Below are 70,289 nucleotides of genomic sequence, written 5' to 3'. Positions count from 1 at the left end.
TGATTATTTTTAAAGTATGTTTTTATTGGTTTCAGACAGGAAGAGAGAGAGAGAAACATCTCTATGTTGAGAGAGAATCATTGATTGGCTGCCTCCTGCACACCCCCCACTGAGGATCGAGCCTACAGCCTGGGCCTGTGCCCTGACTGGGAAGAATCAAACCAAGACCTCCTGGTTCATAGGTTGATGCTCAGCCACTGAGCCACCAATTGGGTGAGATGCATTATTTTATTTTATTTTATTTATTTTATTTTATTTTATTTTATTTTATTTTATTTTATTTTATTTTATTATTTTATTTTATTTTATTTTATTATTTTTTAAAGCCTACAGCACCTGGTATTCCCAGGTGGTCTTCCATCCAAGTACTAACCAGGCCCGACCCTGACACGCACTATTAAATAACACAGATGTCAGATAGATACAGAGGCAGAGAAGCATCGAACAGACTGTCAAATTACAGCAGGAAGGCTGGGGAAGAGGGCGGGGAAGAGATTAACCGAAGGACTTGTATGCCTGCATATAAGCAAGACACTGGGAGGTGAGGGCATGTATGGGAGTGGAATAGGGGGTAATGGGAGGATATGGACACATATGTAATGCCTTAACCAATAATTAAAAAAATAACACAGATGTACTAGGGACACAGGTGAAGGGCACTGACCCAGCCTGGGGCGCCAGAGGGGCGGCCTGGAGGAGGAGACATCTGAATGGAGTACTACCAAAGGAGCTGCCCAGGAGAGGACAGGAGATGGGTGTTTAGGGCGAGTCCCCATGCACAGAGTGCCATTCGGTGCTCAGAGTCTGTGCTGCGGGTGGGAAAGCAGTGAGAAATGAACCTGGAGGGAGGGACAACTGGGGCCAGTAAAACAGGGCTTTGTAGGTAAAGGTCAAGGGTGAAGGGAATTGGTGGTGGTGAGCTAGAGGCATTCTCCCAGCTCTGTGAGAGCTGGTTGCGCACTGAGTCCCATGACCTCACGCTGGTAGTTTGGAACTGGCCGTGGTGGGAATATTTACACCACTGGCATTGGCAAGTGCTACAAATCAGAGCCAGTTTTTGTTTGGGGGGGGGAGAGAGAGAGAGAGGGAGAGAGAGAGAGAGAGAGAAAGAGAGAGAGAGAGAGAACAAGAACAAAGAGGGCAGCCTTTGGTGGATTTTAAAGAAGGCTGCAATAATTAGCTGTATTTCTCACACGGATGCTCTGGCTGCTACAGTGTGAAGGATGAGTGGGAGGAGTGGGCGTGGAGCCTGGCGCTGGGCCCTGGTGACCTCGGGAGAGGCGGCCTGAGAAGGGCTGGGAGTGGAGGAGGAGAACAGGCCCCTCCATCACCTGACCGTGGTGCCGGCTCAGCCATAGGGAGGGGGCGGGATTAGGTAGCTCCTGCAGCCTTCAGCGGAGCCTGAGAATCCGCAATAAAACCCTTAATGAAAAACACCTGGGCTCTGCCCGCCAGGCTGCAGCTGGGGAGGGGGAGCAGGGGCTGGGAAGGGAGGCTGGAGAAGGAAGGACCTTGCACGCCTGCCGCTCATTTGCTCGCCCCTCAGCTCGTCCACGTGTTTCCCTCCGCGCTCGGGGCCTGGGCCGGGTGAGAACAGGCGCTGGAGGCAGAGGGCTGAAGAGGACACGGCGATGGGACCCCTGGACGTGGCCCTTGGCGATCGCCGAGCCAAAGCGCTGGTTGGGTGAGGGCTCAGGTCAAGGTCACGGAATGTCAGAGCCATAACCAGGTTAGGTCCTGGGTCTCCAGGTCCCAGAGTCCTGTGTGTGTGTGTGTGTGTGTGTGTGTGTGTGTGTGTGGATTGGTGAGTGTGCAGGAAGAATGAAGGCTGAGTCCTCTCCTACTGTATCCCCCCTCCCAGGACGCCTGGGTGAGGGAGGGTTTGAGACCCCAAAGAGGAGACTCAGCTGCTCCCAGCGTCCACTGGGGCTGGGCCTGGCCCAGGCTGGCTCTCAGACCAGCACTGACCCATAGGCTTTCGGGCCTGGAGGCCTGGAGTGGCCATGGCGGTGGCTGGGCTCCAGCCTCTCTTTCAGGCAGACACAGCCCCTAGGCAGTGACCAGAGCACACAGAGGTGCCCCCTGGCCCCAGCCGGGGGAGAGGGTTCCATTGGCGCACAAACACAGGTTTCCATGGCCTCCCTCTCTGCCCTTCCCCCACCCACAGGCCACTCCAGCCTCATTAGCAAACAGCCGGGAGAGGGGCCAGGGAGGAGGAAAGCCTCAGGCACTGCAAGAGCCTTGGGGGGTGCAGCTCACTGTGAACCTCACTGGGAACCCCACTGCAAACCCCTCTAACCGCCCGCCTCCTGCTGACAGCGCTGCGGGGGGCCGGGCAGCCCAGGGGAGAGGCCCACCTCCTTCCGGGCGCCATGTGGGAGATGAAAGGCCCAGCTGGCCCTCCCGGGATCCCTCTGGTGCCGAGCGGTCCCATTGCCCCCCACCCCCCCGCCACACCTCCAGGCACTCGGAGTGCCCGGTGCGGACGCCCCAGGTAGGGGACAGGCCACCTTCATCTCAGCCCTTGGAAGCTGCACCCCCTCCCCAGCGCCTGGCCCTCCTCTGACCACCACTCCGTTATGGTGAGTCCTCTGGGGAAGGTGGGGCGAGCACTGAGCTAGAGCCCACAGGCCCAGGGACTCCGCCTAGAGCCGTGGTCGGCAAACTGCGGCTCTGGAGCCACACGCGGCTCTTTGGCCCCTGGAGTGTGGCTCTTCCACAAAACACCACAGCCTGGGCGAGTCTATGTTGAATAAGTGGCGTTAGAAGAAGTTTAAGTTTAAAAAATGTGGCTCTCCAAAGAGATGTCCATCGTTGTGCTGTTGATGTTTGGCTCTGTGGACGAATGAGTTTGCCGACCTCTGGCCCAGAGCGTGGGTGAATCCTTCCCCCGGGGGCCCAGATCACCCCAACAGTAAACCAGGCCAGAAAGCTACCTAACGTCCCCAAGAGAGGCAGTGCCAGAACCAACCGGACTCAGCTGCTTGGCTTCAGAGCTTCCTTCCAGCGCTCAGGGTCCCTGCGCCAGCCGGGGCAGCCAGCCCAGTTGCAACAGGCTGCTCCAGGGACCCTTTAGAACGGGGGTGAGGAGACTTGTGTTTATAATAAGGTGACCAGACGTCCCGCTTCTGGCGGGGCAGTCCGCGGCGTATTTTTCTTTTTCTTTTTATTTAAATCGGGACTTTTTTAAAACGCCGCGGGACAAAGTGTTAAAGATCGGGACGTCTGGTCATCCGCAGGCCACACAGAATTATCAGCCCGGTAATTAGCTTGCAAGAGTAGGCCGAACATCTCATTAACTCACCCCTCATGCCCTGGCAGGGCCAGGCCGGGTGATCTCATGCGTGTATCCGGACATGGCCAGCCCCTCAGCCCTTCCCCACCTACAGGGATTCTGGAAATCACAAAACTGGGGGGTGGGGGTGGGGTGTCCTTAGGGTTCTGATGCCACACCCTTGACACTGAATTTCAGAGGTGTGAGCTGCCGGTCACAGGGGGAACCAGGACCTCCCAGTCTCCTTGCTCCCGGCCCAGTGTCTGCCCGCTGCGAGGCAGGCTGTCAGAGACCCATGGGTTAGCTGCAGGCCCGTGGACCCCGTATCGGGACTGGTGCCTCCTCTTCACGCAAGGAGCAGGCCCCGGAGAAGCAGAAGCAGATGCGCCTCCCTCCGTGACTGTGGTGTCACATGAGGCCACCCTGTCCTCTGTCCCATTGCTGACTCATGGCGAGCTGGGGGGAGAGGCAGTGAACTCTTCGGAGGGGAAGGAGCGGGGCCAGTGACCGCCAGGCAGCGAGACTGCCTAGGAGGGCAGCTGCAAGGCCAGGCCCGGGTGTGTGCAGCCTGGAGGAGGCTGAGGGCTGCCTGGGAAGCCCGGGGCAGGCTGAGCCCACAGCAGGAGTCCCAGTGGCTCTGGGTGGGGGGAGGGGAGGGGCGGCTCCCCAGGCCAGCAGCGTGGGAGTGGAGAGAGGGTGGCCAACGGAGGGGCTGCGCTGAGCTGAGGAATCGGCCCTCCACTGGGTCCCCACTGACCACTCGGCCGGGGCTCCCCCCTGCAATAGCTGCTCTGCGCCTGGGGCTCCCCCATCCCCAATCCCAGCTCAGACTCCCTGCCCTTGGCGCTGAGCGGCCCTGAGCCTGGAGGAGTGAGGGGAGGAGGGCTGTGGGCGTCAGAGCGGGCTCTCAGGCTGGCCTAGAGTTCCCCATGGGAAACGTCCAGAGCTATATAAGGAAAAAGGAAACTGGGAAATAGAGGTCCCGTGGGAAGCGAGTTGGTGGAGGGTGGGGGTGGGCTGGACCCTGGCCTCCGGGTGGTGCTGATGGTGACCTCCTGGGGGGGTTAGTCAGCTCTCCGGGTGCCCCTAGGCAGGGGGCTCAGAGAGTGTAGTTAATGTGCCTCCCCCCCCACCCAGCACCTGCTCTCCGGGGTGGGGTCGCTTCCTTTGTCCTGCTCAGGAAGGCCTTCCCTCTCCCCGCAGCCTCCCCCCCCCCCCCCCCAGCTCCCCGTGTGCGCCTCAGGATGTGGGGCCACACACCAATGAGCCAGCCCCCTGGGGAGCCAGAGCCCCAGGCGAACCTTGTGGCTTCTCCTCCCTCCCTCTCCTCACCCCTCCTGCTATTCCGGCTTCTGCTTTTCCTAATGACTTTCTCAGCAGGGGATTCTCCGGCTGTCAGCACGCACAGGGGGGCTTCCCGGAGGAGGTGGTCACTGAACCGGGTCCCGGAGGGAGTGCACGAGGCTCTGCCTGGGACTCTAGAAACTTCCAGGGGTTTCTAGGAGCTTCCAGGGGAGGCTGAGGCTGTGAGTGGAAGCAGCTTGGCCCCTCATTCCCGCCGTCACGCTGACCCACAGATTCTCTGGGCAAGTGGGATGGGGCTGGGGTTCGAGCAGTGGGAGGACGCAGGACTAGAAGGAGGAGCTGTGGGACGAAGGAGAACTTGGTCTCTTTGGTGGGATCTTCAGGGCTGGCCACTGCCTGGGGTCCCAGGGAGAGGATTTAGGAGAGAGAGAGAGAGAGAAAGAGAGAGAGAGAGAGAGAGAGAAAGAGAGAGAGAGAGAGGTGGGCACAGAGAGAAGGGGGTGAGGCCCCCTCACGGCCTTCACCGTCCTGAACACAGGAGCCCTCTTGGCCCTCTCGGCTGTGTCGTGGTGTCTCGGTGGCCAGGCACCCCTTCTCTTCTTCCTGGGGAGCCCTGGTGACTTTAGGGTCAGTGGTGCCCACCCCCAAGGGGCCTGCTCCCCACGCTGAGCTCTGTGGGGGCTGCTGCAGGGACCCGGCTGCTGGGGCCTCTGCCAGGGACACTGGTCGGAGGGCCGCGGCTGCCACAGGCTTGTGACCGTGCAATGCCACGCTCCTCCCCCACCCGCCAGTGAGGCGGACGACTTCCCGAAAAGGGGCTCAATGGGGGGCTTGTGACACGGAACATCTGACGTGACCGGAGGACTTCCTGTTCCGATGACCCCTGACCTTTGAGAGCGCATCCCGGGCATGGGCAGAACGGCCCTGGGAGTCACACTTTGTACGCAGAGCTGCTTTGGGGCTGGGCCCACCCTGGGGCACGGAATCCGGGCTCCCCTTTTCCCTGAGTCGTGTGTGTGAGTTGCTGCCACAGCGGCTGCCGGCGGCCTGAGGCTTGGGAGGTCAGCAGGGAAATCCCAGCAGAAAGCGGATCTTCCAGGAGGAGGCGGTGTGGGTGCCCCCCCCTCCCCCAGGACTCTTAGACAATGGATCCCAGCAGAGCCTGGGAACCAGGCACGGAACCCCCAGGCCCCGAAGGCCCCCCTGTGTGAAACTGCCCAGGGTGCCCTACTCAGGGCTTGTTGGGGGCCTCAGAGGGCTCCTGAGCATGCCCGAGACAGCCCACACGCTATGGGGACCCATGTCTCCCTCCTGTTGGTCAGGCCTGAGCTGCCTTCAGCATCAGCTGTCTGCCCACTGGGCTGCCTGGGAAGAAGTGGCTGAGGCAGGCCGTGGCTAGACGTTAATGAATGCCAGGCCTGTGGACTGAGGCTGGAGGGGTGCGGTGGGGAGGGGTGGGGTGGGATGGGGGACTTGAAGGCAGGCCAGCGTCCCAGGAGGAGGAGATGTGCTAATGCACCGCGGGCAGCTGGAGAGCAAACGCCTGCCGCCCCGCACAGGCAGTAAGTGTGGGGCTGACTGGCCTGTGCTCTGAGGGTGTGGGAGGGGAGGCCCGGCTGAGGTCAGTGATAGATGAAATAGAGAAGGCGACCAGAGACCGGGATGGCAGGACACACACAGGCTTTATTGGAGGGAAGAGTACCCGTGCAGGCTGCTTCCAGAGAGAGGGGCGGAGGGCAGAAGAGAGAGAGAGGGCTGGGGTACAGCACCGTTAAGGATAGGGGACGGGGCTTAGGGCACTCAGCACACGCTGACTGGTGATGAGGGACCTAGGGACTTAGGAACCGGGGGGTTTAGGGTATTTGGCAGGTGCTGATTGGTGGTTCAGAGCTCAGGTACGTCTGGCCGCAGGTGGGGTTTACATCTGTCCATCAACTGGAGGAAGGGAGGCAAGGGGGCAAAACCGGAGGGTCTGGTTTCCTGGGAGAAGGCAAACCAAACGGTGGCTCCGCTGAGAACCGTCCCATTGCGGGTCTCTTTCGGGAAGGACAGGGCAATCGCTGGAAGGAGGTGGAGACCCGGGAGGGATTATTCCTCCCGGGCCTCACTCGTGGCTTTGCCCTGGCACCAGGGCCCAGTCTGGAGGGAAGCCTGGCTCTGACCCCCTGCCTCCTGCAGGCCACAGAGAAGGCAGTTAAAAGGAAGATGTAAAAGGACCGTACCCCACAGGGAGGGACCTTATCAGGATCAGCCTCCCTGGGTGATGGGCCAAAGCATCCACTGTCAATGTCATTGGCTGGCTTTTTTTTTTTTTTCTTTTAATATATTTTATTGATTTTTTTACAGAGAGAAAGGGAGAGGGATAGATAGTTAGACACATCGCCAAGAAACATCGATTAGCTGCCTCCTGCACACCCCCTGCTGGGGACGTGCCCACAACCAAGGTACATGCCCTTGACTGGAATCGAACCTGGGACCTTTCAGTCCACTGGCCGATGCTCTATCCACTGAGCCAAACGGGTTAGGGCTGCTCTGGCTTTCTTAACGCACGGCCCCTCTGAGGATAGGGTCCTCCCAGAAGTTGGGGGGGAGGGGCAGCATGCCCCCGTCATTCCTCCCAGCCAAGTTCATGCCTCTGAGAGCCTTCTCCAAGCCCCTGACAGGGAAGGGAAAGGCCAGCAGTCATTATGCATGGACCACTTTGCGTGGGCCCAGGCCGCTCCTGACATTCGGGCTCACCTGGGAAAGCAGGAGGATAGAGAATCAAGGCTGCAGGTGCACCTGTGCCTGAGCCACCTGGATAGCCTTCCTGAGGCACTGCCTGCACGCATCATTCCCACTGCAAACACCTGCCTCTGCCCCGGGCCTCTCCCTCCTCCCAGCCACCCAAGCCGGGACTGCACCCCATGGAGAGTCCTCCCTCCTGCTCCTCACTCCCCAGGCTCGCTTCTGAATGTGCCTCGGTTGTAGCTCCTCCTTCCCTGTCTCCAGCTGTCTGGTTCACCGCTTCGTCTTTCTCCACGAGGACAGCAAAGGTCTCCTCATGGGTGGGTGTCTCCAGCCTCAGGCTCTCTGATTCCACCAGCCAGCCAGGTGGCTCTCAGGTCAGGGTAAGCTGAGAAGGGCTTGTGACCACGTGGGCAAGGGGTTAGGAAGTCGCCTAGAACGAGAGACATAGGTCTGTAAGTCTGCCCCAAGGCAGTGGTCGGCAAATGGAGGCTCTGGAGCCACATGAAGCTCTTTGGCCTCTTGAGTGTGGCTCTTCCACAAAATACCACGGCCTGGGCAAGTCTATGTGGAAGAAGTGGCGTTAAAAGTTTAAGTTTTTAAAAAAATCTGGCTCTCCAAAGAAATTTCAGCGGGAGAGATCAACCAAAGGACTTGTATGCATGCATAGGGGCCTAGCCAGTGGCCATGGACAACAGGGGGGTGGGGACATATGTGGGGCGGGATTTGGGATGCAAATGAGGGAATGAGGACAATTGTGTGATACCATAATCAATAAAATTAAAAAAAATTAAGTCACTAAAAAAAAAAAAAATAGAAAAGAAATGTTGATCGTTGTACTGTTGATATTTGGCTCTGTTGACTAGTGAGTTTGCCGACCACTGGCCTAAGGGATGCAGCCAGCTTGTGGGTACCCTGCCGCCTGGAGGAAAGGAGCAGGAGTTCACACCTGGACCCTCACTCTTCTACCCCCTCCCCCCGCTGCACCTCCTGCTGGGTCTCCCCTTGGGGACAGGGAGGGGCAGCCCAGTTAGGCTGACGGACCCCCCAAATGACCTAAGACCCCGCCTCAGACCAGCGGGGATACTGAGTGAGGGAGGTGGGGTGGGCAGAGGGTCGGCCCTGTTTGTGGCACCCACCACTCCTCCGCCTTCAGAGACATTGTCTTTCCCTTCCCCGCGGCCCCTCTCATGCACACAGTCCAAGCCGCTCCAGACTCGGAGCCTGAAGCAGACCGGTGTGGGGCGCGGAGCTTGTGTAGGACAAAGGGCTGCCGGGCTCCATTCAAGGAGCAGGTGGCGTGGGACAGGGGCCAGTCTGGAGGCGCGTCTGCCCCATCCGCACCTGGGCTCCCACCTCCACTCCAGCAGCTGGGGTGCTCCCGGGGGAGGGGGCCGGGGCTGGCGGGTCAAGGAGCACCTCTGCGGGGAACATGGCACAGAGAAGCAGGCTCTCGGAGCTTGGGGGGCTCCCAAAAGCCAGTTCCTGCCTCTTCCAGTGCCATCTGGGGGTGCACTCCAGGGACATGGGGGGAGAGAAACCTCCAGTCAGGCTGATCCCACTGAGCACCGAGGCTGAGCCTGCCCGGGGTGCCCAGGAGCCCCCAGAGGAGGCTCCATGAGATGGGGAGCCGGGGAGGGGGACGGAGGGGGACGTGGTGGTAACCAGATCTTCACAGCCGGCAGGCTGTCCCTGTCCTTCCCGGGGACACTTTTCCAGCCGCCGGGAGCCTGCCTGGCCCTGCCCACTGGGCTGCCCGGAGCCGGGCGGCAGGCGGGCGTGGCAGCCGTTGTGCAAGGGGTGAGCTCACCTGCTGCACTGCCCCGGCCTGCACCGGCCTGTCGGCCGCAGTTAATCATTGCTAACGTCCTGCCAGGCTAGTGGGCTGAGGTGGAGGACGTGACAGGCAAGGCCACCTCTGCCAGGTCCCGGCACAGCTCCTGGCACAGCTCCCGGCAGGCCCAGGCCGGAGCCACCTCTTCCAATCCTTTCCTGGGAGCTTAGCAAACATTTTATTTAAAAAATATTTTTATTGATTTCAGAGAGGCAGGGAGAGGCAGAGAGAGAGAGGCATCAACGCTGAGAGAGAATCATGAACCTGCAGATCCACATTGGGGATCGTGCCCACAACCCGGGCACGTGCCCTGACGGGGAATAGAACCGTGACCTCCTGGTTCATAGGTCAACACTCAACCCCTGAGCCACGCCGGCTGGGCATTTTTTATTGCATCAAAGAATGTTTCCTTGTCCACTTCCTCTCTCAGCGCGAGCTCCAGGCAGCCCCGTGGCGAAGCTGCAAGGACCGGCACCAGCGCCCAGATGCCTTGGTTGGAGCAGCAGCTCTGCATTTGCCAGCTGGGCGCCCCTGCCAGCTGGGCGCCATTGCCAGCTGGGGGATCTTGGCCGAGCCTCTCAGCCTCTGTCTGTTTCCTGGGCTGAGAAAAGGCGCTGCTGCTGCTGCTGCTGCTGCTGCCGCCGCCTTCCTCCCAGGCCCTGTGGAGAGTAGGCTATAGGTGAAGTGCTCACTATGCCTGTGATGCAGAAACCGGGGTGCCCGGAGCCAGGACTGCACCCCGCTCCACCGGGCACAGCTGGCCCCCTGGAGGAAGCCCAGGTGTGGGCTGGGCCGCTGGTGCAGGTTGTGTAACCAGCCCACTCACGGTCCCTGTGGGCTAAACACAGCGACCGTCCCATTTCCCAGGAGACACCGGGCTCAGGGGAGTGAGGCAACCGTCCGAGGTCACACGGTGTGAGCGACAAGCCCAGGTCCCTCTGCGCCAGAACCCCGAGCTCTCTCCACTCCCCAGCTCTGCCAGTTTCGCAGATCAAAGATGCGGATCTGAACTTGTCAGGCAATTAAATTCTGCCCACACTCACTGGTGTCCTGGGAGCGTGGGGGTGGGGTTGGGGCTGGGGGGCTGGGCTGAGTTCCGCTGGGAGACGGAGGTCCACAGTCCGAGTGCTCGGAGAAGCCCAGACGGAGGAGCAGACAGGAAGACCCGTGTACATGCCACTGTGGGCTGGGATTGGGGTGGGGTGGGGTTGGCTAGGACCCCTAGACAGGCCAGGCTTGGGTGGGAGCTGGTGGGGAAAGGGCCTTGGCGGCACACACTGGAGTTGTTGCAGGGTGTTTATTTGTTGTGGTTTGGGGAAGGGGAACTGGAGCGCCGGCCAGAGGCTGGGACCCCTTTCCATTCCTACCCCAAGCCTCCCGTGGCGCAGTCTTGATCACCCGGACCAATTCCGGCCCCAAAGGCCAGACTCACAGCCCTTCTGCGCGCTTCCTGGCTGTGGTCGAAGCCACAGGTGCAGGTGGCAGGAGCCATGGAGGAGACCCTGGTGAGGTGTGATTCTTGGTGGTGGTGCCAGGAGGTATAAGGAAGACGCTGGGAAGGTCCTGAAGGAGTGAAAGAGGTCTGATCTCTCTGATTCCCCCCCCTCCCCCCCCGCCATGCACCACCAGCATTCTCTCCTGGTCTCCACCGGCTCCAATGACTTCAGGTTGTCAGGGAAGCATCGGTGTCCCCGAGGACTGGGTGGGGGCTGAGTCCTCAGGAGGAGGTAAGTTACCACACAAGCACCTTTCAGATCAGATTCTGCAACAGTGACACGTTTTGAATAACAAGGAGCCCAGAAACAGTCATCTGACCCTCTCCACTGAGCTCGGGGACATCCCCTACCTTTGTCCCAGGAATGCCAGTCTGCACTTGCCCCAGAGGCTGATGCCCCAAGATAAGCCTATGGCGGCAGGACCAGCCCGTGAGCCCGTGAGGAGTACACAGATTCTACAAAGACTAGATTTAAAAAATATATATTTTTTTGATTTCCGAGAGGGAGAGGTAAGAGATATAAACGTCAATGATGAGAGAGAATCATTGATTGGCTGCCTCCCGCACACCCCCCAATGGGGATCGAGCCGACAAACAACCCTCTCTCTCTCCCTCTCCCTCTCCCTCTCCCTCTCCCTTTCCTCTCTCCCTTTCCTCTCTCCCTCTCCCTCTCCCTCTCCCTCTCCCTCTCCCTCTTCCTCTCCTTCTCCCTCTCCTTCTCCCTCTTCCTCTCCCTCCCCCTCCTTCCCTACTGGTATAAATGGGGATCGACCTCTGGCATGCGTCCCTGACAGGAATCGAACCTGGGACTCTTCAGTCCCCAGGCCGACGCTCCGTCCACTGAGCCAAACCAGCCAGGGCTGTGAAGAGCAGGTTTTTAACGTGTCTGCGCACCAAATCCTCGCCGTGTGTGTGGCCGCGTGGGACTCTGCTCTCAGTGGTGCCCCGCCAGCCACACGCAGCTCTGGCCTCCCTGCCCTGGGCCCCGGGAGCGTTTCTTTCCTGCCGGGCCGCTCGTTTTGCATCTTACAGAGCCAATGGAGTGACACGAATTTCAACCTAAATAAAAGCAAAAGCCCAGCGCAAACAGCACAAGGCCAGCGTGGCTGGGGACGTCCTCCAGCATCAGAGTCTCTGCGGCGCAGCAGAGACTCAGAGAAACCAACACGCCGTGCCGGCCCCTCCCGGGGCCACAGAATCACCCAGCCAGCTCCCTTCCGGAGCTCAGGTTTCTGTCTGAGCGCTCTGGGAGCCAGGCAGGGGGGTGGCGCCCCTGTGGGCTCAGGTGGGTGGTGCTGTGGGCTGCACCTCGCTGGGCGGCAGCCCCTGGAGGCCCGAGGAGGCTCAGCTGCTCCCGAAACTGCTGGCTCCTGGTCAGCTCCTGGCAAGTCCCCACAAGCTCCCTCTCCACCCCTGGCTGGTGGGCAGGGCTGCAGACAGGCCTCTGGTCAGGGCAGGCAGCTGAGAACAAGTTCAGGCCTGGGGCTGGGAGGGCTGGGAGTGCGAAGGACGGCGAAGGAGGGAGGCCTGGGCCTGGGGTGGGGCCCTTTATGGTAGTTGGTCCTTCAAGGCCGTTTCCCTCCAAGAACCCCTCTTCCACATGGTGTCCGGCTTCCTCCCGGGCCCAGCGCTGTCACAGAACCGTCTGTGATGGTGGGAATGTTCTATATTAGCTCCATCCAGTACCATCACCCCAACCAGATGTGCCCACTGAGCACTTGCCACTCAGGAACCGAACTGTAAGTTCCTTCAGGCCATTTTAAGAAAGAGCAAAGTTGTAACATATGTCTTTGTTGTTTTACTTTTGTTTTATTCATTACCGTAAAGAAAAATATCAACTCGCATTCATGTTGGAACTGCCGTGGAGAACTGGTTTGTAAACATTTGCTGGCAGCCTCTGCTTAGGTCCTGGGGTGGCCAGGTGCTGGGAGGAGACTCTTTCTGCACCCCAGTGCCGCCACCGGTAAAATGCTGACTTAACGCGTCAGATGTGCTGACAGTTGGCTAGACCGGGAGCATCCATTTCCTCTTTCTAATGGGCCTGCCCTTGACCAGAGGTGAGAAATGTAGAAACTCCACTGCAGACTCCCTTGCAGCTCGAGCTCCGGGGTGAATTCCCTTCTGCCTGGCAACCGCATCCACAAGAGCCCAGAAAGCAGGGGTGAGGCAGAGCCAGGGTCCTGCCGCTTTTGGCAAGGTGGTGAGACAGGAGGATGCCTGGCTCACTGTCTCGGTGCCTTGGCACCGATTCTTGGGTATCATGAGCAGGCATGGTCAGCGTTTCTCTGGTTCTTCTTAGAAGCTGCATTAGGCTGAGATGCCCAGGCTCTCCCGGAACCCCCAGGGAGAATCCGGGGCCGCAAACACACGGAAGAGAGGTGCACAGGGATGCCCGGAGGACTTCCAACACTCGAACCTGCTCACAGGGCTCCCATGTCAGCCAGGCCACTTCCAGTCTGACACGGAGCCCACTGTCCCCTCAGGGCTGTAACGCCCTCCATGGCCCCTGGTCTGTCTCCCATGGGCAGATATCACGGCTGGGCATTTTGACAGCCCCTCAGTCCAGGCTAAGGCTGACTCCCTTTCTGCCTACTGGACCCTCCCTGGGCCACTGCTGGGTCCCAGGACAAATGGTCCCCCATCTCTCATGCCAGGAATAAAGCCACACTTCAGAGGATGTCTATGCCAGGCCTTAGGGACATTTTCTACCCTCAGGAGAAGGCCAGCCGTCATCAGCACCCTGACCCGACAGTAATGCCGCCATGACGCCTACAGCAACCCCAGAGAGCCCCCCCGCTCCCACTCCAAGGTGTCCTTTCAGAGTCTTATACTATGTCTGTGGGAACCTTAGCGTTTTCATGGCCACAAGTCGGGCGTTTCCTTTACCAGGCGTAGTCTGACTCCCGTCCATCTCCTGTCAGCCCTGCTGGCACTTCAGTGTCACTTTTCATCCAAATGTGAGGTTTTACCATCTTGCTCTTTCCAACTGCAGTTGAGCTTTGCATATCTCTCTACCAAAGCCTGGAGTGGCTCAGTGGTTGAATGTCGGCCTATGAACCAGGAGGACAGGGTTCGATTCCCAGTCAGGGCACATGCCTGGGTTGTGGGCTCGGTCCCCAGTATGGGGAGTGTGGGAAGCAGCTGATCAATGATTCTCTCTCATCATTGATGTTTCTATCTCTGTAAAAATGTATTGAAACATATTAATGTTAAATAAAACTCCAGCCAATGCCCACAGTGAGATGAGAGTTCTCAGCTCCCACCGCACTGGGCACACACAAGGCCATGTGAGCGTGACCACTCACCACCCCTGCCACCCCACTGCAGGACATCAGTGCCGTTCAAGGCCATCCTCACCCCGTGTGGCACGTGTGTTCCAGAATGAGCCACACCTGCTGGCACCCATGTCACTTGTTCCTTCCTTCCTTCCTTCCACTTCTGCTATCTTGCATTCCAAAGCAACAAAACACTTGAGGCTCCAGTCCAGAGCAGACTCGCCTTCGACCCCACTGGCTTGCAACCCCATCACTGGAAGGTTCTTTCTCCTTCCAATCTGTATCACCTTTCACCAACTGAGCTTTAAGGGAAGTGAGCTAGAAATGTGAAGTCTCTCTCATAAAGCTGTTTATTTCAAGACTAGTGGCCTGGTGCGTGAATTTGTGCACATTGAAAGGAAATTAGTAAATATTTTAACATCGCTATTCATCCTTTCTCTATAACAGAAGTGTCAACCAAATTCACGATCAACAATGACATCAGTGAGAGCTTTATTTACCTCTTTCATTGGGGGTGCTGGCAGGAGTTTGCCCGGTGACCCCACCTCACTGACCGATCTGAGAAGAGTTGTTATTTTTCTGTTTGTCCAGCTCTTTGCTTGTTAAGACCAAGTAGCGACTGTGGCTTCTTACATATGGGGCCAGAAACAGGAAGTTCTGTTAGTCACAAATTTACAGACACACTTTTATGTATGCTTTTTCTGTGTGTTTTTCTTTTTTTTTTTTTTTTTTTTTTTCTGGGAAAAGTGACTATACATTTTACCAGATGCTCCGAGGGACTCTGAGCCCTTTGTCACCGACCCAGGGGGTGGGTTGGAGGAGGGCCTGGGCTCAGAGCTGGAAGACGTGGTCTGGTCGTGAGTGACTGACAAGCCACTCCATTCCGGGCGGGCCCCGTGCAGGAATGGGGCGATGACCTTTGTCTTGTGCAGTGAGTTTATCGCAGGTTCACACTCCTGTTCGTACGTTTTTTGACACACTTCCCAACGAAAGGTGAAGCCTCGCTGTCCTCTCCTTACGTGGGCCAGCTTTGATGAGATGCTTGTCATTAGCGGAGGCAGCCATGTTGCTGCGTGACCCCGGGTTCTACCTTGGGAAAGGGGGTACAGCGCTTGTCTGGCTTCCTCTCACCCGGGTACATGCCCAGGGGTCCTGGGGCCAGATGTCAGTCAGCCTGGCCACCCAGGAGCTGTGGTGCTGGAGAGGCAGGGGTTCGAGGAGCCCAGCTGATCCTGCCCTCAGCTGTTGGCTCTTCCCACCCGGGAGTAAGGCCCGTGAGTGAGCACCTTCTGCTTATTGCTCCGAGCCTGTGAGCTGCCCCAGCTGAGGCCAAGTAGACCCCGGGGCCCTGCTGAGTCCTGATTGTGAGCAAAATAAATGTGGCTGTGGCTTACGGCATCAAGGTTGGGGTGGTTAGTCACCCAGCATGAGATGATAACCCAACATCCTGCCTACCTTCAGGGGACTGTGAGCCTCAGCTAGCATGAGGCCTTCTACATGGCAGATACTCAATAACATGGATGTGTGGCCTGAGTATCGGGCCCCTGTGATCCGCGAAGGGTCACATGACAGGGAGCCCGGCCACTCCTTGGAGTTCTGTTAGTCACTCTGGGTTTTCTGAGGTGCAGAGCGTTAGTCACTGGCCCAGATCATGGGCTGGGTCCTCGGAGAGGGGTGTGTGTCCTCGGCCCAAAACAAGCTCTGGGGGAAGCACCCCGAGGGAGGGGCTTTTTCCTGTTGGCTGTTGGCCACCCTGGGGCAGGGTGGGAGAGCCAGGAGGGCCTGGGGGCGTGGGCCGAGGCGGGGCCGGGCCGGGTGGCGGTGGGCCCTGCAGGACACACAGCCTGCCCTCCTGCCACCTGTGCCCTGTGCTCTCTCCCTAGTGCGGGGTCTCCCCTCGGGGCCCCCGGGACCAGCTCTTTGCACAACTGTGCTGTCTATTCGATGCTCCTGCTCCCTCCCCATCAGGAAGTCCTTCAGAGAAGGACCTGCACGGCATTGTTTGTAACATCAGAGCTTAAGGAGCCGCTGGTGCTGGCGGGAGGTAGGTTCCCGGCAGGTGTGTGCGGTGAGGGCCTCTGAGCACCCCCGGAGGAGCCCAGCCCAAGGCGGAAGGTGGCCAGGAGGTGAAGTGGCCCCACCCGAGCTTGGGCTGCTGGCGGCCTAAGGGCCTGGCTGGGAGCCACTCCCCGCTGCCCACGGGGACAGGAGACCAGAGAGACAGCATTCTCACCTCAGGCCTCTTTGGAGGGCCCTGTCCTGCTTCGTGCCCCGAAGCCCATGACTGATCCCCTGGCAGTCACCTGCCCAGCACCACCAGTCCTGTGGGATGGGGTCCCATGGCTGTGCTCCCACCACCTCCCCGCCCACTGCCAGGCCTCCTGCTGCCTGCTGGGCCGGTGTCCTGCATCCCCGCCCCGTCTCCATCCCTGTCGTCTCCGCTGGTCTCTGTCTCCGCTGGCCGTGAGGTCCCTCCTCTGCCGCCTGGCTGGAGTGTGAGCCATCAGATACCAGCGCTGACGCTGCTTTCCCAGAAGGGGTTTGCCCAGACCAGAACTCAGGATCCACGTGGAAATGCTACCTACCGAGGAAAAGGCTGAGTGGCCAGAAAGGAAGGAGAGCCCCACCCCTCACCCCCTCCCAATTTCCCATCAGACACAGGGCTTTACGGCAGGAAGGCCTGCCCGCGGGAGCCTCGGCCGCCTGCCCGGGGCCTGTGTCTGCCCAGCAGATGGATTTCACCGGCTGCAGGAGGGATGGCTACCCAGCGTTAACCATCACCATGGAGCAGCCGGTCAGCCCCAGCTAGGCTGGCGGAGGGGCACCCTGCGGCTGGTCAGGCCCCTGTGGCCCCCTAACACTCACAGCCATCCTTCATCCCCCAGCCCGTCCCAGGAAGCGGTCTGGGCCCTGCTGTTATGGAGCTACCCGGAGAGAAAGGCAGGTAGGCCTGTGCTGTGTCATGGTCCTGCCTCTGTGTCCACGCCCAGCCTCCGTGTCCACGCCCAGCCTCCGTGTCCACGCCCAGCCTCTGTGTCCACATCCAGCCTCCATATCCATCCCCAGCCTCTGTGTCCAGCCTCAGCCTCCGTGTCCAGCCCCAGCCTCTGTGTCCATCCCCAGCCTCTGTGTCCACATCCAGCCTCCATATCCAGCCCCAGACTCTGTGTCCAGCCCCAGCCTCTGTGTCCAGCCTCAGCCTCTGTGTCCAGCCTCAGCCTCTGTGTCCAGCCCCAGCCTCTGTGTCCACGCTCAGCCTCCGTGTCCATCCCCAGCCTCTATGTCCAGCCCCAGCCTCTGTGTCCAGCCTCAGCCTCTGTGTCCAGCCCCAGCCTCCGTGTCCAGCCCCAGCCTCTGTGTCCAGCCTCAGCCTCCGTGTCCAGCCCCCACCCATGCGGAGAGGGCCGGGAAGCCGGTGCTGCTGAGACAGAGGCCACGTCTACAGGGAAGGGGTGTGATCCCAGCTGGTGCAGCCAGAGTAACAAGCTGGTTGACGGAGCCTGGCGCTCCCTCTGGGCCTCTCGGTGGGAATGGAAGCGAGGGAGCGAGGAGGACGGGTTCCCTGATGGCCCTCCCCGGCCCCTCTGCACACAGCTGTGCCCAGACCCAGTGAGCCAGGGCCCGGGGCCTGGACTGGACGGTGGGGGTGGGGGGCTCTCCTGTGGCTCTGGGCCCGCTGCTCCTGGCTCCCCTGCGCCTGGAACGTCTGTCCCCACAGCTTTCGGGGAGGAGGTGGGGTGGGGGAGCACCGTGCGCTGGGAGGGGCTTTCTCTGTCCCGCGCCGCTCCCTGGTCCCAGTGCTCCCGTCCCGCCCCCTCGGGAGGGCTGGGACAGTCTTCCAGAGCGCCGCCCTTCCTGGGAGCACGGACCGCGTGCTCAGACCCAGGAGGCCGGGCGGGATGGCTCCGTGTCCCCGTGGGGAAGCACTGGCCTTTCCTTTCTCTCCACATCGCCCATACCCCACGTCTGGGGCCCTGGCAGTACCAATGCCAAGGGGATTCGTGGGGCACGGACTCACGGTGGAGAGATGGAGACTCTGAGCGATCCCCACAGCGGATCCGCACTGACAGGTGGCCGGTCATGGCAAAGGGGGTGAGCCGTTCGTTCCTCTTGGGGACCCGAATCTGAGGGAGCGGAGGGCCCCTCCCGCCCTCAGGGCACATGCGGACCCAGAGCAGGTAGCACAGACCCGCGGACAACACACGCCAGGGGCCGGGGCCAAGCATCAGCGCCCGCCAGAGGGAGAGGAGCGTGGCCAGAAGAGAGAGGGGCAAAAGCGAGGGGCCTGAGCTGGAGGGGCTGGACCGGCAGAAGTGAGGGGGGGAGGGGGGCTTAGAGAGGAGTGGAGGTACCACAGCAGAACTCCCCTCCCCCGTCCTCCGTGTGCCTGGTGAACATGACCCTGAAGTAGAGGCCAGTGTCAGGGCTCCCTGCACAGGCTGGTGGGCAGCTTGGCATGTGTACAGCCATCACAAGGCTGGGGTGTGGGCATTGCACAGACACCCCCTCCCCCGCTCCCATATACACAGGTCCCTGTTGGAACGGGCTGTGCTGGAGACAGGACAGGCAGCTCCCACAGGCACTGGCTCTGTCCCCTGGCGCTGCGGAGGATGAGGCTCTGTGTCCACAGGGGGCTCCCCGTCTGCCTGGGAAGGACACACCCCAGACCCGAGGGGATAGGCGGAGTGTGAGTAAGCGCTCACTGGCTGTGTCACCCTGGCCTGCGGGGTGAGTAATGGGGCCAGACACCGCCATGGGACAGATGGAAGCCTCCCTGGGCCACGAGTCTCTTTCTTCTCTGGGGTCTGAATCACAGCGGCCTTTTCCCAGACGGGAGCATGCAGAGACTCCCACGGCCTTTTTCCTGCTGCCTCAGTGTGACCGGCAGGCTCCGGGGGCCTGGGACGGTGAGGTGGGGTCTGCTGAGCACAGCGCTGCAGCAGGCGAGGCTCGGGGAGCAGGGAGCAGGCCTGTGCACTCCCACAATGCCCTGTCTGCAGCTGCGGGTGTGTTTCTGGGAACGACCATTGAGCTGCTCTGTCATCCCAGAGATATGGGCGATTGCTCCACACTTGGTTTGAAGATTCCTCCCCTCCCTGCCTCCCTCCAAAGAGCTGAGTCAGCAACGAGAAGTGATGAGGCATGCTTTGCTGGAGTTGACCCAGAGTGAGTGTGTGTGTGTGTGTGTGTGTGTGTGTGTGTGTGTATCCTGCTCAGCATGGCCAGAGAGGGTGGGGGGAGGGGAAGTGACATGCCCAGAGACCCCTGCCATGGACAGAGCAGGTTCCCTGGCCTAGCTCAGTGCCGGCAGGGGGAGGGGTGGGAGAGAGGCAGGGGTGGGGTCAGCCCCAACACTCATAAAACCTCTTCGCCTGAGTGTTTATGGGCCCAGGTCCCTGTGGTAAGCCTTTAAAGTAACAGCAGACTCCCGTGTGTTCCTAAGATCCTCTCTGTCTGCATATGCTGCCCCGGCCAGCCCTCTCCCCGCCGTGCGGGACCTCCCACACCACGGCCAGTGGGAGCTGGAGAAGCAGGGGCTGCAGAGCACCCTATGGGTCGCCCTGCCACAGGCCATGTTCCTACATGATAGCGACCAACCTGAAAATACATGCGAAAAACATCCTCTTCACAACACAACAAAAACTCACAAAAAAAAACTTAAGACCAAGCCCCCAAAAGAATGTCAGAGCTTCTGTGAAGAGAACCTTAAGACGTAATAACGAGCACAAAAGAAGACCCAAATGAAGGGGGGTGTATACTATATTGGGAAAACAATGTTATGAATTGTGGAAGTTATTTATAAATTCAGTACAATCCCAATAACCATCTCCCTGGGATTCCTAATTAAAATGGACGAGGCAGTGATTAATATTCCCATGGGGGAAATGCACAAGAAAAAGACTGCTTTGAAAAAGAAGAACAATGAAGGGAAACATCCTGCCAGATACAAGACACGTTTTTAAAGCTATAGACATTAAAAAACTTAGAAAAGAAGTGCCGCTGGCATACATACGCATGGGGATAAATAAAGGTAAATAAAACGAGAAAAGAATAAAAAACCCCACCACCATCGGGACAGACAAACAGACCAGTGGAACTAAGCCCTGAGCGCAGAAACAGACCCTCAGATATATGGGACGACAGAGCACCATAAAACTGGTGTTTCAAGTAAGTGAAAAAGCATTCGCTTGCAAATGTCGGGAGAGATGACTGCAGAAACTGAAAATCAAGCTACTCGGCACCATTCATGATACAAAACTGTGGATTCCTTAAGGAGAAAGATAATTTTTTAAAACATACAAAAGAATTAGAAAACATAGGTGATTTGTATGGTTCTGTAATAAAAAAGCTTGTGAAATGATTTTTCCCCCCATAGGTACAGACAACCTCTTCTAAAATGTACGTGGAAATGTGATGAACGTAAAAGAGCTAAAATAGTTCTGTAAAAGAAGCATTAAGTGAGAATCAATCTACCCAACTTCCCAGACAGTGTGTGACAGTAACTGAGGCTGCATGGTGTTGGCAGAGGGGCAGACACATAGGTCAATGGAACAGAAAGGAGAGTCCAGTGATAGGCCCGCAGAAATATGCCCAGCTGACAAAGGTGCAACAGCAATTCGGGGGTGGAGGGCAGCCTTTGGAATAAATGGTGCTTGGACAATGGGACATCCATAGGCAAAAAAATGAAAATGGACCTGGACCCCGCACCTTATACAAAAAGTAACTCAAAATGGAGCACAAACTTAAATAGGAAACATAACCCTTGAAAACGCGGAGAAAAACAAACATCAGCAAAGCGTCTTGGAGACCTTGAGCTAAGCAGACGTGTTAGCCTTGACGCCAAAAGTACAATTGGGCTTTATCCAAGTTGGAAACTTTTGCTTTTTTTAATTTAATATTTTTATTGATTTCAGAGGGGAAGTGGGGGGAGAGAGAGAGAGAGAGAGAGAGAGAGAGAGAGAGAGAGATCAATGATGAGAGAGAATCATTGATCACACACACACACACACACACACACACACACACAAAAGAGTGAGGAGCTTTTACTATTGTCTTTTTTTTTGCGGGGGGGGGGGGTTAGGGGTGATCAGGCCAGCAGGAAAGAGCAGTTAAGGGTGATCAGGCCATCATGGGAGCAGTTAGGGGCATTAGGGGCAATCAGACAGGCAGGCAGGAGAGCAGTTAGGGGCATTAGGGGCGATCAGGCAGGCAGGCAGGTGAGCAGTTAGGAGCCAGCAGTCCCGGATTTCAAGAGCGTGCAAGCTGGGCTGAGGGACATTGGTGCACGGGGCCTCTAGTGTTAACACAAGAAATAGTCAAATCTGTGAAGAATTTTCGTGAGCCCTACCCGGTTTGGCTCAGTGGGTAGTGTCGGCCTGTGGACTGAAGGGTCCCTGGCTCGATTCCAGTCAAGAAGGGCACATGCCCGGGTTGTGGGCTCGATCCCTAGTAGGGGGCATGCAGCAGGCAGCCAATCAATCACTATTTATTGTCTTTCATTTGCCAGCAGGACCCACCAGCCTACTAGGGCAGGTAAAAACCACACCTGCCTGTGTTTAAAGTCACAGAGGTGACCAATAAGACCTCTGGCCCTGGAGCCAGTGGCCGCGTTGGATGACTGGGGCCCTCAGTGAGATCAGCCGCCGCGCACCCGGATTCTGCCCTCCCTGGCTCCAGTGGCTCCTGCTGGTCCCGGGTGCTCTGTAGATCAGGCCTCCCGTGCCCATCAGCACCCCCACCACTGAGGCAGCCCCTCCCCTCTGTGGGCAAAGTTGACAAACCTTTTACGGCAAAGAGGAAGTGGCAGGGTGGTCTGCGGGGGACTTGTCAACGGGTGGCTTGTCCCAGCCCCGTCTCTGGCCTCCACATGTCCCACGGTAAGCCGGCCCCATGCAGCTGAGGTTTGCATCGGGGTCTGCCGGGCAGCCCTGCACACGGAGCCATGAAAACGAGCCGGCCCTTGGCTCCGAAGGAGACTTTAGACCTCCCTCCGGGCGCTCACAGCCCACATCTTCTGCCCGCCACCATGTGCTGCAGGAAGTGCAGGAGCAGTAAATCAGATCGCTCTCACGAAGGTCCCCGGACTTAATGGGGCACAGGCACTCCAGCAGGAGTGGCTGCCAGGCGGAGGACTTTTAAATGAACCTCATTTTCCCACTGATTTTCATTCTAAAACCAGGAATGTGCTCTTCTGGAGAAAAGAATAATTGGCCGCTTAGACACGATTTTTTTGTTCCCAGCTTTATGGAGGTATAATTAACAAATAACGTCGTATATATTTAAAGGGCACAACGTGATGATTTGGTATAAATACACATTGTGAAATGATTACCACAATCAACTTAATTAACACATCCATCACCTCAAATTGTTGCTTTTTTTTTTTTTTTTTTTTTTTTTTTGGTGGTGAGAACACTTAAGCCGTACTTTCTAAGCAAATTTCAAGTATACAGTACAGTATTGTTAACAATAGCCACCGTGCTGTATGTTAGGTTCCAGAGTTTATTTGTTTTATAAGTAAAAGTGTGTTGCCTTACCATGTATCTCTCCGTTTCTCCCACTCCCAGCTCCTGGGAACCACCAATCTGCTCTCTGGTTCAATGAGTTTGACTTTTTCTTTCTTTCTTTTTTTTTTTTTTAGATTCCACATGCTATATAAGTTATAGCATGCAGTATTTATCTCTGGCTGGCTCATTTCACTTAGCATAATGCTCTCCAGGTGCATCTGTGTTGTTGCACATGTCCTCTTTTTAATGTCAGAATAGTATTCCCTTATAAATATACTAGAGGCCCGGTGCACAAATTCGTGCACAGGTGGGGTCCCTCGGGGTGCCCTGCGGGGATCAGGCTGAAACCCATAGTCCAATGCCGCCTTGCAGCTCCTACCTGGCCCTGCTGCTCATCCTGGCCCCACTGTGCCTGCCTCCCACCCAATCAGTCCAATCCAGAGAGGCTCATGCTGCCACCGCAGTGCTTGCCAGCCATGGACCCTGCATCAGGTGCCCTCCTGAGGGAAGTGGCCTGTAGGATCGGGCCAAAACTGCCTCTCAGACATCCCCAGAGGAGTCCCAGATTGCGAGAGGTCAGAGGCCAGGCCAAGGGATCCCCACCAGAGCATGATCGGGGCAGGGGAGGGACTGTGGAAGGCTCCAGGGTGTGTCCGGCACCATCTCACCCAGTCCCAATCAAGACCGATTTGGGCCGGCCAGCAGGTGAGGGAGGGGGAGGTTAGCCAGCCGGGGAGGGACTGTGGGAGGGCTCCAGGGCATATCCAACCCATCTTGCTCAGTCCTGATCAGCTGGACCAGCAGCAAGCTAACCTATTGGTCAGAGTGTCTACCCCCTGATGGTCATAGCAACTGGTAAACCAGTCAACTGTCTGCCCCCTGGTGGTCAGTGCACATCATCACAAGTGGTTGAATGGCGTTAGCATATCATTAGCATATTACACTTTGATTGGTTTAACAGTTGACCAATCACCGGATAACCAGACACAGCATATTAGGCTTTTATTATATAGGCTATTATGTACTATAAATGTACCTGTCACATTTTCTTTGTCCATTCACCTGTCCACAGACACTCAGGTGGACTCTGTGAATAGGGCAACCACAGAGGAAGCTGATATCTCTTTGAGCTCCTGTTTCATTTTCTCTGAGTACATCCCAAGCAGTAGGATTGCTGCATCCTATGGTCGTTCTGTTTTTAGTTTTTTTGAGGAACCTCCTACTGTTTTCCATAATGGGCTTGGCAAAGCGCTGAGTGTTTCCGGTGTTCTCTGGCAAACCCGGCTTTGTTTCCTACGTGCATGCGGAACTTACAGCAGCCTGAGCCCGCCAGCCACCACACGATGGACTCACAGGACACCTGAATTCCCCAGAACTTTATTTCCTGGGTCCTTCCTTTAAGGTCTTTTTTTTTTTTTTAATAGATTTTTTATTGATTTCAAATAGGAAGGGAGAGGGGGAGAGTGATAGAAACATCAATGACGAGTGAGAATCATTGATTGGCTGCCTCCTGCACACCCCCTGTTGGATTTTCGAGCCCACAACCCGGGCATGTGGCCCTGACCAGGAATCGAACCGTAAGAGGAGTCTTTTACCGGATTTAACAATGCCACTTCCTACCCCGTGACAGTGGGAAATGTGTACAACCGCTCCGGGCCTCCGGTTCTCTGCAGTCCTGGGGGAAACGTAACACCTGGGGTTATTGGGATGGCTCGTCTGAACGAAATGGGAACGTGGTGTGAGGGTGCCCCGCACAGCACCCGGGGGAGCTCAGTCAGCAGGTATCGCAAAGGCTCCGTCTGCTCCTTTGCCCCTTAATCAATCTGGTAAGCGAATTTGTGAAGCCAGGGATGCCTGCTCTCAGATCACAGAAACTGCCCGTTTCTGGGGCGAGAGGTTATTCGCGAGGTTGCCTCTGGCCACCACGGTTCAGGTCCAGCCCAGGGGGGAGGGGGGAGGGGGTCCCTTCTGAGCTGGTGGCGAGAGACTTCATTCTGGAACAAAGGAGCAACCGTGATAAACAAACAAACAAACAAACAAACAAAAACAAAACATAAAACAAACCCAAGCCTTTGTCTTCTCTCGGTCTGGGGACCAGAGTCGTGTGTGCGCCTGCAGGGGAGAGCAGGCCACGTGACCCAGGCCGGGCCTGAAAGCCATGCCTCTGCCTGCTGGCCTGCACACCCCGTAATTGCATGCAGACGTTCCCTTTGATCCCATCCTAATACCGATTTACAGCTCCGCTTCCCTGTGACCCCAGAGAGAGCCCTGGTCTAGGTGCGCGCTCCGAACCGGAGCCCTGGAGGAGGGTGTCTGTGGGCTCCTGCAGGGGCATCGAGGGGGGGTGCCCTCACCTTTACTTCTCCTTCCCCAAGTTCTTCCCCCAATGAGGCTCCCTCCCCCTGTGGCGAGGGGGCATTTTCCTCCGAGCGGCTCTGGTGAGCAGTGGAGGCAGAAAAGCATTTTTTTTTTTTTTTTTTTTTTTTTTTTTTGTGGTTTGCTCCAGGCCAGGCAGCGTTTCCATTCTGCTCTTTTATGATGATCATGATTACTTCATTACCTTCCCCTGATGGGGTTTCTCTGGGTCCCCGTCTGTTTTTAATAAGAAGCAGACGGAAAACAAAGTTTCGGTTGTGTTTGAAATCTTCAGCTTTTTCTCTCCCTCCCCTCCCCCCCCCTTCCTGAAATAATAGGTTCAAGAATTTTATTTGTCTTCTGAGGTTCTGAGGTTGCCTCCTTAGTGCTCAGACCCAGGTCCTCGGGGAGCAGGGAAGTGGCCCTCAGAAAGCCACCGTCGGATGCAGGTTCCCAGGCTCTGCTGACTCCGGAACTCCGAGGTGAGGCCCGGCTTTGAGCAAACATCCCGGTGATCCAGTGGATATTGCAGTCCGAGAACAGGGTCAAGGGGGGAAGATCCAACAGCAATCCTTCTTTTAAAAAAATATATTTTATTGATTTTTTTTACAGAAAGGAAGGGAGAGGGATAAAGAGTTAGAAACATCCACGAGAGAGAAACATCCATCAGCTGCCTCCTGCACACCCCCCACTGGGAATGTGCCTGCAACCAAGGTACATACCTTTGACCGGAATCAAACCTAGGACCCTTCAGTTCGAAGGCCAACGCTCTAGCCACTGAGTCAAACCGGTTTCCGCAGCAATCCTTCTTTTTAATTGCCATATAATTCAAATACCGTAAACTCATCGTTTTACAGCGGGCAATTCCGTGGTTTTCAGTATGGTCACGAGGTTGCACAATCATCACCACTATCCACTTCAGAGCATTTCTAACCTAGAAAGAAAGCTTGAGCCCTAAGCGGTTTGGCTCAGTGGACAGAGCCTTGGCCTCTGGACTGAAGTGTCCCAGGTTCGATTCCAGTCAAGGCAATGAACCTTGGTTGCGGGCACATCCCTAGTAGGGGGTTTGCAGGAGGCAGCTGATCGAAGTTTTTCTCTTCAGCGATGTTTCTCTCTATCCCCCTCTCCCTTCCTCTCTCTAAAAAATCAATAAAATATATATTTTTAAAAAGCGCCGAAAACCGGTTTGGCTCAATGGATAGAGCGTCGGCTTGGGGACTGAAAGGTCCCGGGTTCGATTCCGGTCAAGGGCATGTACCTTGGTTGCGGGCATATCCCCAGTAGGGGGTGTGCAAGAGGCAGCTGATCGATGACTCTCTCATCGATGTTTCTAACTCTCTCTCTCCCTTCCTCTCTGTACAAAATCAATAAAATATATTTAAAAAAAAAAGAAAAAGAAAGAAAGAAACCTCGAAACTATGAACAGCGAGTCTCACTTTCTCCCTCTCCTACCCTCTGGCAGCCACGAATCGGTTTTCTGTTTCTAGGCGTATTCTGGACATTTCATATAAATGATATCCTATCATGCATGGCCTTTTGTGTCTGGCATAATGTTTTCAAGGTTTATCTATATTGTGGCCTGTATCCGTACCTCATTTTTCATTGCTGTATAATATGCCATGATAAGGCTCTATCTCGTCTTGTTTGTCCATTAGTGAGTTGGTATCAATCACTGCTTACTGCGCGCCGTTTTTGTGCCACACAGTCCGGAGGCTGCCCAGGGCTGGGGATGAGTTCCCCAATAGTTCTGGGAATCAGAAGAGGAAACAGAAGAGGCAGCCTCAGCCGAAACCGGTTTGGCTCAGTGGATAGAGCGTCGGCCTGTGGACTGAAGGGTTTCGGGTTCGATTCCGGTCAAGGGCATGTACTTTGGTTGGGGGCACATCCCCACTGGGGGGAGGTGCAAGAGGCAGCTGATCAATGTTTCTCTCTCTCATCGATGTTTCTAACTTTCTGTCCCTCTCCCTCTCTGTAAAAAAATCAATAAAATATTTTTTTTTTTTTAAAAAAAGGAAGAAAGAAAAGGCAGCCTCAGACACAATGCAGAACGAACTGGCGATGGATGGATGGGAGGCCACACACCCAAAAAGAGAAAGTGAACTTGGAGATACAGCATGGTGGTGGGTGGGGCTGCCCAAAGTCAGGGTCAGGGGTGACAGTCACTCAGCCACGTGTGGGGACCTTGACTGCCAGTTGGGTCTGGGCCCTGGGGTCCCAGAGACGAATCAGACAGGATACACCCCACGGGACCCGCAGACTCTGAAGGAGGGAACACGTGGACCTGGATTGTGGCTTAATACAGCGCAGCTGTGGGGGGAGAGGAGGCCCCTTCGGCTTAGGGGTTGAGATCGACGAAGGGGAAGCAGTGTGGGAACTGGGCTTGGCGGCGTGGGTAGGACTCAGGGACGGTGATGGACAACGGGGCCAAGTCCTGAAAACAGTCAGGGACCCAGCGTCTGAGACCGGCTCAGGGACAGAGTTCCAAGACTTGGTCAGTCATTTCCAACCCTGGCTGCACACCACAGTTACCCAGGGCTCAGACAACAGCCACCAAAGCCTGTGCTCTCTCCGGAGAGGTTCTGCTTTAATTACATCGCTTTAGGGCAGCCCAGGTGGCAGTCTTTATTAAAGGCTCCCACGTGACTCTAATGAGCAGCCAGCATTATGAAGCACTGAGTTGGAGGGCTCCAGGCTCGCAGAGAGAGATGGTGGGACCCCAGCCTGGTGTGTTGCGTTGGCAGTGGATGGTGGTAGGCAAGCTGACTGCATCGTTTATTACCCAAACTGGGGCACGTTTTGCATGAGTCGAGGAGCTGTTATTATTATTTAGAAAAGATATTTTTATTGATTTCAAGAGAAAAAGGGGAGGGAGAGAGGCATAGAAACATCAACGATGAGAGAAAATCATTGATTGGCTGCCTCCTGCATGCCCCCTACTGGGGATCGAGCCCAAAACCTCGAGCATGCGCCCCTGATCGGGAATGAAACTGTGATCTGCTGGTTCATAGGTGGATGCTCAACCCCTGAGCCACACTGGCCGGATGAGGAGGGGCTATTATTAATGACTAGAAGCCCAGTGCGGTCCAGCCCGCCCTCCCCATGGTGGGTGATCAGGCCAGGCCAGCTGGGGAAGGGGCCGTGGGTGGTTGGCCCCACCCCCTAGTTGAACTCCAGTCAAACTCCTGGTGGAGGGGGAAATTTGCATATTAGCCTTTTATTATATAGGATGTTAGGGCAGCAGGTTGTCCTGGACCCACAGACCTTCAAATGCAGGCTAGGGGATTGGAGCTGCACCTCATCAGGCATGGGAGCCAGGGAAGGTTCGGGAGCAGAGCCCTGACACCTGATAAACCCGGGGCTTTAAGAAGAAGAAGGAAGCAGCAGGCTCGGCGGGGTTGGCAGGAAGGCAGAGGGGCCTGGGAGGGTTGACCTGGGACCATGAGGAGGCAGATGCAGGGTGAGAACTTCGCACCGTCCCTCTGCTCACTTGTTATCTGAGACCCGGGGAGCCTCCTGGGAGGGCTCAGGAGAAGGTTTCCCCAGGTGTCCCGGTGCCCTGCCCAGCTGCCCCGGGGGCGCCCACCTCCTTGGGAGGCCCAGCCTCCCTCCGCGCCTCCTCCAGCTCCCGGAGGTGCTCCTGTTCATGCCTTTTCTCTCCCTTCACCTCCCGCCTGGCAGAGCTGGTCGGATGAGCTGTCCACCCGTCCGCCCAGCCCAAGGCCGAACACTGAGCGTGAGGATTTGGGCCCGGCTCCGAGCAGGGCACGCTGCTTCCAGAAGCTGGGGGAGCGAGTGGGGCAGGTGGCACCAGCTCTTTGCCTTCCCTGTCCTGACCCCCAGGGCAGAAAGTGTCGTCCCCAGAGCTGGAGGGGGCGAAGGAAAGTGCAGACCTCCTCTTCCTCCCGCAACACGGGCTGGGCCTCCCAGTGGAAGGCAGAGGGGCGCCCCCCTGCGGAACACGGGATGCACGGTTGTAGGGGTGGGGGGGTACAGTGGGCGGAGGAGAGCACGCTGGAGAGAGCAGAAGGGCCAGTTCCTAAAGGCCAGGCCTGCCCCTTGCCCAAGCACTCTGGCCCCTTCCCTCCCTTCTCCACCTGGGATACACATACTTACAATTCTCCCAGAGAACACCCATGCACACACGCATGCCAGCTTGCCCACCCCCAGTGTTCACGGAGGCCGAGGGGGCGCTCCCTGCGAGGACTGGCCCACCCCAGCTCCTGCCACGAACCCCGAGTTGACGAGATGTGTCCTTGGCCCAGGCAGTGGAGGTCGTCTCTGGCCTGGAAAGAAAACCTTCCTTCTCTTTGGGTCCGAGGGGTGGTCCCTGCTGTACCTGGAGCCACATCAGTAGTACCGTTGGGTCGGCTGTGGTTACCTGGCCGGGGGTGGAGGTGGGGGGTGGGGCCAGAGGGGAGGCCACTGCTTCCTAGCAGGAGAGGAAGTCTGTGAGAAAACTGCTTGTGATAAATCTTCGGTGCTGGAGGCCGGTGCTCTCCTGAGAAGTGAACGACCTCAACATCTGCATCTGGAGAATGGGTGTACGGCAGCCTGGTAGGTCAGAACTTTTTTCTCTCTTTAACGCAAGATGCTGTCAGGTACTTTTTCTAGACAACGGATGAGGACTGACTTTGTTCAGGGAAGAAGGCTATGGGACTAAAGGCCCCTCTTGGTCACCCACGGGCCAGGCTCGCAGGCCCCTCTCCGTGCCTGCAGGGAGGTCGCTGGCTGGGGGCCGAGGGACATCAGGGAAAAAAGGGACAAGGACAGTCCTGACCAGTTTGGCTCAGTTGGCCTGCAGACTGAAGGGTCCCAGGTTCGATTCTGGTCCAGGACATGCACCTTGGTTGCGGGCACATCCCCAGTAGGGGGTATGCAGGAGGCAGCTGATCGAGGTTTCTCTCTCGTTGATGTTTCTAACTCTCTTTTCCTCTCCCTTCCTCTCTGTAAAAAAATCAATAATATATATATAAAAGGGGGGGGGATGACGAGGACAATGGCCCCTTCCTGTAGAAGGTGAAATTCCTCTGATGAAGACTGGGACAGAGGGCCCCAGCCGGAGAGGCCCGCAGCCCCAAGGGGTGGCACCGGGAAGAAGGGGGTCAGAGCTGGTGGCCTGGCTCAGCCTCGGGGCCTCCATGTGGCTGGGCGCAGAGGGCGGTGGGCACAGGAGCCTCCCTGGAGGCAGCGGCCTGGGCCATGGCCACTCTTACCTTGAGGACATGGCTGGACTTGGAAGTGTGAGATAAAAGGTAACTGTGGAGCCTGAGTCTGGGCAAGGGGCAGGCCCAGCCCGAGGCACGATCCCAGCAGGCTTTGCAAGGCCATTGCCATAGCTGTACCGTGCACCATGCCAGCGCTGTGGGAGTCGGGGCCTCAGGGTGTTCCATCCGCTCCAGCTGCCCTTCGCAATCAGAATGGCTGCCCCCGGCCCCGGGTGCTCCCAGACTCCACGGGGCAGAGGGGGCAGGTGTGGGGCAGTGGGTGTGGAGGGCGGCTTCCTGCTCTTATGGTCAGAGGCCGTGCCGGCAGCAACTACTGAGTAAATAAGAGGGACTGCGTTTGCGTCCCACACTGGTAAAGAGTGTTTGCTTAGGAGAAAGTCCAGAAAGTTACACAACGCAGTCATTAGTCATCACTGCCAGTGGGTAAGCTATCAGCCGGGACCCTTCTTTTTCCTTTTCATTTCCCTGGGTTTCCCCGCAGGGAGAGCTATTAAGAACACGTCCACAGTGGCTCAATAAGTAATCATGATGCCGCGGCCCCGCGAAAAGGCTTTATTTAGTCTGCTTTCATCCGTTCCAGGAGGCGGGGCGCGAGACAGTGTGTTTTGGAAAGGTTTTTCTCCACCCCAGATGGTTCCAGTAGGAACGCTCGGTGCCTACTGGTGTGTGTTCAACTGTCTGGAAAAACCCATTAGGACGGACGGCAGGCCTTGGCGGGCAGTGGCGGGAGAGCCGGAGCCGCGGTGTCTAGCTAAAGGATCGGGGGGAAGAAGCTTGGCTGCCACGTCTCTGAGGGCGGCGGCTGGGGCAGAGGGAGCCCTCAGTGCCCCGCACCCCCCACCCCAAGGTGCAGAAATTTCCGGGGACAAACGTCAGGCAGGCCGGCTGAGCACATTCCAGCTCCTCCGTGCCGGGAGTGTCTTCGGAGATGCTGTCAGGAAATGACCTCACCCTCCCAGCCACAAAGATGCTCTGTCTGCTGGTTGGCGCATCATCCTGAACATGATGGGAGAGTCCGTGAGGACGGGGGAGCAGTCAGGAGAGGAAGGTGCGCCAGCTACTCCAGCCCGGAGGCTCCGGAGAAAGAGGACAGTGAGGGCAGGGCCAGGGGGGAGCAGGGAGGTGCTATTACCAATGTTGGTGCAGACGTGAGAAAGCAGCGGAGGTCTGGGGCGGCCACAATGCGGTTGGGATGGTTGTCTGTCTACGAGGGATCCGGTTAGCCCCGGGAGGAACGGCAGGACGCGGCGTCCCCATGGGGAGACCAGCACGGTGCACGGCATGGGCCTGGGCCCAGGGGAGCGGGTGAGGACCAGGTCGGAGTCCTAAGCTCCAAGGTGAGCTGGAGTGAGAGGCAGGGAAACCGAGGCAGAATCCTGTCCGGAATACAGAGGCAACATGGCAGGCAAAGTGGGTGGGGATGTGCCTGTGGGGCTACCCAGGCCCACAGGACACGTCTCCGGCCCTGGCACTCGTTCCAGACCCCTCCGGAAACCCTGTCTGTGGAAGGCCGGCCTGGTTTGGCGGGAGGGGCTCAGAGCAGGGCCGGCCTGGTAGCAGACCTCTGAGCTGCTCTGGCTGCTCTTTATTCCTGAGCACGCAATGGAGGGCTTGCCAGCCCACCTCTGTGTGCCTGGTCCCGTGGGTCTGGTGGAGACGGCAGACTTGCAGGCTATATGTCTAACCAGGACCCGGGGATGCTGACGAGCCATGCCTGCCTCCTGAGGCCCAGGTGTTCTCCGAGGAGGGGCCAGCGCCTGGCTCCGTCCGCTCCTCTCCTAGCTCTTGGTCCTTGGCGGGTCCCCTCACCCACCATCCCCCCTCCCTGGCCCCTGGCCTCTGAAGCTGGGAACCATCTCCTCCTCCTGGCGGGGCTTGCACGCTTCTAGTCTCCACTGCCTCTCTGGGGAAGATCTGACCCCTTCCCCGTCGGGCGGTGGGCCGGGGCAGGGGCGATCCTTTGACCGGCAGCTGCTCCTGGAGCCTCAGTGCCCAGGGTAGCCAGGGACCCAGGAAGCCTGGATTCTGGTTTCCAGTCCTGCTGGGCAGGTGTTGAGTGAGGGCTTCGTTACTGGCATCCCCATGGACCCGAATCTGCCCCGTTCAGGCAGAGAGCGCCGTCTAACAATGCCACAGCCCATAACCGACACAGGCTCCTGGCCCCCCAGGTCTCAGCCTCCCCAATGGGAAAGTGAGGCCGCTTAGGCACGCCCCAAGATCCTGACCAGGTCTTCGTTCTTGACTGAGGAGGCAGATGGAGCAGAGGAAAGCCAGGGCTCATGGGAGGAGGTGATGTCAGCTGTGTGGGCCGGGCCTGGGAGGGTGGCTGAGTCACTGGGCATGACGAGGCCGGAGGGGAGCCGGGGTGGGGTGCGGGGCGGGAGCGGGGGGAGGGCTGGAACGAGGAGGCATGTGGTCAGACTGCTGGCGAGGAGGCTGGGGCTGGCAGTGGGGCCACTTCGCCGCTGGTGGATCATCAGGGAACCGCAGCCGCTTGCTGGGAGCGGCCATGCCGTGGGGATGGCTGCTGGGCCCTGACCCGGTGCCCGGGGCTGACTTACGGAGGCCGCTGTGTGACGGGCCCTGGGGAAGCCCCACCTGCCAGTGCCTGCCCCTCAGCTCCGGGCCCCAGTTCTGCGGCCCCTTCTCACAGCGCCTGCTTGTCTGCTCTTAGTCCCTGGGCCCAGGACGCCCCCTAAGACTTGGTGTGGTCGGGGTGCACAGGGGGACCCACACAGGGGCAGCTCCTCCATCTAGTCCCCCATCTAAAACTGTTAGAAAGGGGGTGGCGGCGAGAGTCTGACCAGCCCTGCCCCCCCCCCCCCCGCCCCTTCTCTGCCCTCGTGGCTTTCTGGAGACCCTCGGTGCTTCCAGTGCTGTCACCCCAGGAGCCAGGAGGCTCCAGCAGCTCCGAGACAAGCAGCCCTGTGCCCCCTCCCAGAGGGCACCCCTTGTTGATGGTGCTGGCTCTGAGACTCTCTAGCTCTGTGATCGTGGTGTTCCCCTCCCTGCCCCCTGTCACCTCTCCCTAATGTTGGCCCCCTCGCATGTAGGTTAGGAGCAATCGCTCTTGGTGGCCAGGCTACCTGTGCATGGGGGCTCCACAGGCGATCTGTGGTTGGTCTGGGACTCTTAGCCCAGGACCAAAGGCGCTCTGGGCCTCCCGGGGGCTGGGCCAAGCTGGACCCAGAGGCCTGGGGAGGCGATGGGTGGGCTGCAGGCATCTTTGGCCTTGGGGAAAAGAGGGGAGTGTTGGGAGAGGCAGGGCGTGGGGAGGGAGGGGGCATTCTTGCCCAAGCTGGGCCCTGGTTGGGGGAGGCAGTGCCCCCCAGCAGGGCCTTCTGGCCAGGTGGGGGCTGGCCGGCGAGGTTATCGGAGGGCACAGGAAATACCTGGCATCTGTGGGAACGGGGACTCGGGTCAGGGGTCGCCTCAAATTAAACTTTAAAAAGCCCTCTGTGTGAAGGGAATCAAAGGAGGTGAAGACATTTGCTCTTCCGGAGTCTCCCGAGCCCAGATGGTAGCGGTTAACATTCCTGTGCGGCCAGACAGCGGGCGCTGAGAGCAGCTCCGGGCCGGAGGGCAGCAGCGCCCCCGGGACGCGGTGGGGTCCCCCAGGGCCCCCCCAGGACGCTGACCTGGGAATTCTCGAGCAAAGCGGGGCGCTGTGGGGCGACGGGGTGCTCGGGGGCCCCAGGCCTTGCTGGCCCCCGCTTTGGCGGGCTGTGCCCGGCCTGAAACAGGATCCGGACCCGCTGGCTGCGTCAGAGCAGCTCATTAGCGGAGGCCGGGCCTGCAGATTTATGTCATCTGGGGAAGGGCTTTGATCTGAGCCCAGGGTGAGGGGCAGGCGGCTCTTGGCTCTTAATTGGCATCAGCCAGGCTGATGCTGACCAGGACCCCATCCTGACCAGCCCCAGCCTCTGTGACTGATGCTGCTGGGAGTGTGGGGCTGGGAGTGTGGGGCTGGGGGGGGGGGGGAAGCGGGGCAAGGGCAGAGGGTGTGCGGAGGTTATTCCTGCCCTGGAAGGGGAGGATTAACAGCCCCAAGGGGTCCTTCTCCCTGTAGCCACTCCCCAGCCTTGACCCATCCCTGACCTTGACCCCCTTCCCACTCTGACCTCACCCTGCCCAGGGGTCACCCTAGGCCTGGCCCAGTGCCGGGCACTGTGAGGATATATACCCAGCAGGAAAAGCCAGGTTCAGACCCAGCTGCAAACAGCGGATGCAACCACAGGCTGTGCTGGACAGCCTTCGGCTTGTTCAGCCTGGGGTGTCCTCGCACACGAGGGTTTTCTTCTTTCCTTTCGTTTTCTGGATGGAGAGGAGGGAGGAGGTATGCAGGGGGGAGACTTGGAGACAATAGAGGGAGACAGGAGGAGGGGGCTTTGCAGGTGGAGTTAAATCCAGGCTCTTCAGATGGCAGACGGGGTTATCTGGGCTGAGCGGGGCCCTGGCCAGAGGAAGACAGGGGGTCCGAGGCAGAGAGAGGTGTGACCACGGGAGCAAGGGTCAGAGAGGGAGGTGGGGAGATGTGTGCTGCTGGCTGTGACGATGGAGGAAGGGGACACCAACCAGGGACTCGGGTGGCAGGGTGAAGTTGGAGCGGATTAGGACCTGGACTTCTTCCTGGGCCCCCTGAGGGGACACCGCAGTCCGGCCCCTTGAGGGAGCCCTCACCACGCGGGTTTGGACTTAGTGGGAATGGGGTGGTGATGAATCTGGGGGGTTGGAGCCATGATGTTGTGGTCGCTTGCTACATCAGCCGTAGGAACCAGCCCAATGCCTCCTTCTTCTGGGAATGGCTGGGGAGGGGCCTGGAGTCCAGTGAGATGGGAATGGGGACCGGGGACCAGAGAGGCTAGACAGGGAGGCCGGGATGACAAAGGGCCTCCCGGGTCACAGAAAAGAGCTTGCCTTCCTCCGAGGCAGCCCAGCCGAGCTGTGCACAGAGGAGTGACATCTCAGAGGAGCCCTGCTGGGGAAGAGGCACGGCGGGAAGGGACTAGAGCACATGTGTCAAACACAAGGCCCGCGGGCCAAATCCGTCCCGCCAGGCCTTGAAATGTGGCCCGCACCGCACTGTCATCACTGCACTCTGCTGCGTTTCCATCACAATGACAGTTTATGACTGTTCAGTAAACCATTCGGCCCGCGATTTAGGCTGGATTTTGGATTTTGGCCCCTTCTCTGATTGAGTTCGACACCCCTAGACTAGAGATTGTGACCGGAGGGCCTGCTGCAGGGGTGGGGGCAGCCGAGATGTGGACCCAGAGGCAGCTCGGAGGCAGTGTCTGCTCCCGCCCGTGCGGTGCCCGGGGCGCAGCACAGGGCAAATTCCTCTCCCGCCGGCCCCGTCCTTTCCTTTCCGGCCTCACCCAGCTCTGGGCCAAAGGCTGCGCGGGCCCTGAGATAAGGCGATGGGTTTGGAGGACAGTAAGTGCTGGGGAATGCTCCCGAGGCTCCGTTGGGAAAGGGTAATTGGCATCCTGTGTGTGTGCATGCTCACCCACGCAGAGCACACGGCGCGAGCGCACATGCACAGCAGGAGGGGTTCTAGCACGCCTGTGACCTTTCTCCCTGGCAGCCTTCTCCCTCGCCCTGTCTGATGCCAGGTCTCCAAGGGCGCCTGCCTTTGTGGGCAGCCAGACTGAGGAGCCAAGGGATGGATATCAGAGGTGCATGTGTGTGTGTGTGTGTGTGTGTGTGTGTGTATACATGTTCGCACACAGAGTGCAGCAGACTCATGATTTCCTCACGCTGGTGATCTCTGCTAGGGGAACACTCTGGTTACTTCCTCTAAGAGCTCAGCTGAACCGCATTCATCACGCAGCACAGCACCCGTGGTGCGTACGCCCTGCCCTGGTCCCCAACCCCACCTGCGCCAGGGCAGCCCGGGGAATGCCTCCTGCCCCCTCACCTCCTGGCCTCCCACACACCTGGCTCTTTCTCTGGGCACCATCCCTGTCATACATGACCCATTTCAGGCCTTCTGTGGCAATGACCCTGAAACCCTGGGGGTCTGGAGAAAAGAGAAGGAAAGATCCCTCAGAGCAGGATGACAATTGCAAGGGTGGTGGCAGGCCTGCAAGTGATGGGAGTTGGCAAGGAGCAGGTCTGGGACAAGTGAAGCATGGAGGCTGTGGCAGGGGAGTTGGGGCTGCTGTGATAGGAAGCACAGGGGGACCCAGGCAAGGCCAAGGTGACGGGGCGTGGCTCAATTGATTCCCTTCCCCGTGAGCCAGCTGGGAGGTGGCTCAACCATCCGGTCCCATCACACCACAGGCTTCAGCCTCGGAGCCATTCTCCCTCTCTGGGCGGCACCCAGAGACGGAGCTGGGCAGCCATCCAGTCCCCTGCCCGCGTCTCCAGCCCAGTCTCCTGCCCGCATCTCCAGCCCTTTCTTTTGGAAGCTCAGTCCTGGCATCTGACAGCATGTGTGGTCTCCTCCCTGTACTTGTCCTAAGAGCAGCCTGCCTGCTCAGAATGGCTATCAATGTGATTGTTGTCTTGGTCGTTAACCAAGACCTGACTTACCATGTCAGGTTTGAGGGCTAGGAGGTTGTAGAGCAAGACTCGGCATATCAGCCAATCTCCCCAACAGGAGCATTGCTTTTGATATCTATCACTGAATAGCAACCTCCCAAACTCAGTGGCTTTAAAACAACCATTAGTTCATTGCCTCATGTGGTTCTGTGGGTTGACTGGGTTCAGCTGGCTGGTTCTTCTGCTGGTCTTGCTTGGGGGTCTCTCACGAAGGTGCATTCGGATAAAGGCTGGGACTGGGTCACTGGAGGGTCACCTACAATGACGGGTCAGCTGGCCTTTCATCCTCTCCACGTGGTCTCTCCCGCTGGTCCCTTCAGCAGGATAGCCAGACATCTCACATGGTGACTCAGGTATCTCAATAGTGAACCTTCCAAGAAGAGGAATAGAAGCTGCCATTCCTATGAAAGGCTAAGAGGATCACTTCTGCCGCATTCTGTTGAATGGTGTGTGCCACAGGCCAGCCTGTGTGGAAGGGACTATGTCATGGCACAAGCGCTGGGAGGTGTGCATCATGGGGAAGACTGTCTTTGGAGACCAGCTCACAAGGCCCCGTGGCATGTTAGAGGTGGCAGCTGAGACACCAAGGAGAGAAGAGGCCTGTGGTCAGTGAGAGGTCCAGGTCTCCAGGTCCTCTCAGCTGGGCCTAGGAGGTGCCGGGCTGATCTTGGCTCTCCCTGGCACGGAGGAGGCATGTGTAGGCAGACCTCCTGGCATATAGCACCCCCAAGTCCCCACCCTTTGCCTGTGCTCAGGGCTTTGGCCTCACTGTCCTCTGGCTGGATGCACCCTGACAGGCCACTTTAACACACAGGGTAACAGGAGCTTTTAGCATGGCTGTGGGTGTCGGGCCATGGCAGGGGGAATGCCAGTCTCCTATACCCAACTGCTTCCTGGGCACTTCTACCTGGTTATCCCGAAACTCAGTGCATCTAGCTCTAATCCCCGTCTCCTCCCCCAGCCCTCCTGAGGCAGGCTCTCCTGAGAGCGCCAAGGGCATCAGGCCTTCTAGAGGAGATGGCCCAGGGGACTCCCAGGGGCTTCTCTGGCCTTTATTACAGAGCAGAAAAACCAAGTTCAATGTCTGGAAGTGCTCTTGTTCTACAGTAAAACAAGGATGCTCACCATCCCCGGCTCAAGACTATCTCCTGACAACCAAAGTGAATAAATTGTTTAAAAACATGGTGTGCTGTAGTCAAGGGAGGGATTGCGTTTAAGACAGGGGTGTTTGACCCCTTCTGAGTATCCACTCCCTGCTTCTTCTGAGAACCAGAGGAAATCCATCCCACTGGGCTGGGAGAGGCTAGGGCTGTAGGGACTGGCCTCAGAATTCCATTCAGAAACTGGCATGTGACCTCCCACGAGGTCCATGTGAATCCTTCAGGCCTTTTTCCCAGAGCTCTTGGCAAGGCAGTTCCTGTGTCCTTTCATTGATAAGGTCGGGATGGCCTCTCAGGCGGTGGAACCCAGCGGGGAAATATCTGCAGAGGGAGACAGAGCCCCGCGAACATCATCCCAGCCTCTGGATCCAGCACTGCCCGAAGCCTGATCAATCCCATGAGTCCATCAACACATTATCGGTTTTTGTAGCCCAAAGAATCTGAGTATCTTTAAAAACAAAGTATAACTCAGTATCTTTAAAAACAAAACAAAACAAAAACAAAACCCTTTGCTCTCCATCCTCACAATTCCATGACTTTCTTTGAGACCTGGCTCAGATTCTTCCAAGAGGCCTGCTTGACACCCCATCACATCTAGGCAGTTCAGATGGCATGACCGTGTTCCGGTTTGTCTGTAATATTGGAAACGTTTTGGGAAGAGAGTGTTGCTGGACCCCATGTGGTCCTAGAAGCACAGGGGCTTCCCAAGGGCAGGAGTGCGTTGGGCGCCCTGTGTGGATCGTGCGTGCCCGGGGCTCACCGCCTGGGGTGGGGTGGGGTGGGTCCATGTGGGTGAACGGCCATGCCTGCATGAGGTCATGAAGGTAGGTGTGGTGTGTGCATGTGACCAGCGCAGAGGTGATGTGCATACCTGTGCACTGAATGAGGGTGTGAGCCCATGAGCAACAAGACGGGTTCTGCAGGCAGTGGGACCAGTTCAGAGACAAGTCCCTGCAGGCTGGTGGGAGTGTCCCTCTTCAGCCTGGAGGCCCAGGCACGTGTGTGGCCAGGGATCTGGCAATGCCCTCTGCAGCCAGCGGCTGGGATCTCATGGCGTGGTCTCGGGCCGGCCCTTCCTTCACCTTCAGAGCTCAGCTTTGTCTCTTCCACCACAGGGACCTGAGCCTTGCATGTCTGCCCCTGCAGTGTGTGGCACAGGCCCTGGCATGTTGTCCGAGCCCAGTGGTTAGGGTTAGCATGGCATACATGAAGGAATGTATGATCAGATCTATGTGAGTCCCCCCTCCAAGCAGCCCAGGAAGGAAGCAGGACCTGCAGGTGCTGGTTCGGACCCCCCTCACAGTGCTCTCACTCCCCCATGGCTCTTTGTAAGTGTAGGTATCCCTGCCTGAGACACGATCCTCTTTTTCCCTTACACCCACCTGCTATCTGATAGGTCTCAACTTGGACACGACTTCCCCAGGAAGCCCACCCCACCCATCCTGGCATTTATGGAAGTGCTTATCAGGTTGCATTAGAAATGCCAACTTGTCTCCATCGGGCCTCCATAATTGAGCCGGCGGGGCTGGGACCACGTCAGGTTTTGTTTTGCCCTATCCTCACTGCTGGTCTCCATTTGTTCATTTATTCACCAGCTCTTTATTGAACACCCACAAATGTGGTAGCTTAGTTCCAGGGCAGGGGACATGGCAGGGAAGTTCCCCACTCTCACGGAGCATCCACCTGAATCGGGGGAGAGACAGTAAGCAAGTAGACAGGTGGTTTTGATGATGCTGGGTGATCAGAGAGGCCTGGAGAGGTCAGAGGGCACCTCTCATTGAGGCCATGTTGGAGCTGAGACAGGTGAAGGGATATTCCAAGCGAGGGAAGAACTGAAGGGCTCCCGCTCAGGTGGCACTAGGCCCTTCTCCCCAAATGTGACAACAGGATGAAGATTAGAGGAGGAGTGGGGAGAGTTGAGCTCAGAGTGGCAGGTAGGATCGATCCCATTTTGTATGAAATTTTAGGCCATGGCAAAGCATCTAGGTGTTATTCAAATAACAATAAAGAAGTGACATGATCTTATTTCAAATCTCCGGAGGTCATGCTGGCTGTCATGGTAAAATGGGTAGTATGGGACATGAGAAGGATTGGAGTCTCTTAACAGTCATGGTGAGGCTGGCAGTGATAGAGATGGAGAGTAAAGTTGGGTCAGGATGTTTTGGGTTGAGTTTACAGGACTGGGAGAGAAGCTCATGGGCTAGAAAGAGAAAGGGGGAGATCTAGAATGACTATAGTCTTGAGAAACAGTGTGTGCTGGTGCCAGTTATCAAGATGGGAAAGACCAGATTGGGGTGGGGACAGAAATCAAAAGTTTTGTGCCTGTGAGATGTCCAAACAGAGATGCCAAGTAGATATGAGCCTGTGCTCAGTGGAGAGGCATCAGCATACGTTTGGTTTCAAAGCCTAGATGACATCATTAGATAGAGAATGTCTGCAGAATAGCAGGACGCCTGTGACCAGGCCCTGATGCATGGCAATATGTAGAGATTGACTGAAACCAACAGAGGAGCCTGAGATGCGGGGGGAGAGAGAAAGACCAGAGAGAGGAGGGAGGTGGTTTTCACCGAAGCTGAGAGAACAATGAGGAGATAGCCAACCATTCCAGAGCTGCTGGTAGATCCAACAAGAGGGCAGAGAAGTGACCACTGGCTTCTGCAGCATGCAGAATGGCTGGAGGCCTGGACAAGAGCAGTGTCAGAGGAGAGTGGTGATGGGAGACCAGCCCGGTGGGTCTGCAAAGAATGGCAGTGAAGGAGGAGAGCGGCATGTAGAGGACTTTTCTTTTTTTTCTTTATAAAGTATTTTTATTGATTTTAGATAGGGAGAGAGAGATAGAAACATCAATGATGAGAGAGAATCATTGGTTGGCTGCCTCCTGCATGCCCCTTATTGGGGGTTGAGTCCACAACCTGGGCATGTGCCCTGATCAGGAATAAAACCATGACCTCCTACTTCTTGGGTTGACACTCAACCACTGAGCCATACTGCCGAGCTGTGGAGAGCTTTTTAATGAATTTTCACTGCAGTGGAAAGCAAGCAATTGGAACAGTGGCTGCTGGAGGGGAAGGGGCATCAAGGGGGATGTATTTTTTATTTTGATTTTTGTTTTTAAAGAGACAGGAGCTCCTATAGCTTTTACACATGCTGGGAAAGATCTCAATAGAGAGGGGAATTATGATACAGAAGGGATGATAATAAAATAATTTCTTGAGCAAAGATATTGAGAAGGTCAGAGGGATAGGATCCAGAGCTCAAGGTAGAGTTGGCTTTAGGTAGGAATTGGGGTGGTGGGAAAATGAAGGGATTCCTTCTAATATCTCTATTTTCTCAATGTAACGTGAGACGAAACGATTAGCTGAAGAATCAGTGGCATTAGAGGACAGAGAAGAAGGCAGAGTGAACATGCCAGGGATGTGTAGGGGGATAGCGTGTTGGGTGCCCACTCAAGAGTGAGGTCAGTCAGTAGGGCATGTGGCTCTCTCCAGCCACATGGGTGCAGGCATGATGGAGAAGGACACGTGTTCGTTGGGCAACCCAAAGCATGGGCCTGACCAAGAGGATTCACATCTCCAGTGTTCGGCTCACGTTGGCCTCCCTGGCAGAGAGGTCCATCCTATGGCTGCTGTTGCTTGGCATGCTCAGCACTGGGGAACCTCAGCCCTTTCAGTGGCCAGGGTTAGGGGTAGGGGGAGAGACAATCTGGGAGGTGGATGTGCGATAGAGTGATGACATCATTTTATGGGGCGCTTGTTCCTGCTCACCCAGCCCTCCTCACATCCCTCCTCTAGCATGACATAGAGTAACCATTCCCATATGGTGGCCCTGGGAACACAAAGATAACAAAGTGTGGGACCCGCCCAGCCACAGAGAGCTTCCCAGAGGAGTTTTATTGGGGAGCATGTGTGGCTCTGCTGCATCATTAGGCACCCACTCGCCTCTGGAGAAAGGGCTCCTTCATCCCTCGCATGAGTCACCCACCCCTGCACAGACGGCCGGTCCCGTCCACTGCGTTCTCACCACCCCGGCCAGCGCCGAGCACAGCGGCTGGCACAGAAAGAGCTGGGCACCTTCCTCCTGAATAAATGAGTGAGTGGCACATCGAAGCATCAGTCCCTGGGAGGGAAGAAGACCCTTGCCTCCCACCTGGCCAATCAGAGCAGCCCTGCCCTGCCTCCCCTCCTCCCTGCAGAGCCAGGAGGTCCCAGGTTCAAAAAGTTCCTCTTGGGAGGAGAGGGCAGAGGGTTATAGGGGCCTTGAGTCTGGGACAGAAGGGTCTGGTGTCGGTTCAGTTCTGGACACCATGCAGGGTACCCGCTGGGCTGCCCTTTCTCGTGACCTCCTTCCTGGTCATGACCCCTCGGAGGCCCGAGCAGCCTCAGGCACACAAGCCTTGGCTTCTCCCCTGCATGGGGAGGGGGGCTCCTCACGTCAGGTCCAGCGCAGTCTGAGCACAATGGCCACTGCAGTGGCTGCAGGGCCAGGGGGCGGCCAGGCGGGGGTCGTGCCCAGAAGGCATTGCCTTTTGCAGCTGGGCTCCCGTTGGGATTGAGGCTGGAGGGAGACCTGCCCTGGGGATCCAGGCCTGAAGGCACACAGGCTGTCCCACCCAGTCATGGTCATCTGCACCTCAGTCTTCCCGCTGCCCCTTTATCCTGCGAGCCCCCCAAAAGCCCTGGTCTGGCTAGACAGGCACGGTGACCCCCGCTGTCTTCTAGAACTTGCTGAGCCATCCTGAAGGCATCAGTCCTCCGTCTGGCAGGGAGCCAGGAGAAAGGAGGCCAGGTGGGCTGCCTATGGGGGTGCCCACACCGGCTCCGGCTCCTGCGGAGGCCCCGACAGAGCCCTGCTGGGTAGAGGCAGGCCCAGCTGCCAGGCTGCTGACCAGAGAAACCTTGAGGGCCAGGGATGTTGAGAGCCGATGGGCTGGCCAGCCAGGAGCCACCCTCCTGAGATGGTGCAGATGACCCCACCCCCATCTGGGAGATGGGGCTGGGAAAGGAGCATCCAGCTGGGGGGATCCCTCAGGGATCAGTTCCCTCACTGGCAGGGTGGGAGTTAGGCCTTGTCCCTCCCTGCTCCTGCCCGCTTTCCAGGCTTTGTCGTGGTGGCATGACAGCCACCGTGCCGCGGGCGGGTGGTAGCCACGTGACCATACGAGTATCTGTTGAATGAACAAATGAGTTCAGGTCCCCAGGGAGATCAAGCCCCCCGCCCCCACTGCGCCCCACTCCACCAGGGTCACCGTCAAGGACCTGAGCTTCAGTTCCCAGTGCGGGTGGCGGCATCTCTCGTGTTCAGCGGGAGCCCCCGGAGGCTCCCTGAGTGGGAAGAGATGGGAAGAGAGGCAGGCCTGTCTCCGCCCCGGCCCTGAGCCTGGAGCTTTTCAGGAAAGAAAGAGCCATTGACTTGCGCCCTCCGCAGGTAATTGGAACTGACTGATTCCCCTCAGGCCAAACCCCGAGGCGCTGGGCGCTGGGTTGGCAGCCGGGGAAGCGCTGACGGGGCCTGGCCCTGCGCCAGCAGGAGCAGCGTGGGAACGGGGCCGGGAGCCCCTGCTGGGCCCTCGTGGGGGAGTGGGTGTGGGGCCAGACACCAGGCGGCCCTGATGGGCCCTTCTGGGCAACCAGGGCTCACCCCCTCCCTCCCCCCCCAGCCTCTTCTCCTGTGTTACTCATCCCTCTCGGAGGGTTCCCCACACTCTGTCTTTTGGGGGGAGGTGATGAGGGCGCCGTATTCCCGCATCCCCATCAGTGGACATGGCTGCGCTCCTCACAGGGACACCTTGCCCAGCCTCACCCTCAGCGGTGATGGTCGTGTAGTTGGAATAGGGCCTGTGATGGATGGGCAGAAACCCGCGTCCCCAGCAATCCCATCCTCTTTCCTCCAAAGGTTTGCTGTTCTGACACATCAGTGACTCTGTGTGTGGGTACAGGGGTCAGGGGGTAGGTGCCCTTGCCAGAGGCTCTGAGGGGAGCTGCTCTGTGGCTGGCAGCTCTGGGGGCAGCGGCAGCCACACAGGGGCCTGACCTGCCGGAAATTCTCAGTCTGGCCTGGCTGCTCCAGAGCCGGAGGCGGAGGCCGCAGGAAACCGGCCTTTCCTGCCGGGGCTCCCAGCCCTCGGGCACCCCGGTGAGGGCAGGGCACTCTCACACAAAGCTCTTGGGTTGGGTTCCCAACAAACAAGGTCTTGCCCGTGGGGCCCACTCCCTCTTTCCTTCCTCTCTTCTTCCTGGTACAACGGGACGCAGTGGTGGACGGCCCTGGGTTCAAACCCCAGCTCCAGATCTTCCCGACTGAGGCCAGAGGAAAAGCCGTGTGTTATTCCTCAGCCTGATTTCCTCACCTCCGAAACCAGGATTATGGCTGTGAGAGTTTCCTGAGAGGATGTGGGCAGGAACAGCTGGCATTTTGGAGGCAGTTCTCTTGGTTGGTAGCTCCCACCCCCACCCCATCCCCAGAGTCCTGAGGGTGTCTGAGTCACCGTCACCTTGCCCAGAGACAGGCCGCCCCCTGCTCCCTGGCCAGCTGCCTGGGTGCCCTCCTCGGAGCCCGCTGGGCTGAGAACCATCTCCCAGGCTCAGGGGGGTTGGGCCCTGCAGATTGGGGCAGCCCTGCCTCCTGCCCTCCCCCGGGCCCTGGCTGGCTTGGCTTCCCAGAGCCCTCAGGGCAGAGACAGGGGCTGCACCTCCGCCCGGTTTTGGGGGACTCTTGTTCTTGGGATCCAGCCGCCATGCTGTGAGGAAGCCAAGGCCACACGGGGAGGCCTCATGCAGGCGCTCTGGCCCACGGCAGCCGGGGAAGCGCTGACCACCAGCATCAGCCCAAGCGGGAGGAGGCTTTGCAGATGACCGTGGCACCAGCCACAGCCACATGAAGGACCCTGAGTGAGACCCACCTGGCTGCGCGCAGCCGGCCCCCAGAACTGTGGGAGACGCTGATAAAGTGGCCGCTCTCGTTTGAAGCCAGGAAGATGGTCCATGATTGGTTGCGTAGCAACACAGCCCCGGAACAGCCCTGAGCGATGGTGATGGCCAGCCTTTGCCTCCCAGGCGTCTGTGTGCGCTCCTGCCTCCCATACTCTCTGCCTCGGGGGCTGACCCTGTCACACTGAGTGACACTGCCTCTCAGAGCAAGACTTGGACACGGGAGCTTTTGTTTCTGCTCACCGCCCCCACAGGCTCTCTCCTGAGACAGGCAGTGGTGATGGCGGGGAAAGGTTGTGACTCGGACGCCAGGTAGACCCGGTGTTCTGGTCTGTTCAGGATGAAGTGACAGCACACCAGACCCAGCGAGGCTCCTGAGCAACAAGCATGTATTTCTCGCAGTTCCGGGCGCCGGGAGTCCATGTTCGCGGTGCCAGCAGGTGTGGTGTGGGGCGAGGGTCACAGAAGGCGCCTTCTGCTGTGATGCTACAGGTGGAGAGACAGGCTGGCGTCACAGGCACTATCCCCACCCTGATGGCAGAGCCCTCGCACCTTGTCACTCCCCCAGTCCCCGCTCCTAACGCCCCCTCCTGGGGGCACGCAGACACGCAGACACAGCACCCAGGCACCCATCCCAGTTCTGACTCCGCCTGGCACGCTGCCCTCCGCCCGCCCCTTCTCTCTGCTTCCGGAGCCCGAGCTACCGAATGGGAAAACTGCCTGGCTGCTGTGGCTCAGTGGTTGAGCATCCACCTGTGAACCAGGAGGTCTCGGTTCGATTCCCGGTCAAGGGCACACGCCTGGGTTGCAGTATGGGGTGTGCAGGAGGCAGCTGATCAATGATTCTCATCATTGATATTTCTTTCTCTCTCCCCCACTCTTCCTTCCTCTTTGAAATCAATATATATATTATTGATTTTTTTGCAGAGCGGAAGGGAGAAGGAGTCCTCGGGGCCTGAGTCACCCTGCAGAGAGGCTGCCATGGGGAAGTGGAGCTGGGGGTCGGAAGGTGGGGAGAGAGAGGGGATGCGTCAAGGCCACTTGACACTGGGACTCGCCCTTCCACTTGGGCCCTGGGACCCTCCTGAGTCCCCTGCCAGCCTCGCTGAGTGCCGACACAGTGCCCGCCTCCCAGACCAGGGCGTGTGGGCAAAGTTCGTGGGAAAGCGGACGCGGAAGAAGCCGCCTGTTACCTGGCTGGCACAGGGTGTGTCCTTGGCAGCTTCCTTAACGGAACTGGATGTGCTTTGGAGGGAAACATGCTTCACAGGAATAAGATGCTTCCTTCGCGGCTGATACGCCCGTGACCATCATTGAACTTTCATGGCGACTCAGGACTAATGGTGCTGAACATCCACGTCCGTCCTGAGCTGTAAGGTGATGTGGGCTGAGGGCACTGCCCTGTGTCCCGGGTCCCGAGGCCGTGCCTCCAGAGCTGGCTCTGCAGGCCTCACCACCGCCCCTTATGGATCAGAGCCTCCCTCACCCAGGCTGGCGGCTGGCGGCTGTCACCTCCTGGCCCAGCTGTCAGAGGCGGGCCCACAGCGGTGTGAGGGCCCTGGGCTGTGCTGTGGCTTTGCAGCCGGTTGGTCGCCTGCATTGGTCAGGAAGGTTCTCGGAGGCAGGGGTTCTGAGTACACAGAACGGAGGGCTCAGCTCAGGGGAAGGTGCACGCGCCTTAGTGCGTGGGGTTGTGACATCGGTCTTGGCTGCTCAGAGGCCCTTTCTGATTTCAACAGCTTGGGTGGGGAGGGGGAGCTGGTGACCTCTCCGTGATCCTCTTTTATTTAGTTAATTTAAAAATATATATATTTTATTGATCTTTTACAGAGAGGAAGAGAGAGGGATAGAGAGTTAGAAACATCGATGAGAGAGAATCATCGATCAGCTGCCTCTTGCACAGCCCCCACAAGGGATGTGCCCACAACCAAGGTACATGCCCTTGACCGGAATCGAACCTGGGACCCCTCAGTCCGAAGGCCGACGTTCTATCCACTGAGCCAAACCGGTTTCGGCTAGTTAATTTTTAAAAAAAAGCCTAGAACTGTTTCTTTTCCTTCTGCAAGGGGTGTTTATTGTCACTCATGGCCTCAGCCCAGGCCCTGCCCCCTCCAGCCGTGCCCCGCCTCCCCTCCCTGGCTTGCACCTGGTGAGCACTCTGAGTGCCATGTGCCCAGCACCTGCCAGGCGCTCAGGGGCACTGCTAGGGCGCATGCCAACTGAGGAGGCAAAGCACAGGATCATGGCAGCTTTCAGGCCTGAGATGGTGCGGGGGTAGGGGTGAGGGGTGTGGGGGATCGCCAATGGCGATTCTCACATTTGGAAATGTGCAGCCAGTCCTGTGTTCCAGGAGGGGCCGCTGCCTCTGGGCACCCACATGTCCCTCACTGGGTCCCTGCCAGGGAGGACCAACCCCTGCCTCCCCAGGATCCCCGTCCCCACCCCCATCCCCACCCCACCATCACCCTCACCCCCGCCCCAATCACCCGCTCCCCAGCTTTCCCAAGACATCTTCCCCAGGAGGCTCAGGGCAGATGGGAAGGTGAGAGTCAGCCGTGGGTGCGGAGCCCGGTGCCCCACCATGCGGCCGGAGCAGGAACTGCAAGCCCCCCACCTCCCTGCCCATCCGCAGCTCGGCTGGCTGCACCGACCTCTCCACCCACAGACTTCACCTGCACCTCCACCTGCACCTGCACCTCCACCTCCACCTCCACCTCCACCTCCACCTCCACCTCCACCTCCACCTCCACCTTCACCTTCACCTTCACCTTCACCTTCACCTTCACCTTCACCTTCACGTGAAGCGTCACCTGAGAGTCAAGCTTCACTTCTGCTGCAGGTGGGTGGGGTTGGGGGGCGGCAAACTTGGGTCAAATGACAGAATGGGCCCAGAGTGGCCAATAATACTAAATAGAGGTGGGGGCAGGAGAGAAGTGTGTGTGTGTGTGTGTGTGTGTGTGTGTGTGTATGTGAGGGGGGGAGGGAAAGTTTAGGGGAGGAGGTAGGGGGAGGGGGAAGGACAGACATCAGAGTCCCAGGAAGACCCCAGGGCATAAGAGCCTTCCTGCGGAGAGATCACGAATGAGGGCAAAGGTCGGAGGGGCCAGGGCAGGATGGCGTCAGGGAGCCCTCCCATTGTGTCTTTTTCTGGAGATGTTGTTTCTCAAAAGAAAGGACAGCGGCAGCCCAGCTCCTGGAGGCATCTGGTGACAGGCGGGGCGGGTCTGCCTGGGCACATCACTGACTACACCGTTTAAGTTTTAAACGCGGCCTCTCTTCTGGAACCTCTGCTGCCAACCCCCACGCATTGAAAGCGGACGCAGGAGGCCCCGGCGCCCTGGGAGCTGTGTCCCAGGTGGGGACACCGTTCTGGCCGCCATGCACAGGTGTCTGCGGAAATGCCAGCAGAGCCCCAGGAGGTGCCTGGGGAGGGTCCGGTGACCTCGGTGAGGACCACACGCTGGCTTCTCCAGCGGAGCAGAAGGCCAGGAGTCGAGGAAAGGAGTCTGGGGGGTGCTTGTCCACAGTCAGAGGCTAGAGGAACCAGCAAGGGGCCTTTGTGTTTGTTTGTTTTTTAAAAATATATATATATATATATATATATATATATATATATATATATATATATATTTTTAAAATATATTTTATTGATTTTTACAGAGAGGAAGGGAGAGAGACAGAGAGCTAGAAATGTCGATGAGAGAAAAACATCGACCAGCTGCCTCCTGCACACCCCCCACTGGGGATGTGCCCGCAACCAATGTATTAATACATGCCCTTGACCGGAATAGAACCTCGGATCTTTCAGTCCGCAGTCTGACGCTCTACCACTGAGCCAAACCGGTTTCGGCAAGGGGCCTTTGTTTTAACCTCGGGGCTCCCGGAGAGGGTCTTGGGGACCCCCAACAGGCCTCAGACCATCTTGAAAACTGCTGAATTAAGAATATGGTCACGTGAGCCATTGCCCTGGTTATAAATCTGAAACCTGATTTTATTTTTTCAATGGCTGTCTTTGGAGCTCAAGGTCTCTTTTCGTTGCTCATTCAAAAAACAACAACAACAAGAAACCTACAAAACTGTCCGCAGATGGGCAGGGCTCGGCTCCTGTGATGTCCCCCGTGCCGAATCCGGAGACCAAACAGGCTCTGGGTCACTGCGCTCAGTAACTCCCTCAGCGCAGGGAGACAGACACGCACAGACGGGATTTCACTCGCATTTACAAGCCGTCTTCCAGCCCAGGGACATGCATGCAGCTATGAGACCGTAGCAGGGGTGTCGAACTCAATCAGAGAAGGGGCCAAAATCTAAAATCCAGCCTAAATCGCGGGCCGAATGGTTTACTGAACAGTCATAAACTGTCATTGTGATGGAAACACAGCGGAGTGCAGTGATGACAGCGCGGTGCGGGCCACATTGCAAGGCCTGGAGGGACGGATTTGGCCCGAGGGCCTTGTGTTTGACACATGTGCCGTAGAGCGAGGAGGGCCCTGAGAATTCTAGTCCAACCCTGGGTTTTAAAGATTGAAAAAGTGTAGTCTGGAGCAGTGGTTGGGAAACTCATTAGTCAATAGAGCCAAATATCAACAGTGCAATGATTGAAACTTTTTTTTTGAGAGCCAACTTCTGCGCATGGGCCACGAAGTTTCAATAGCACTGTACATTTTAATCGCACAGATATTTTGTGGAAGAGCCACACTCAAGGGGCCAAAGAGCCGTATGTGGCTCACGAGCCATAGTTTGCTGACTACTTTTGACATATGTGTACCCCTTCTATAATTTTCGTAATGCTGAGTACCCCTCGTACTCATGAGAATGTAGAATTAGGCGCAGCTAAGCACGGTGCAGTGCATATCCCCACCAAACTACGGTGCAACGCATACCCCCACCAAACTCTTCCCGTACCCCTGGGAGTACGCATACCACACTTTGGGAAACACTGGCCTAGAGCACATGTGTCAAACACAAGGCCCGCGGGCCAAATCCGTCCCGCCAGGCCTTGCAATGTGGCCCCCACCACGCTGTCATCACTGCACTTCGCTGAGTTTCCATCACAATGACAGTTTATGACTGTTCAGTAAACCATTCGGCCTGCGATTTAGGCTGGATTTTAGATTTTGGCCCCTTCTCTGATTGAGTTCGACACCCCTAGCCTAGAGCGTCCAAACTGAACCCGGTTCCATGAACATTGAGCATCTGCGATGACCAGAAGCATCAAGCAGATTTAGACGCCAGGGACTGAAGACACCTTCCCGGAGGTCTCAGTGGACACTGCCACGGGCCAGACCTGGGGGTAAGAGTGGCTATGACTGTATCCCAAACCTCCTGCCCTCACATGTCCCCTTTGGGGGCGCTCCCATTTGTCTGAGGTCCCCATCACTAGAGAGTTCTCTGAGGGGGGAAGCGCTGCCGGCCACTGCCTACCACGTGGACAGCGAGAGTCATGAAGTCCTGGTGGAGTTCAGGGGGCGAGCAGAAGGCAGAGCCTTTAGGCAGGGCGCTTCGAGCAGTGCTTTGGGGTGGCAAGGGTTGGCTGAGGGAGAACCAAGAAACCTTTCTCGGCTTCTTGTGTTAGAGGAGAAAGGGGCTGTGCCCCACTGTGCGCAGGCGTTCGCAGCCCCACTGTGCGCAGGCGTTCAGGAGCAGCCCGGGCCGAAGGCTGGAAGCCTCTCCCCCCAGAAGCTGGCTGCTGCCCCGGCGGCCTGGTGTTTCTCAGAGCACACTTCTGGCCATCGCAGGTGCTCAGTGTTCATGGAACCGGGTTCAGTTTGGACGCTCTAGGCCAGTGTTTCCCAAAGTGTGGTATGCGTACCCCCAGGGGTACAGAAAGAGTTTGGTGGGGGTATGTGTTGCACAGGGGTCATTCCAGCAGCGAGACCATGTTGGCATTGCACTTCAATGCCACAGGAGGGCGCCCTTGTCAAGTGGCAGATTTCTTGTCAAGCCAGCTTCACAGATTACTAATATAAATAGCAGTTTTCTCCACATTAAAAACAACAACAACAAAAACCTAAACATCTATTGCAAGGATACAACAAAGACATTTCCTAACCACTATGCTGTACATCTGAAACTAATGTCATATTGAATGTCAACTGTAATTGGGGGGGGGGGGGAGAAAGATTTTTCCAGACAGCCAAGTGTCAAAAATTTGCCTCCAATGCACCTTTTCTAGGGATGCTACTGAGGGAGGTGCTCCAAAACGTATGGAGGCAGCCCTAGCCGATTTGGCTCAGTGGATAGAGCGTCTGCCTTCGGACTGAAGGGTCCCGGGTTCGATTGCAGTCAAGGGCACATACCTGGGTTGCAGGCTCGATCCCCAGTAGGGGGCATGCAGGAGGCAGCTGATCAATGATTCTCTGGTCAGTGGTGTTTCCATCTCTTTCTCCCTCTCCCTTCCTCTCTGAAAAAATAAAAATGTGTATATATGGAGGCAAAACAAGAACGAGGAAGGCGAGGGAGCGCTAAACCAGGAGAGAGGAGAAGGGAGGTCCGGGGCGTGGGCTCAGGCCTCCAGGGCAGAGCTCCAGGTGGGAGCAGGGTTCAGGAGGGACTCCGGGGAAGGCCAAACTGGTACCATGTTTCCTTGAAAATAAGACATCCTCTGAAAATAAGACCTAGTGCATGGAAAGATCAGACATCCCCTGAAAATAAGACCTAGCACAACTTTGGGAGAAAAAAATTAATATAAGACACTGTCTTATTTTCGGGGAGACAGGGTAGGAAGCTCAGGTCTCTGAGCACCTCGAAAGGAGATTTGCATACTTGACAAACACTTGGAGGTTTGGTTAGAGATAAGTACGTCAGAAACCTAAACAAATCAAACCGGTCAACCAGGCACACAAAGACGAATTCCAGGAAAAGTCCAACAGTAAGCAAGAAAGATGTCCCCATAGTGCACACTGTTGTTCAGCTGCGGGTGTCACTGAAATAGCAATCATGTCAATGCAAACTAATGCCCTGACTGAGAGGGTAACGTACCTGTTTGGGAAGGGACAGGAGCCGTGTTGACGTGTAGTGGGGAGGAGTGAAAGCCGCATGCTCCGTAGTGGGAATTCAATGAATGATATTCAACATTGGAAAATCAAATAGTAGGAATAGCCTTGTAACGTTCAGAGAGAGATCCCGCTGAGAGCTTGGGGTGAACGAGGTAAGAGCCGGGACTGGGGCAAGGGCCTTTAAACCAGGAGTGTGTAAACCTGATGAAAACTCCATCGGAAGTTAACACTGACAGGCATTCCGTGTTCTTTGTGATTTGGCCGCCGGCTGTTTTTCTAAGCTTATTTCCCACTGCCCTCCACCTTACCCTGCGATGTCCCTGCCTTCGTGACATCTCCTGTCCAGAAGCCGGCATCTCTGTGCAGAGTGCATTTCCCTGTCTACCTCCTGCCAGCTCCCTAACCAAAGGCAGCTTAACCCCAACCTCACCCGAGAGGCTGTCTAAGATCCCAGAGGCTAAGGTGACCAGACGTCCCTCGGCGTTTTGAAAAAGTCCCACTAAAAGCAGGACATCTGGTCACCTTACCATAGGCTCCACCCGGCCCCCTACCTGCCCCAAACAGGAATCAGATAGTCAGATGTCCTTATCCATACGTCAGCCATTCTGCCATCCCAGCCTATAAATCAGTGTGTGGGGCTCCCTGCCCACTGGGCTGTAGGATCCTGAGAGCCTGTGATCCTTGTCAATCCCTCCTACAGGGCCCAGCACACTGCATCTGGCCCCCGCTGGTCTTATTCCGCCTCAGCTCCTGGCATCGGGGCCAGACATATGTGAACGTGGGGTGACCTGGGAGCTCTGAAGCCCAGGACTGGGAGGGTCACTGACTGCAATGTCCTCCTGCCCCTCCTCTTCTTGCTGCACTGACAAGAGGCTCCCCCTGAGGTCCCTCCATCTCCTGGCCAACCCCAACACCCCACCTCAGTCTAAGCCTCCAGATTCTCACCCTCATTACTAGGTAATTTGGTGCAACACGAGTCAGCTTTCATAGAAAAGGCGGAGGGATGATGATTCACTGAGATATTACTATGTATTCCCCCAGCATTTTCTGCTCCTCTGAGCTATGTCCTTCACTGAGAGAATTTTGCAAAGCAGGCCCGACCAGTCTCTAATAACAGCCCAAGTTCATCGAAGAGGTTGTGCTGATGTCCTGCAGGGGGCGCCTCTGAGCTAGCAATGAAGATATTTTTCTCCCCACTCCAGCTGGAGGAAAATTAGTGAGGCCTGTGTGAGCAAAAGGCCAGCCCCAAGGTGCTCCTGGGCCTCCTGGACCCAAGGCCCTGAGCTCCCAGCATTGCTGGAATTCCTGCCCTGGGAATGCAGAAAGCTCAGAGCCGCCTGGCTTGCGGGGCCCTGCCAGGCTGCCTACGTAATAAAAACCATGAACAAGCCCAGCCGGCATGGCTCAGTGGCTGAGCATTGACCTATGAACCAAGAGGGCATGGTTCGATTCCTGGTCAGGGCACATGCCCGGGTTGTGGGCTCCATCCCCAGTAAGGAGCTTGCAGGAAACAGCCCGTCAATGATTCTCCCTCATCATTGAGATTTCTGTCTCCCTCACCCTCTACTTTCCTCTCTGAAATAAATAAAAATATATATTAGAAAAAATAAAGGCATGAGCAAGTGACTGATGACAGCAGGAAGCTCCTGAAGTTTCCACACAGTCCTAGCGTATGTGTGTGTGTGTGTGTGTGTGTGTGTGTGTGTGAGAGAGAGAGAGAGAGAGAGAGAGAGAGAGAGAGAGAGAGAGCGCTCATGCTTGAGGTAGATTAAAGTTGAGTTGGAAGGATTAAGAATATGAGTCAGTGGAAAAGAATGAAATCTTACCATTTGCGATAACACAGGTGGACCTACGGGGTGTTATGCTCAGTGAACTCAGTCAGACAGAGAAAGACAAATACAGTATCATTTCACTTCTATGTGGAATCTAAGGAACAAAATAAACTAACAAAATTCAAACAGACTCACAGACACAGACTGATGGTTGCCAGTGGGGAGGGGAGTGGGTGGGAAAGGTGAAGAGTGAGGAAGTGTAAATTGGTAGCTACAAAATGGTCAGGGGATGTGAAGTACAGCCTAGGGAGAGTCAGTGATGTTGTAATAACTGTATGGTGCCGGGGCACTGGAAATATCAGGGGGACACTCTGTAAAATAGGATTGTCTAACCACTACGCTATATGCCCAAAATGAATACAAAATAATATTGAAAAATAAAATAAAAAATATAGCAACATAATTATGTACAGTACATCATAGTTGATAATAATAAAAGTGATTTTTTTTTGAAAAAGAAACAATTTACATTATAATTTTTTTTTCTAAAAAAAAGAAAAAGAAATGAGTCCATGGAGCTTTATGTCTATATGGCCCTCAGGGCCTGCTTGTGAGGGAGGACCGTTAGCTCGGGAGACGGCTGTGCCCAAGAGGGTGGCTGGACCAGAGCAGAGGCTGGCGAGGGGAAAGCACCAAAGCGGCTGGCAATGTGTGTGTGTGGGGGGGGGAAGGCGGGGAGGAGAGGGTACAGAAGGAAGGGGAAGGAAGCTTCTGGAAGCATGGAGAACAGATGGCAGAGGACTACACTGCCTTGTTTGTTCCTGAGGAAATAAGGGACTTATTGCACCAGACAATCTGTGATTTCTTTTTCAAGTCTTTTCTTTCAGGGATAATCTATAAACACACACATGCTAACAAATAATTGTTTTGAACGAAAAGGACTGCTTCTAAAAAGCAAATATATTATAGAAGCTCCACCATCAACAAGCATAAATCCATAGCTGGTGTGTGTGTGTGTGTGTGTGTGTGTGTGTGTGTGTGTGTGCATTTTATTTTTTTAAACCCTCACCCGAGAGCTTGCTTATTGATTTTAGAGACCATGGAATGGGGAGAGAGGGAAACACAGAGAGAAAGAGATAGACAGACAGAGAAACAGGGATGTGAGAGAAACATTGGCCAGTGTTCCTCCCATCAGCACCCCAAACCGGCGGTGGGGCCTGCAATCAGGGTATGTGCCCTGACCGGGAATCGAACCCGACACCTTTCTGTGTACGGGACGATGCCCCACCCAACTGCGCTGTACCAGCAGGGCTGTGTGTGGTGTGTGGCACAGGGAGCCCTCCCCGCGCTGGCCTGCCTGGCGAGGGCCGCGGCCTGAGTGGAGATGAGCGCAGGGAGGAGGCGGAGGCAGCTGCGGCAGGCCCTGTGGTTTGAAGGACTCCTTGAGAGGCATCCCAGGACCCAGTGAAGAACAGCAAAGGTGAGAGAGGATGCTTTCCTCCACGGGAAAAGCACCAGCAGCCATTTGAACCAGTAAGCCCTTGTAAGAAAAAAACATACAAAAAAATGTCTGATCATCTTGATTTTAATTGAAAAATTAAACTCTTCACGGAAAACCCATCCTGCTCAGACACTACCAGCCCCTGGGGAAGTGGCGCAGAAAGCAAAGGGGATGACGCCCCTCAGAAAGTCCCCTCCCTCTGCCTGGATGGGACTCGGGGTCCCCACCCCTCTGGGCCCCTCCTTGCAGTAGGATTTCTTGCACCAGAGTAAACACAACAAGCATTTTCTTTGGGGGAAAGAGATGTACACAGACCCAGGCTGTCTGATTGCGAAGCTTGTGTGTCTCAGAGTGTGTTTTCCTCATTACACCGCAAGCTCCCAATTAGGCAGGCCTTTTCGCTACTCAATGACTGTGATTAAATTGTTGAACTGCAATCAAAGGATGCCATTGGGAAAGGAAATCACTGGGTTGACGTTCCCAGGAAAGCTTAGGAAAGGAGCCGTGGGCTCTGGCCGGGGAGAGGACATGGGTTCGGACAGCGCGGAGAGGGGTGAGCCGCAGCCGCATCTGAGCGTGGTCTGGGCAGGCCTGGGGGGGCCCTCAGAGGCCAGGGAGGGTGGGCTGGCTGGGGCAGTGGTAGCTTGACATGTGTCCTCTCCTGTTGCCAAGCCTGCCGTTTCCTGTCAGGCTCGTAGATCCCCCCCCCCCCCCCTCGGTCTTTTTTCCAGCTCCGCATTCCAGGGCTGCCCAGGGGCCCAGCACAAGCAAAGGCCCCAGGGCTGGGTTGAGCCTCAAGGAAGTCATTGTTCTCCCTAGAGTCCGGCCTGCTCGGAGCAGGGCTGTGCTTAAGAGGGTGAGAAGGGAGACGCCCTGAATGCTAGAGGCGGTGGGAGCCACTGCAGGCCCTAGAGTAGGGGTGTCGAACTCAATCAGAGAAGGGGCCAAAATCTAAAATCCAGCCTAAATCGCGGGCCGAATGGTTTACTGAACAGTCATAAACTGTCATTGTGATGGAAACGCAGCGGAGTGCAGTGATGACAGCGCGGTGCGGGCCACATTGCAAGGCCTGGCGGGACGGATTTGGCCCGCGGGCCTTGTGTTTGACACATGTGCCCTAGAGGGAGGTAGGAGTAAAATCGATGGCAAAAGCGGAGGATGCAGCGAGGGGTGGATAGAAATCTGTATGCGGGCGGTGTGGGATCTTTCCGATACTCTTCCGGGGTCCCTTCTCTGCCCTGCTCTGTGCCAAGGACCCCCGGAGGATGGCACAGGGGTCTCCTTTGCCAAAGGGAGGTACCGCAGGAGGTCCGAGGCAGGGAGAGAATGAGATGGGGTGTTTGCTGCCCCCCTCACTTTGCTCCCCTGTCTTGTCGAACTCTGGCGCTGGCCGGCTGCATGTCTCTGCCTGTGGAAACTCCAGCTCCACCAGGTCCTGGGGAGGGGGCCGCCCCCACCCCCACCCTCTCTCTCCTGCCTGCTGCCCTCAGCTCCGTGTTGCCAGAAAAAAATGAGAGGGTGCTGGGCTAGATGTGCATGCCAGATAAACTGCGAATAGTGTTTGGCGCATGCCCCACATGTTATCGCTAACAATGATTTAGTGCTTTACACGAAATGTAAGTGTATCGGGTCATCTCTGCGTTTATATGGGCTCCATCTAGCGGCCCCGTTTTAATCCCCCTCGTCCTGCCCACACGCTGTAAGGGGCCCTTCACGAACCCCCCCCCCCCGGGGGGACCTCTTGGCGGGGTCCCTCATTTCCTGCCGTTTCTGGCCCCCACTCACGCCTTCCACGTTCCACCCCGGTCTGCCAGCGTGCACCCCCTTTTCCAGGTGCATGGAGGCCCTGAGGGAGCCCTTCGCATGACTCAGGAGGCACAGGCGACCCGCACGGGGCCGGGCCCACGTCGTCCGGGGCCTGAGAACGGCAGCTGAGCGGACAGCCTCCCGCACTGGTCTGGGGGCTGGGAGGAGGGGACCCCCCCTGATGCCCAAAGCGCTGTGGTGGCATGGGGTGCAGGGGCAGGGAGGCCGGGAGCCATACCCTGGACCGGCTCCACCACGTGTTGGCGGGGTGGCCCTGACCGCGCTGAGCCTCGGCTTCCCCACCCGTCCTGGGAGATGGTGTCTCGGGGAGTCAGGAGGAACAGGCATGCTCTGCGTCAGAATGTTGGCACAGAGGACGCATTCCCAAAAGCAGTGATTACTGTGATTTTCCTTGATTGTATGTGTCGGCCTCCCCCTGAGGCTGGGAGCCCTGGAGGCCGGGAACAGGTCGTACCCACTTGTCCTCTCAGTCCGGGCCCGGGGCCTGCGGAGGGCAGAGCTCAGAAATGTCACGGGGCCTGAGCTCAGCGGCCTCTGACACAGGCCACGGGCCACGGGCCACTGGCCACAAGACGGGCAGACAGAGCGAGCTGCTGCGGGTCGGCCTTCTGAGCAGGGTGGGCTTCTGGGGCCAGATCTGGACGTTCAAGGCCCCAGAGCCTCTCGTAAAGAAAACAGCACAGTGGCCACGATCATGCTGATGATGTGCTCGGCCACCCGTGCCTCTATCTTTCCTGTGCACGTGACCCAACTTGGCTGATGCGTTAAGTACAAGCTTTATCTGCCGATGACGTGGTTACTGGGAGGTAAGCCTGGGTCAGGGCATTTCTGGGGCAAGGGCGCCAGGCCCTCCCGCAGTCCCTGGCACACACCCAATTCTTTAGGAGAGCCGAGATCTCTTCCCAGGGCTACCGCCTGGCAGGACCAGGCTGGCTTTGGCTGGTTCCTCCTGGGCCACGGCCACTGACCACTCCTGGATGCCTGGGACCCGCGGCCTGGGGCTTTGAGGTGGATGGCGGGAGGGGTGGGGCTGAACCGGTCCATTGAGGAAGCCCGGAACACAGCTCACACACCCGGACCCCCGGGATACAACGGGGCGTCTGAGGACCCTGGGCCCAGACGGCTCCTGTTTTGACGTCGGGCTGGGTGTGGGCTCGGCTCTGTCCCAGACCACCCAGCACAGACCTCACCTGGGCTTTTCAAAACAAACATATTAGCAACGGCCCGGCCACACAGACACAGACCCCCTCCGGGCAGACCTCCGGGGCTCCCCACACGGCCACCTCACTGAAACCCACGCTCGGAGCCAGGCCAGGCCAGGCCGGAGGTACACCCGTGGACACCAGGGAGGATCAGAGGCATCTTGCCCACCCCTCTGCCGGGGAACACAAACCACAGAGCCACCCTAACCGGGGCCAAGAGGTCACTCTGCAGGGAAGCGGGGGGAGGGGGAGGGGAGGAGAGTTGAGACAGCTGGCTCCTGGGCCTTGCCTGGAGGGCTGAGGGACAGGAATGCATCAGATAAACACCCTGAGCAGGTGGCTCACATTGCTCAGGGGAGGGCGGCTTGCTGGGAAGATTTGATCTACCCCATGCAACATTTACAGAGCTGAGCTCTCTGCAAGATGGGGCTGAGAAATAGATCTAGGGCGGGCCCCACGGCAGGCCTCGTGGCAAACGGAGAAGGTGCTTCCATACCGGCCAGGACGGCAGAGCCCGCAGGTCGCCGGGGGAACCGAGAGTGACTTGAGGACACGTCTGTGGCTGACGTGCAGGGCGGAGTACGTGACGCACGGCCTGGAGGCCTCCGAGGTCTCCCTCCGCGGTTGTTGTGACCACGCAGCTGTCTCTCTCTGGCCACGGGTGAGGCCAGGGGACCTGGCCCCGGGGGGTGACCTCAGGTGGCGTCGGCTCTGAGGACCAGGACCCCTGTGTGCGGCTGCAGGCCTGCTGCAGCCCTGGGGGCGCCTGCTGACCTCAGCTGAAACCCGGGACCCACTTAGGTGCCGGGCAGGACCCTTGAGAGATACGTGGCATCCTTTTTCACGGGCGGAAGGACCCCGCACAGCACAGCCTCCCGGCCTATTTTAGGGAGGACCGTGGGGATCCCGTGGAGTCTGTATCCCCCACCGATTTGTGAGCTCTCTCCCTGAGCGTGGCTTCTCCTCCTACGGCCCCCATTCTCTCCCTTTAGGTCCCATTTCCACCCTTCTCTGTTCTCTGCCCTGACCTGTCCTGGAAGGCTGGCAGACACGGATTGTGTGACCCGAGTGCCATGCTCTCTGGCTCCCACTTGGGTTTGGCCAATGGGCCGGGCAGGAAGAGGGTAAGAGCTAGGTGTTCACCCCATTTCTTCTCTCTCTCTCTCTCTCTCTCTCTCTCTCTCTCTCTCTCTCTCTCTCTCTCCCTCTCCCTCCCTCTCTCTCTCCCTCCCTCTTTGCAGGTGTTAATGTAAAAACAAACAAACAAACAAAAAAACCCCACCACATTCAAACCTATAAAATTTTTTTGTGAGTTTATTTGAGCCAAACTGTCAACAATCGCCGAGAAGCAGAATCTCAACATATGGGAAGAATGCTCTGGAGCAGGCGTCTTCAAACTACGGCCGGCGGGCCACATGCGGCCTGCAGAGGAGTCTGATCCGGCCCGCCAGGTTTTTTGGGCAGTGAGCGCAGCCGAGGTGCTACAGTAGGAATTAGTAGTTCATATAGTCCGGCCCTCCAGCTCTCTGAGGGACCGTGATCTGGCCCCCACTTTAAAAAGTTTGAGGACCCCTGCTCTGGAGGATGGTGGTTCTTCACACACTTTTCTAAATGACCATCAAAGGAGGAGCCGTAGGAGGTAACAGGAAATCCCTTGGAGCTAGATTAGGGAGGTGGGAGAAAGCAAGGCGGGGGAGATCCTTGGGGATTGGAGAAAAGGTAGAATGACAGACACATGCTTCTCTTACGTGGGTGGGTGCAGGTAGTTAACAGTCAACGACTAACATGGTGACAATCATGAGGAGGGGATTGGTGGTCTGTGGCCCTGGGGGGTTGTGCCCTGCGGGGTCTGGAAGGAGGGAAGTTACACGTTACCCTGACATGCCGCAGGTATGTGATCTTAGATGCCAAGAGACAACAGCTCGGTAAAGATCCAAGTAGATCTTTGTCGGGGGAGATCCTGGCCTAGGACAGGACTACCCACTGTAAGCAGCTCTTTCAAACGGGTTTGCATTTCAGCCATTCTTTGTGGTTGCTTCCGGTCTCTGAGTTCACAAGGCCACCATGCAGGCCTCCCCTGAGCTCATGTGGCCCCTTTCCGTCAACACAGGCGGGCAGGCCCCTCCCCCGGTCCCTCCAGACGCTTCCGATGCTGGCTCCAGGGGTTTTGACTTCCTTGAACTCTGCCCACACCTCAACCCTGGTCCGTTTCTCTCATTCTTTTCCGTTAAACCTTTCTGAGTCCTGGCTGGGAAGACAGCCTCAGAGAGCTCCCCCCACCCTCCACCCTGGCTTCCAGGCCTGTAGGATGTCTCTGGGGAAGCTCAGGCGAAGGGATCGGCCTCAGCTGCTGGCAGTGCTGATGCCCCCGCTGCAGTCCTCAATCCCCGCTTCCCGCCGGGTGGGGTGTAGGAGTCTGGAGATCTGAGGAGATTTGGAAGTCGCCGTCTCTGTCTGGGCTTGCCTGCCTGCACACAGTGGTCGCCTTCACGTTCATTCTGAAACCATGGTCCCTGGATGCTTCGACAAAAACCCTCACAACTAAACCTCAGAGGGAAGGGTGGAGAGGATGGGGAGAAATCAAAAGACTTGTATGCATGAATATAAGCATAACCAATGGACACAGACAGCAGGGGGGTGAGGGCATGTACAGGAGTGGGGTTGGGGGGACAATAAAGGGATATGGACACATATGTAATAACTTAATCAATAAAAAGAATCAGCCAAAACCGGTTTGGCTCAGTGGGTAGAGCGCCAGCCTTCAGACTGAAAGGTCCCAGGTTCAATTCCAGTCAAGGGCATGTACCTTGGTTGTGGGCACATCCCCAATGGGTGTGTGTGTGTGTGTGTGTGTATGTGTGTGTGTGTGTGCAGGAGGCAGCTGATCAATGTTTCTCTCTCATTGATGTTTTTGACTCTTTATTCCTCTCCCTTCTTCTCTGTAAAAAATCAATAATATGTATATATATTTAAAATCAATTTAAAAAAAACCCTCACAACTGTTCTAACAGACCCCCACCCGGACCCTGAGGACATAGGGGACCACCTTTACAACCAGCACCACCACTGCCACCTCCCAGATAAGACCAGAGCAGCACGGGGGTCAAATCTGGGTCCCTGGCAGAGGCGAGGGTGGCCAGGCTCCAGAACGGCCAGGGGAACCCTACACCTCGGCACCGGCCTACGGGAAGCTGAGACTCTGCTCCCTTTCCACCTGACAACGTGATCTAGACCCCGCTCGGTCCTCGGACGTCAGCTCCTCCGGGAGGCCCCTCCGGCAGCTGGATTAGTTACGGGTTGTGTTTCCCTGGTGTTTGGGGACACATCACCCTCCCCCCCACCGCCATCCCCCACCAGACTGGGAGCTCCGAGAGCACAGGACTCACCTCCCTCTGTCCTCCATACCAGTTGAGTTGGTTAAGGAATAGTTTCCACTTACTAGACTGAAAACTGTAACCATGGATACGTAGGGTCAACCAAGGCAACGTTTTCTAGAGCAGCGTTTTTCAACCGCTGTTCCGCGGCACACTAGTGTGCCGCGAGATGTTGCCTGGTGTGCCGTAGGTGCAGACAAGACAAGAATTTTATAATTTTTCACTATTTTGTTTACTTAATATTTCATAATAAAGTAATTATAAAATACTTTCTTTGTGTTTATTTGATTCCTATTCAAGAGAATTACTTTATATATAGTCAATATAGGCACAGAGTTAAATTTTTTAACATTTTCTAATGGTGGTGTGCCTCGTGATTTTTTTCATGAAACAAGTGTGCCTTTGCCCAAAAAAGGTTGAAAAACACTGTTCTAGAGGGTCACTGGGTAGGTATTACCAAACGCCTCAGATAGTATTTGCCCCGGGCTGGCTGGTATGGCTCAGTGGTTGAACCTTGACCGGTGAACCAGGAGGTCACAGTTCGATTCTCAGGCAAGGCACGTGGCGGGGTTGCTGGCTGGATCCCCAGTGGGAAGAGTCAGCCAATCAATGGCTCCCTCTCATTATTGATGTTTCTCTCTCTCTCTCTCTCTCTCTCTCTCTCTCTCTCTCTCTCTCTCTCTGATATATAATTTTCCCTGGATCAAGAACAAGAAATTTGCCCTTTTCGTTCCGTTTCGTGTGCCTTTCCTGAAGACCCGTGGGGACCAGAAACATCTTCGGATTTCCGCCGGCTGGGCACCTGGCTCCCTCCACAGGCATCTCCTTCGCTGCGGTCACCCAAATACGTGGAAGAAACACTTCCACTCGAGACAGGAGACCTCAGCCGAGCAGGCTCTGCCGCTTGTAGCTGAGTGACCCCACCACCGACCTCAGCTGTCTTCCCCTGGGCCGCCCCCTTTGCGAGAAGAACTGAGAACCACCGGGGATGTGGAAAGCCCTGGAGGCGGGGAGCAGCCCAGGAGCAGCCTGTGTCCAGCTCAGTGGGTCCCAGCGTTGCAAACGCTGCAGCAACTCTGCTGAGCAACTTACACACACACACACACACACACACACACACACACACACACCCTGCTTCGCTTGAGAGGATGGGGCAGCGTCTGCTGCGGGGTACAAGGCTCTGTGCGTGTCAGGAACTGTAGCGGCACCAATAACAATCTTACTTGTCACCCGGGGACGTGGCCTGCTGCAGTGTCACGGGTGCGGACATAAGACTCGTGACTCCCGGACCACAGACAAGGACTTCATCCCAGCACGGCCGGCAGGCAGCAGGCGCTCACTGCTGTGCCGAGTCTTCTTGCCGCTTGAGTCCCAAGAGGGTGATACGGAGGGTCCCAGTCGGATGCTGGCCATGCGGTGGGTTTGTGTCACAGCTGGGGGACAGCTCAGGGAGCCCTGAGTTTGTGCCATGGGCTGCAAGCAAACTGGCTTCCATTTCCCCTGGAGGAGCATTTGTCTCCATTCTACATGGTGACATATTTGTCTTTTGAAATGTGGTGCCCAACACACGTGATGCGAGATTGGGAAGGTATGCACCTGCTTTTCTCAAACATGACAAAAATGTGCTTCCACCTCTTAAAGGAATTCAGGAAGGAAATGAGATTTTAGTTATAATTTACATGGGGGGGGGGGGACCAAACTTACATTTTAAAAGACAGTTGACCAGGGGAACAAATTCTTCTTCTTCTTTTATTTTTTTTATTTTTTAACTTTTCCCTTTGATTTTATTGAGATTTAGGTTGGATTCTCCACAGCACCCTGAGCCAGGAAATGCTGATTTTCTGGAAAGAAGGGGAAAGAAGAAAGAAAATCTATTAAAAACATTCGTTCCCCCCACCTCCCCAAAGAAAGTCCAACAAAACCAAATAACAAAGCTTTGCAATGTGAGTGGCTGTGGGGGCTGGGGTTCTGTTTACTTCCGTGAACACGCGTGATGAAGGGGTGGGCGTGGTGGTCAGGATGAGATGGGGAAGTAGGGGATCAAGCCAGCCCAGAGTGAGGGGGGAAGGGGGAAGTAGGAGCGTGGGGGAAAGGAGGGAGGGCTGGAGGGTTCTGGAATGACTTGGCAAATGACAGCACGCTGCTAACTACTACCATATGTTCATCATGAATCTGCAACACCCACTCCCCCCTCCCCCCCTTTTGTTTTTAGATTTGGCAGAGCACGGGGTTTCCCTGTCCAACCCAGGCCGAGTTTCCTCTCCTGGCCCCCGAGGAGGGGGCGTGGGGGGTCTCTAACACAGCTGAGTAAACCGCAAGTGTCAGGGCAGAGTCTGTTCTGTAACCAGGAAGAGATTCCTCAGGGCGGGGTTCAATACCTCTGAGACCTATGTCATCTTCCGTCTCCTCGGGCCAAGAAGCGAGTAGGCCATACTGGACTGCAAAGTGAACCTCCCTGTGAGGTGGAGCCCGTGGACTTCTCGGGGCTCGGCCCCATCTTTCCCGCACCCTGGCCCGGGCCATCCACCCCACGGCACAAGGGGGACTCCCAGTCTGGGATGCCGTCCCCTCGGGAGCACACGCTGGCCTCGTCCCTGCCCACCCCACCTTGCCAGCAATCTCACTCTGATGTGGCTGCCCTGTGCTTGTTGAGGCCAAGCCCGTGTTCTAACCACCTCAGAGTTCTGCTTCAGTCTGAAGGAATTTAGGAATTCCTCACCCCAAGCAGTAGCCAGGCTAGCATGGGTGACATCTTGCTGCAAATCTTATTCTGAATGCTATTAGTCATCAGGAAAGTGCAAATTGCAATCATGATGAAAGACCCAGTAGGACAGCTAAAATGACAAAACTGGCCATCGGAAGTGTTCGGCGAGGATACAGAACAACTGGAATTGTCCTGCCCTGTGGGCAGGAGTATATTTCAGAAAAGTTTCACAGTCTCTTAAAAGACAAAAGCACAGTGATCACAGGACACAGCCATTCCACTCCTAGGAATGTCCCTAAGAGAAATGCAAGCATATACTATCTGGGTGACCCCAGCAATGACCTCAGCTCTCATCCCCTCAGCCTCCCTCTTTGTGAGGCTTGAGCACGAATGTCCAGAGCAGCTTTATTTGTCACAGCTCCAAGCCAGAAACAACCACATGGTCATCAAGGGGTGGAGAAGCACATTGTAGGATATGCATACAAGGAAATGTTACTTGGCAAGAAAAAGGAATGGCCTGCTGATGCATGTGACATCAAGGGTGCATCCCAAGATAACCACAGAGTTCTGGTCAGTGTGGCTCATTTGGTTGGGCATCCTGTGCACCGAAAGGTTGCTGGTTCGATTCCCGGTCAGGGCACATGCCCTGGGTTCTGGCTCGGTCTCCAGTAGGGGGTGTGCAGGTGGCAGCCAATCAATGTTCTGCTCTCACATCAATGTTTCTCTTTCCCTCCCTTTTTCTCTTTTGAAAATATAAAAAAATAATAATATGCAGAGTGAAAGAAACCAAGCAAAACATGTGTAAATACTGCACATGTCTAAAATTCTAGAAAATAGGGGGTGGGGGGTAATGGGGGAATAAGGACACATATGTAATACCTTAATCAATAAAGAAATTAAAAAAATAAAAATTAAAAAAATTAAATTCTAGAAAGTAACAAGTTAGTCTATAGGGACAGAGCACAAATCAGTGGTTGCCTGGGAGCCGAGTCGGGGATCAAGGGAACTTTTGGGGTGCTGAATACGTTCTCTGTCTTGATGATAAAACCGGGAAATGCTGGTTTTCTGGAAAGAAGAAAAAAGGAAAAGAAGGAAAAAACACCTATTAAAAACGTTCGGTCCCCCCGCCTCCCAGAAAAAGTTGCTTCACACACGGGCACATATGTCAACACATCCAACTGCACACTTTGGGTATGCGCAGTGATTGTATTTCAATCCTCTACATATCAGCTAAGCTGTAAAAATCGTATTTTGAATGTCAAAAGGCGAATATTAAGGTTTTCTTCCTGTGTTCCTTCTTCTTCTCCCTGATGGAAGCGAATGCTCGAGAGGACTAGAGACTATCACATACTCAGAAAGGCAAGAAGGAAAAGCACAAGAACGTTTTCCCAAAGTATCACCCCGGTGAGTTACAAATTTATATTGTGATTATGCCTTATGCCCCGCCCCCCACCCCGCCCCGGCTCCTCAGCCTCATCCCTCACGACACCCCAAATGCCAGCTAAGCCACACCTCACTGAACTGTTAGTTTCCCAGAGACACCCATGTGACCTGTGGAGGGGGCCCAGTGAGGTCAGGAGCTTGCTGCCTCCTCGAGGGCAAGAAGCCTAAGGTGTCCGAGGGGTGATGGCCTCCCTGCTGGGAGCTGAGCTCTCCTTGCCTGGCTGCCAGCTGTGGGAGGAGACAGATGAATCGGTGCGGCCTGCAAGGGGCCAGCTCAGGGGCTGGGCAGCCTCGCCCCTGCCATCCCTGCCAGGCCCAGACAGGCCCTGAGCAGCTGCCCGGATCTAGAGCTGGATGAGTAACCGGGGAGGGAGCCACTGGCCCCCCTTCCACGTCAGCCAGAAGCACAAAGCGAACGGATGCGGCTGACCAGACAGGGCCAGCAGCCTTCCTGAGTCTCACACTCACGGGAGTGCCACAAGCCCTGAGCCCCGTGGCCTGGGATTGTCTGAAAGCTGGGGACCCCCGCAAACGTTGCCTGTCTTCTCTGCCATGTTCACTGATGCCCGTGTTAGAGCAAGGGACCCCCTCACTCCCCAGTCCCACCCCTCAACCCCTGAAAGTAGGGGTCTTCTGGGCACAGGTGCCCTGGGACCGGAGGGGACAATCTTCTCCACGTGATGGGCCGCAAGGAAAAGGTCAGCACGTCCTGCCCATCCCCTGCTCGCCCGGCAGGGAGGAACACGGGCGGAATCTGCGTTCTTCAAATGTTTTAAATCGGAGTCCAGATGTTTGGCACGTTCACGTGTGCAGGACGAAGGGAGAGATGATTAAAAGCTCAGTTCTTGGAAATGAAAAGGCAAAGGGCTCCGAGTTCTTCGGTTTCATCTTTCCAGGATCCCTTTCCAGGCCTCGGGCCCTCGTTTGCAGGATTGCTTTAGCTCACAGACACAGGCTCCTGCTGTTCTCTGGGGACTCACACGCTGAGCTCCACATGGCCATGGGTCTTTATTTTAGATTCAGGAACAGCTGCTAACTGAAATGATGAGCGTGGTGGAATATTCCATTCTCAGGAAGAGGTTTTTTACAAGATTCTGCTATGAAAGGTAACATTGGATAAAAAACGAAATGTACAAAGAACTCCAAGATCAAGTACTTGTGAGGTAATGGAAACCCAGCCAAGGCAAGCGTTCGAGAGCCTCACTCGCCTTGGCCAGAATGTGGCTGAAGGTAGAGGCAAACGTATTCTGGTCGGAAGTGTTTGCCACACATGGTCAAGGTCATGAGGGTCAGGAATGGAGAACCAGGGAGCCGAGTTTCATGTTTTCTTCAGAAATAACCTGGCGACTACAGGTCGAACCCGAGGCCTCAAAGAAGAGTGGACTGGTCAGCCAGAGGAACAGAATGTGTAGGAAGTACTGTAGATATTAAGAAATGTATTGCGTGCCCATCAGCAGGTAAGTGGATTAAAAAAACATGGTACATCTACACAATGGAATACTTCGCTGCTGTAAAAAAGAAGGAATTCTTAACCATTTGCAGCAGCATGGGTAGAACCTGAGAGCATTATGCTCCTGAGAAGTGTGGTGGACCAGTAGGTGAGTAACAGGTGGGGCATCTGAGGGATGAGGCCCCTGTGATGGGTGTATGGGGTGGCCACAGCCCAGATTACCCAGCTCTACCCGGCTGCGCACCACATGGGACTTTTCACACGGACTCCCAGGAAGACTAGAGCATCAGAGACGGGCAAGCCTTTGAGACCCTTCGTCAAATCCTTTCATCGCCTTTGAGAAAACTGTGGCCCTGGCCATGAAATAGCCGAGGCCAGCCAGCCAAAGAATGGAGGTCTCCCATCGGTAAGGATGAGGAAAAAAATGTGAAGACTGAGAAGTTACGGAAGGAAGGGAAAAGGCTTGATGAAGAAGGAAAGGCAAACAGATCCCCCAAGCTCAGGGCTGGGGCTCTCCAAGGTTCACCCCCTCATTGCACAGATGGGGAGCTGAGGTCATTCTGTGACGTAAGGTAGAACTGGAACCGAAGCCAGGCCCACGCCTCCTGGGACAGTGCTGGGCCCTCCACTGCCCACCCGGCCCCTCTACCCGCCCAGGGAGCTGGGGACTCAAAAGGCTGCCCCTTACACCCTCAGGCCTTTGGAAGAATAAATTCATTAATCTAGATCAGTGGTCGGCAAACTGTGGCTCATGAGCCACTTTGGCCCCTTGAGTGTGGCTCTTCCACAAAATACCACGGCCTGGGTAAGTCTATTTTGACGAAGTGGTGTTAGAAGAAGTTTAAGTTTAAAAAATTTGGCTCTCCAAAGAAATGTCAATTGTTGTCCTGTTGATATTTGGTTCTGTTGACTAATGAGTTTGCCGACCACTGATCTACCCTGTTTCCCAAAAAAATAAGACAGTGTCTTATATTAATTTTTTCCCCCCAAAGTTGCGCTAGGTCTTATTTTCAGGGGATGTCTTATCTTTCCATGCTCTAGGTCTTATTTTCGGAGGATGTCTTATTTTCGGGGAAACACAGTAGATCATTCTGGTTACAATTCCAAACTCAGCCTCTGCCTAAACAAATACAACCAAGTCTGTCCTGTGTTCTCAGCGGACAACCCTACCTCAGCCGTCCAACCCAAGGCACCAGGAAGGCTGAGTGTCTCTGTGCAACCTCTCCCCCCATCCCCCAACTTTGTTGCCCTTTCCAGTTCTCATCCCCAGAGGGACATGTGGCTCTGGACAGGTGTCCTGTGAAAGGCAGGGCAGAGACCCCGCCCCTAGACCCTGTCCTGCACCTTACAGATGGCTACAGGGAGCACAGAGAAGTAGTAGGCTCAAGGACATCCCTTAGGCTACGTACTGCGAACTCCATGGCTCTAATCTTCAGTCTTTGCGCTCGTTTCCCCGCCATTGTTTCCACTTATTTGCATTGATTCCAGCCCAGTGTATGGACGGGGACTTCAAAGTGTCCTTGTTGCGGGTCGGTGGCCAGGTGGGAGGTAGGCAGGGTTAGAGGGCCAACAAGGCAGAATTTAGCGACTGAAGTGCTTATGTTAGAGGAGAAGTATTCAAATGTGGTTTTGCTGCCTCATGCTTCATAAAAAATAAATACATCACACAGAAATAGCCTGGGCCTCTGGGAGGAATTGGTTCTGAGCATGACTAACCCAAACCCCGTCCTGGGTTTCTAGAGTGCGTCAATTCTCCCTGTGACTCATGGCAGGGCCAGAAAGCCCCGTGGGCCGCCCATACCGCTGCTCACACACTCCACAGAAGGTCCCATTTCTAAGTGACCCCTGTAAGCCCAGGTGCCGAAGCTGGGCAGAAGCCGATGTGCAGAACTCTGACACAGATGCTCTCAGCAGACAAAACAATCCATTTGTCTGTGGTCCGGGGTCAATGACCCCATTTCTGAATTGCCCATCCATCAGCAAATATGTATCAAGCGGGACTTCGTGCTAGGTGGTTTGGAATATTAAATGATTTATAAACATGTCCCGGACAGGCAGGAGCTGTCTGGCCAACGGCGTCAGACAAACTCACATACACATACTGAGGAAAGCCAGCGGGGTGTGCCAGGCGAATGGTGCCCCCTGCAGTAGTCCAGGTGGGAGCTTAGAGGCTGGCTGGGCCCTGGTTCCCTCAGCATCTTGTCCGTTTCCTGTCTGGTCCACTCCAGCAGGTGGACTCAGGGCCGTGAGGACCTGGCGGCAAGTGATGCAACATATTTAAAAATATATATATTTTATTGATTCTTTACAGAGAGGAAAGGAGAGGGATAGAGAGTTAGAAACACCGATGAGAAAGAAACATCAATTCAGTCGCCTCTTGCACACTCCTTACTGGGGATGTGCCTATAGCCAAGGTACATGCCCTTGACTGGAATCGAACCTGGGACCTTTCAGTCCGCAGGCTGACACTCTATCCACTGAGCCAAATCGGTTAGGGTGACAACATATTTTTATTGATTTCAGAGAGGAAGGGAGAGGGACAGAGAGAGAGAAACATCTTGTTGAGAGAGAGTCATTGATCAGCTTTCCCCATCACCTGAGGCAGCTGATCCCTGATTCTCTCTCCTCAAGGATGTTTCTATCTCTCTCCCTCTCCTTTCCTCTCTGAAATGAATGAAATAATATTTTTTAAAATCCAGAAAAGAAAAGAAGAAAGAAAGAGAGCCACTGCCGATGGAGTGAGCTAAGTTAAGAAGAGGCCCCTCGTGATGCTCAGGCCCGGGAGGACTTGGCTGGGATTTCCCTTTGTTTTCGGGGCCTGTGACAGCCCGAGCCCGGGCGCCCAGCCAGCCAGGCACCAGGGGAACCCTTCGTTCTCCATTTTCCTTCAGGAAGGAAGGAGTTTCTGGGAGCGGGTGGCTCAGGACATTTTAAAAGCGATGGGGAAAGCTTTTGGTTGTTTTGTTTTTTCGCTCTTGAAGGAGTAAAGTTGTGTGAGATAATGACACATAAGGTTTTCACCCTGAGTTATGGCAACTCCTCTTCCAGCCGCTGGTGCAGGACTTAGTTGGCACCCGCATGGCTCCCCGCTTCAGCTGTGGGTCGGAGCGGAGAGAGCTGTCCTCCCAGCAGACCAGTAGACCCATCAATTATAAAGTTTATGCCTTTAAAACGTTTTGATAGGTTCCCTCGGGAAACCGGAGAGTTTTCAAACTGTCAACCTAAAAGCCATGGAAAGTTTTTATTTAAATGCTGTTTGCAACTCCTTGAATGAAAAAGTTGGATTTTTAGGTAAAGGCACCATTGAGATTTTTTTTAATGAGATAAATAAATTCTTTCTGCACTATAGGGCAGTGGTCAGCAGACATGCAGCTCTTTGGCTCCTTGAGTTT

The 70,289-nt window shown here is 56.2% G+C and overlaps 1 long non-coding RNA gene across 1 annotated transcript; it reads left to right on the top strand.

The window, feature by feature from the left end:
- The first annotated feature begins 16,574 nt into the window (after positions 1–16,574).
- On the top strand, positions 16,575–63,346 carry LOC123652202. Its single transcript, XR_006741373.1, has 3 exons — positions 16,575–16,854; positions 62,009–62,888; positions 63,093–63,346. It is a non-coding gene; the product is annotated as an uncharacterized LOC123652202 (long non-coding RNA).
- The last annotated feature ends 6,943 nt before the right edge of the window (positions 63,347–70,289 follow it).

This window comes from Pipistrellus kuhlii, unplaced genomic scaffold (genome assembly GCF_014108245.1).
Source record: "Pipistrellus kuhlii isolate mPipKuh1 unplaced genomic scaffold, mPipKuh1.p scaffold_m20_p_13, whole genome shotgun sequence".
In the NCBI taxonomy this organism is placed as follows: Eukaryota; Metazoa; Chordata; class Mammalia; order Chiroptera; family Vespertilionidae; genus Pipistrellus; species Pipistrellus kuhlii.
Note: the sequence above shows the minus strand (reverse complement) of the source record. Positions and strands in the feature narration are given on the sequence as shown.